The 55,868-nt window shown below is 43.8% G+C and overlaps 3 protein-coding genes across 3 annotated transcripts; 2 read left to right on the top strand and 1 right to left on the bottom strand.

Annotated features, from left to right (window-relative positions):
• The first annotated feature begins 8,053 nt into the window (after positions 1-8,053).
• LOC140905882 (myelin P2 protein) lies at positions 8,054-10,600 on the top strand. The gene is made up of 4 exons (XM_073329375.1): positions 8,054-8,126; positions 8,886-9,058; positions 9,839-9,940; positions 10,562-10,600. The coding sequence occupies exons 1-4, from the start codon at positions 8,054-8,056 to the stop codon at positions 10,598-10,600; spliced, it is 387 nt and encodes a 128-aa protein (XP_073185476.1).
• Positions 10,601-21,516: 10,916 nt separating this feature from the next.
• On the top strand, positions 21,517-23,938 carry LOC140905881 (fatty acid-binding protein, adipocyte). Its single transcript, XM_073329374.1, has 4 exons — positions 21,517-21,589; positions 22,677-22,849; positions 23,177-23,278; positions 23,888-23,938. The coding sequence occupies exons 1-4, from the start codon at positions 21,517-21,519 to the stop codon at positions 23,936-23,938; spliced, it is 399 nt and encodes a 132-aa protein (XP_073185475.1).
• Positions 23,939-29,201: 5,263 nt separating this feature from the next.
• On the bottom strand, positions 29,202-50,254 carry LOC140905880 (myelin P2 protein). Its single transcript, XM_073329373.1, has 5 exons — positions 50,177-50,254; positions 41,726-41,825; positions 35,350-35,522; positions 30,093-30,194; positions 29,202-29,289 (listed from the first exon to the last, which is right to left on the bottom strand). The coding sequence occupies exons 2-5, from the start codon at positions 41,796-41,798 to the stop codon at positions 29,239-29,241; spliced, it is 399 nt and encodes a 132-aa protein (XP_073185474.1). The 5' UTR covers positions 41,799-41,825; positions 50,177-50,254; the 3' UTR covers positions 29,202-29,238.
• Between the last annotated feature and the right edge of the window lie 5,614 nt (positions 50,255-55,868).

Here is a 55,868-nt window from a genome sequence, read left to right as displayed (position 1 = left end):
GCTCCCCTCTCAGTAGTGAGGTTATCGAGGGGGAGGCTACCAGTAGAACATGAGGCAGTGATATTCCAATGGGGGAAGAGCCCCATGGGCTGGATGCTCTGGAGTGGTGTGTATGGAGTCTCAGGAACCTTGGGCATAAGCCTTGCTACAAAGCAGCCTATCACCTGCAGATCCTCTCAAAGCAGCCCAGTTAATTAATCTTAGATCATTCTGATGCTGGACTTTACAAGATGACAATATGTATCTCCTTACATGTGAATTGGGACAGGGGTGTCCAGGAGATGTAAAATAGCTGGAAGTGATTTTTAATAGTGTCCATCAGCTGCTGCAAAATATCAGCCTAGCTCTTGGGAAAGTGCTTACAGACCTGCTGATAGAATATTGCTAAAACGACTAAGGGAAAAAAAGGAAAGAACACACGGAACAAGCAAACTGTGTACCAAACCCCACTCCTCGTTCCCTTTGCTTTCTGTTGCTTCTTATCCATCTTTCATTTGTATGGTTCTAGTACAGCCTTTGATCCTGCACTAGGAGACCCACAGTGGTTCACAGTCATGCTGGAGGGCATAAGGAGTGGGGTCCCGCAGGGATCGTTTCTGGGTCCAGTTCTGTTCAATATAATGGCATAGAGAGTACGCTTATAAAGTTTGCAGACGATATCAAGCTGGGAACAGTTGCAAGTGCTTTGGAGGATAGGATTAAAATTCAAAATGATCTGGAGAAATGGTCTGAAGTAAATAGGATGACATTCAATAAGGACAAATGTAAAATACTCCACTTAGGAAGGAACAATCAGTTGCACGCATACAAAATGGGAAATGACTGCCTAGGAAGGAGTACTGCGGAAAGGAATTTGAGGGTCGGAGTGGATCACAAGCTAAATATGAGTCAACAGTGTAATGCTGTTGCAAAAACAAACATAGTTCTGGGATGTTTTAGCAGAAGTGTTGTAAGCAAGACACGAGAAGAAATTTTTCCGCTCTGATTAGGCCTCAACTGGAGTATCATGTCCAGTTCTGGATGCCACATTTCAGGAAAGATGTGGACAAATTGGAGAAAGTCCAGAGAGGAGCAACAAAAATTATTAAAGGTCTAGGAAACATGACCTATGAGGGAAGATTGAAAAAATGGGGTTTGTTTAGTTTGGAGAAGAGAAGACTGAGAGGGGACATAACAGTTTTCAAGTACATAAAAGGTTGTTGCAAGGAGGAGGGAGAAAAATTATTTTTCTTAACCTCTGAGGATAGGACAAGAAGCAATGGGTTTAAACTGCAGCAAAGGCAGTTTAGGTTGGACATTAGGAAAAACTTCCTAACTGTCAGAGTAGTTAAGCACTGGAATAAATTGCCTAACGAGGTTGTAGAATCTCCATCATAGGGGATTTTTAAGAGCAGGTTGGACAAACACTTATAAGGGATGGTCTAGATAATACTTTGTCCTGCCTTGAGTGCAGGGGACTGGACTAGATGACCTCTCAAGGTCCCTTCCAGTTCTATGATTCTATAAACATCACAACTGAAAAAGATAATAGAACCAAGAGCCTCCTCTCTCTCTCACACACATCTGCAGATAAGTCCTCTCCATCCTGACCAGAGAGGCTACTAACCCACTGACGAGACAGCAGGAATGAAATCCTGTCCCCATTGAAGTCAATGGGAGTTTTGACACTGATGTTGCTCCAAGTCTCAGCAGCAAACACCCATAATTAAGCTCCCAGTACTATCTGCCACAACCTCCCCTACTGTGACCACAGTAGCAGCAGCCTCTTCATGGTTTCTGTCTCCACCATCATAGACATCAGTACCTGTCATCTTTCTGTATACACTATGACTCCAGTCTCCATTTGCAACAGCCAAGGGATTTGTCCATTTACCCACCCCGTTCCAAAAAAAAAAAATTGGTTCAACCTAAACTGTAAATTTCAAAAAAACTGGTGAAACAAGAAAGTCTCCCGCTGAATGCCCCGGCTGCTAGGTAAAAGAGAGATTCTCACTCTCTCTAGTCCACTGATTAGTCAAGGATTTTCTGCAAAGTAGAACACCTTCAACAGGAGACACTGAGGGAGACCTACCCCAGACTATGCTATAACCAAGTGATTAGGGCACAACAGGCAGAGTGGGGAACTGAACCTGGGTTTCCTACATCCCAGGTGAGTGCTCTAATCACTAGCCTAAAAGCTTTAACTTGGGTGTTTCCTGCTACTGTTGCTGCTCCCTCCCTCCGTGCCCACCACTGCTTTGTTTATGGCAACTCACTTCCCCACAAAATTTTATTTTGGCCTGAACTATTCAGTGAAATCATGGCAAATACCCAACAGTTTTGGGTTGACCAAAAGAGCATTTTTGGCAAATAAATTATTTGTCAAAAAAATCTCACCAACTCTGCTCTGGTCTGACCACTCTGCCTTGCCTAGCATACTTCCTACCTCAGCCTTTCTCATCTGAGTTTTAAGGAACCCAAACCATCCTTGAATAATGAGCGACCCCCCAACCCTTCCCCATAGGGTCTAGGACTTGCTGGTGAAATGGATTGGAGAGAATTTTTGAATGAATTGGAGTGACTGGGAGAATTCTTAATGGACGTGGGTATTGAGGGTCATATGTAGTAATGACAGAGCAGCCCTCTTCACTGCATCTAGGTGGGGGGAAAGTTGACAAAAAGTTGAAGTAAATCACCACTTCCCCCAGCCCCCGTTTGAGCACTGTACTCATGGCGGGGAGAAGATAAGATGTTGATGGAGCCAGGTTTGAGAGCAATCAGAACTTGCTCAGTTTAAAGGGAAGTACTTGCTCGGAGTCAGGAAGCATCACCACAGGCAGTAATCAAGCCTTGTGTGGGTCTCACAGGCACATCAGGAAGGGACTTCTTTAGTCTACACAAACTGACAGGTCTCTTTACAGCTGATCCCTCTCTAATTTGGGAAAGCTGATTGAAAAAAACTCAATTTCATTAAGGGTATGTCTACACTACGAAATTAGGTCGAATTTATAGAAGTCATTTTTTTAGAAATCGGTTTTATATATTCGAGTGTGTGTGTCCCCACAGAAAATGCTCTAAGTGCACTAAGTGCATTAACTTGGCGGAGTGCTTCCACAGTACCGAGGCTAGAGTCGACTTCCAGAGCGTTGCACTGTGGGTAGCTATCCCACAGTTCCCGCAGTCTCCGCTGCCCATTGGAATTCTGGGTTGAGATCCCAATGCCTGATGGGGCTAAAACATTGTCGCGGGTGGTTCTGGGTACATATCGTCAGGCCCCCATTCCCTCCCTCCCTCCATAAAAGCAAGGGCAGACAATCGTTTCGCGCCTTTTTTCCTGAGTTACCTGTGCAGATGCCATACCACGGCAAGCATGGAGTCCGCTCAGCTCACTGTCACCGTATGTCTCCTGGGTGCTGGCAGACGTGGTACTGCATTGCTACACAGTAGCAGCAACCCATTGCCTTGTGGCAGCAGACGGTGCAATAGGACTGGTAGCCGTCATCGTCATGTCCGAGGTGCTCCTGGCCACGTCGGCCAGGAGCGCCTGGGCAGACATGGGCACAGGAACTAAATTAGGAGTGACTTGATCAAGTCATTCTCTTTAGTCCTGCAGTCAGTCCTATTGAACCATCTTATGGTGAGCAGGCAGGCGATACAGATTGCTAGCAGTCCTATTGCATCATCTTCTACCGGGCAGGCAAGAGATGAGGATGGCTAGCAGTCCTATTGTACCATCTTCTGCCGAGCAGCCATGAGATGTGGATGGCATGCAGTCCTTCTGCACCGTCTGCTGCCAGCCAAAGATGTAAAAGATAGATGGAGTGGATCAAAACAAGAAATAGACCAGATTTGTTTTGTACTCATTTGCTTCTCCCCCTCCCCCGTCTAGGGGACTCATTCCTCTAGGTCACACTGCAGTCACTCACAGAGAAGGTGCAGCGAGGTAAATCTAGCCATGTATCAATCAGAGGCCAGACTAACCTCCTTGTTCCAATAAGAACAATAACTTAGGTGCGCCATTTCTTATTGGAACCCTCCGTGAAGTCCTGCCTGAAATACTCCTTGATGTAAAGCCACCCCCTTTGTTGATTTTAGCTCCCTGAAGCCAACCCTGTAAGCCATATCGTCAGTCGCCCCTCCCTCCGTCAGAGCAACAGCAGACAATCGTTCCGCGCCTTTTTGCTGTGCGGATGCCATACCAAGGCAAGCATGGAGGCCGCTCAGCTCACTTTGGCAATTAGGAGCACATTAAACACCACAGACATTATCCAGCAGTATATGCAGCACCAGAACCTGGCAGAGCGATACCAGGAGAGGAGGCGACGTCAGCGCGGTCACATGAGTGATCAGGACATGGACACGGATTTCTCTGAAAGCATGGGCCCTGCCAATGCATGCATCATAGTGCTAATGGGGCAGGTTCATGCTGTGGAATGCTGATTCTGGGCTCGGGAAACAAGCACAGACTGGTGGGACCGCATAGTGTTGCAGGTCTGGGACGATTCCCAGTGGCTGCGAAACTTTTGCATACGTAAGGGCACTTTCATGGAACTTTGTGACTTAATTTCCCCTGCCCTGAAGCGCATGAATACCAAGACGAGAGCAGCCCTCACAGTTGAGAAGCGAGTGGCGATAGCCCTGTGGAAGCTTGCAACACCAGACAGTTACCGGTCAGTTGGGAATCAATTTGGAGTGGGCAAATCCACTGTGGGGGCTGCTGTGATGCAAGTAGCCCACGCAAGCAAAGATCTGCTGATATCAAGGGTAGTGACCCTGGGTAATGTGCAGGTCATAGTGGATGACTTTGCTGCAATGGGATTCCTAACTGTGGTGGGGCCATAGACAGAACCCATATCCCTATCTTGGCACCGGAGCACCAAGCCGGCGAGTACATAAACCGCAAGGGGTACTTTTCAATAGTGCTGCAAGCTCTGGTGGATCACAAGGGACGTTTCACCAACATCAACGTGGGATGGCCGGGAAGGGTACAGGACGCTCACATCTTCAGGAACTCTGGTCTGTTTCAAAAGCTGCAGGAAGGGACTTTATTCCCAGACCAGAAAATAACTGTTGGGGATGTTGAAATGCCTATAGTTATCCTTGGGGACCCAGCCTAGCCCTTAATGCCATGGCTCATGAAGCCGTACACAGGCAGCCTGGACAGTAGTCAGGAGCTGTTCAACTACAGGCTGAGCAAGTGCAGAATGGTGGTAGAATCAGCATTTGGACGTTTAAAGGTGCGCTGGCGCAGTTTACTGACTCGCTTAGACCTCAGCGAAACCAATATTCCCACTGTTATTACTGCTTGCTGTGCGCTCCACAATATCTGTGAGAGTAAGGGGGAGACATTTATGGTGGGGTGGGAGGTTGAGGCAAATCGCCTGGCTGCTGGTTACACAGAGCCAGACACCGGGGCGGTTAGAAGAGCACAGGAGGGCGTGGTATGCATCAGAGAAGCTTTGAAAACCAGTTTCATGACTGGCCAGGCTACGGTGTGAAAGTTCTGTTTGTTTCTCCTTGATGAAACCCCCTGCCCCTTGGTTCACTCTACTTCCCTGTAAGCTAACCACCCTCCCCTCCTCCCTTCGATCACCGCTTGCAAAGGCAATAAAGTCATTGTTGTTTCACATTCATGCATTCTTTATTCATTCATCACACAAATAGTGGGATGACTACCAAGGTAGCCCAGGAGGGGTGGTGGAGGAGGGAAGGAAAATGCCACACAGCACTTTAAAAGTTTACAACTTTAAAATTTATGGAATGCCAGCCTTCTGTTTTTTGGGCAATCCTCTGTGGTGGAGTGGCTGGTTGGCCGGAGGCCCCCCCACCACGTTCTTGGGCGTCTGGGTGTGGAGGCTATGGAACTTGGGGAGGAGGGTGGTTGGTTACACAGGGGCTGTAGTGGCAGTCTGTGCTCCAGCTGCCTTTGCTGCAGCTCAGCCATACACTGGAGCATACTGGTTTGGTCCTCCAGCAGCCTCAGCATTGAATCCTGCCTCCTCTCATCACGCTGCCGCCACATTTGAGCTTCAGCCCTGTCTTCAGCCCGCCACTTACTCTCTTCAGCCCGCCACCTCTCCTCCCAGTCATTTTGTGCTTTCCTGCACTCTGACATTATTTGCCTCCACGCATTCGTCTGTGCTCTGTCAGTGTGGGTGGACACCATGAGCTCAGAGAACATTTCATCATGAGTGTGTTTTTTTTTCTTTCTAATCTTCACTAGCCTCTGGGAAGGAGAAGATCCTGTGATCATTGAAACACATGCAGCTGGTGGAGAAAACACATGGGACAGCGGTATTTAAAAAGACACATTTTATAAAACAGTGGCTACACTCTTTCAGGGTAAACCTTGCTGTTAACATTACATACATAGCACATGTGCTTTCGTTACAAGGTCGCATTTTGCCTCCCCCCACCGCACGGCTACCCCCTCAACCCTCCCCCTCCCTGTGGCTAACAGCAGGGAACATTTCTGTTCAGCCATAGGCAAAAAGTCCAGCAGGAACGGGCTCCTCTGAGTGTCCCCTGAAGAAAAGCACCCTATTTCAACCAGGTGACCATGAATGATATCTCACTCTCCTGGGGATAACACAGAGAGATAAAGAATGGATGTTGTTTGAACGCCAGCAAACATACACTGCAATGCTTTGTTGTACAATGATTCCCGAGTACGTGTTACTGGCCTGGAGTGGTAAAGTGTCCTACCATGGAGGATGCAATAAGGCTGCCCTCCCCAGAAACCTTTTGCAAAGGCTTTGGGAGTACATCCAGGAGAGCCGCGAATGCCAGGGCAAATTAATCCTTTCACATGCTTGCTTTTAAACCATGTATAGTATTTTAAAAGGTACACTCACCAGAGGTCCCTTCTCCACCTGCCAGGTCCAGGAGGCAGCCTTGGGTGGGTTCGGGGGGTACTGGCTCCAGGTCCAGGGTGAGAAACACTTCCTGGCTGTCGGGAAAACCGATTTCTCCGCTTGCTTGCTGTGAGCTATCTACAACCTCCTCCTCCTCCTCATCATCATCTTCTTCATCCCCAAAACCTGCTTCCATGTTGCCTCCATCTCCATTGAAGGAATCAAACAACATGGCTGGGGTAGTGGTGGCTGAATCCCCTAAAATGGCATACAGCTCATCATAGAAGCGGCATGTTTGGGGCTCTGACCCGGAGTGGCCGTTCGCCTCTCTGGTTTTCTGGTAGGCTTGCCTCAGCTCCTTAAGTTTCACACGGCACTGCTTCGGGTCTCTGTTATGGCCTCTGTCCTTCATGCCCTGGGAGATTTTGACAAGGGTTTTGGCATTTCGAAAACTGGAACGGAGTTCTGATAGCACAGATTCCTCTCCCCATACAGCAATCAGATCCCGTACCTCCCGTTCAGTCCATGCTGGAGCTCTTTTGCGATTCTGGGACTCCATCATGGTCACTTCTGCTGATGAGCTCTGCATGGTCACCTGCAGCTTGCCACGCTGGCCAAACAGGAAATGAGATTCAAAAGTTCACGGTTCTTTTCCTGTCTACCTGGCCAGTGCATCTGAGTTGAGAGTGCTGTCCAGAGCGGTCACAATGGAGCACTCTGGGATAGCTCCCGGAGGCCAATACCGTCGAATTGTGTCCACAGTACCCCAAATTCAAGCCGGCAAGGCTGATTTAAGCGCTAATCCACTTGTCAGGGGTGGAGTAAGGAAACCGATTTTAAGAGCCCTTTAAGTCGAAATAAAGGGCTTCATCGTGTGGACGAGTGCAGGTTTACATCGATTTAACGCTGCTAAATTCGACCTAAAGTCCTAGTGTAGACCAGGGCTTAGAAGCTACCTTTGGGACTACCATCCTTTACTGAACAACTTTCCTTGTGTACTCTGCCAGCTGTAAGGATTTTAGGTTTATGCTAAAAGAAAGAAAAAGGAAATGATTGGTGTCTTTGCATTGCCTCTCCTGATTGGATGTCGCTGAGTATCACATGTTCAGGGCACCTTTAAAAGGAAGCCATTGAGCTTATGTAGCTCATAATAGCTTCAGGTCTTCTAGTGAGAGTAATTTCTTCTTTGCTTAGTAATAGTATCAACCATTGTCTGTCTCATGTGTGAGTTATTTTTAGGAGCCTGGAAACTCATTTCTAGTGAAAACTTTGACAGCTATATGAAAGAACTGGGTAAGGCATGTACTGGAATTCAAGCAAGAAATCTCTCTCCAATGATTCTGAGAATGTATTTAATTCTATTTATTTACTCAATTTAGTTTTCTACTCATGGTTGCTTCACTTTAGATTGCTGATGCTTATTTGGATTTGGGATAATAGAACATAATTCCTGGCTTTTCTTCATATTTCACAAATTTCTTTCTAGGTAACGATTCAGGGGAGATACTGTTTGAATCTTCCTGGGGCTGTTATCTACTGATAATGCTTTCTTGACTATCAGTACTTTGTATGAGTTGCTTGTGGAACCTGTGGGTTAATGCTTGCTAATACCAATAAAATAATAAAATAATACTCAATAAAAGTTATGAGGGCCCTAATGTAACTATGTGAATAGCTGATACCCAGGTATGTTGCCCCGAACAAATATCCCTGAAGACTTAGAAAGTTTTGGATAAGGATTTAAATTTAGTAGCTGGGGTTTGGCTCTAGCCGTGACCTAGCATTATAAGCACACTTTAATCTAGTGGCTGTGTCAATTTCAAAAGTGACCATAAAAATAACAGTTTTTTACCTCATAGATTTTTCCCCCCTTTCTATATTTCTGCTAATCTCAGTGTCCTCCTTTGTACTCCACCTAGAGCCCACTCAAGTGTTAGTGAGATGACTTCTCATACATCCACAGACCTGTTCAGCAAGTTCCAGTGAGCTATGTGTCCCTTCTGGATGTGCATGTAAAATCCAAGTGGTTAACTTTTGCTTTTCTTTTTCAAGGGGTGGGTTTTACTACTAGGAAACTTGGCAGCCTGGACAAGCCCAGTGTGATCATCAGCATCAATGGGGATATAATAACCATCAAGACAGAGAGCACCTTTAAAAACACCAAGATCTCCTTCAAGCTGGGAGAAGAGTTTGAAGAAACCACAGTAGATGACAGGAAAACCATGGTGAGGGCTAATCCTTCAGGCTAATCCTCCTGCAAAGGACACCTGGGTTTGTGCCCTTTCTTGCTTATGATTATTTTTGTCTTGATGTGACTTTCTTCCTTCCCAGTCCCCATGGCTGTCTCTTCTGGCTGACTCTAGGGCAATCATGTACCCACAAACTAAATCCCACCTCTCTTCTAAGGTCTAAGGCATTGCAACATCTAAGTCTCTTTGCGGATCCAGGTCTAATGTCTAGGCAACCAGAAAATCCCTGAGATTCACAAAGCCTGAGTTAGGTACCTAGGCTCATTATACAATGCATGAGCAGAGACGGGCACCTTTAGAATGATCCGCAGACATTAGACCTGGATCCACAGAAACTGGCATGCTAGGCAGTGAACTGCCTAAGCTAGCCAATGGGAGATGACAATGAGAGGGGTGTGGTGTAAGGTCCCTCCCTCTCACAGAATTGGGTGCCTATCTCCTGCTTGCAGCCCACAGCTGGAACCCGGCCAGAATGGTTTGCAGGAGGTGGAGGTGGTGGTGGCAGCCTTCCTCAGCCCAGTGGTTAGGGATGTGGGAGACTTCAGTTTAAATCCCCCACGTTCACCTGGCCTGAGAAGAAGGAATTTGTACGGGCATCTCCCACCTCTCAGGTGAGTGCCCTAAGTACTCTGACAACAGAGTGAGTCTCCCGTGGTGGCCCAATTAATTTATTTGAAGTAGATAGCTGCAACAGGAGAGACTGAAAGTGTCCCATCAGAATATCCCAGGGTCCATTTACTTCTCTTCTTTTGGCAGAGCACTGTAACTGTGGACAGTGGCTCTCTGACTCAGGTGCAGAAGTGGGATGGCAAACAGACCACAATCAAGAGAGCGCTGGTGGATGGGAAGATGGTTGTGGTGAGTTCAATCTTTTTATTTTTTTTTAAACGCTCATCTGGGCACTAAATTCTTTTGAAATAGAAAAATACAAACTAAATGCTGCTGTGACTTATGATGGTGAACAAGGGAGGAATATACAGCGTAGGGAAGCTTCACTTGAAATAAAACTGGTGGGGAAGCCCTAAAGAGACCAAAAATAAGGTCTGTATCAGGGTGCTGGAACAACTTCTATAGTGCAGGTGCTGACATGCAATGAACCAAACTGTAACCCGGTATATAATGGAAACCACTTAAAGCCAGGGGATGCAGCAGCACCCCTAGTTCCAGCACCTATGGGCTGAATCACTGTACTAGCTGCTACATGATGAACAGGAAGCTAGGGGAAGATAAGGCCTGCTGTTCAAGTGAACTAGGCAGAGAAGTAGAGTATATTTAGTGATCCGCTAGCACTAAAGAGTTCTTGGAGGCAAGAAATGTCTGGGTTCTTTTTCTGTTAACATGAATATTCTAGTGATGGGCACTAAATAAACACCCTTGACTCTGAGAAATGACAAACATCCTTGCCCTGCTTAGACTCATAAAATTCTGGTGTGATAGTTCAGAAGTTTCAGTCAATTTTATATTTTTTTCCCCTGCTAGGAATGCACCATGAACAATGTCACCTGCACTAGAGTCTGAGAGAGCATGAGGAATTCCCGTCTCCACACCAGAACAGATTCTCAGCAGCAAGTTCTGATCAAGGAGCTGCACTACACTGCTGTCTGCTTGCACAAGCATCTTGCTTCACCTTGAGAAACAAATGTATTCAAAGCAGTTCTGTAACTAATTTGAGCTATTGGTGACTGTGGCTATTAAATAAGTCGCTTCTGAACACATGGTGGAATAGTCTACTCTTAGCTGACTCTCTGCCAGTCTAAAATAGTACTGAAATACAAACCACCGTTATAAAGCAGTGGTAGAGAGAGAGGTTTGTTTGGGTGTGGGGTTTTTTTAAAAACCAAAAAAAACCCCAGGAACCCTGTCAGTCATTGCTAGTGATTGGGGATGGGGAATCAACAGCCCTAGGCTCACTTCCGGTTTGTTTTGTTCCTAAACTCATGCTGCAGAGTTTCAGCCGGGATCAAGAGATATATATATCTTTCCTTCCCTCTACACAAATCCCCAATGTATTCTGGAGAGGATTTTTTGTTTTTTATTTGCTTCCTCTGAAGCATCAGGGGACACTGGGGATGGGATGCTTGATGGGGAGGGCCAGGGCTCTGAAGTAGCACTGATGAGCGTTCTCTCTGCTTGGCTGGCTGGTTCTTGCTCCCATTCTCAGGGTCTAGCTGATCACAGTATGTGAGGTTAGAAAGGAATGTTCCCCTGATCAGATTGACACTGACCTGTGGGGGGAGGGAAGCAGGAGAAGGTTGCCTTGCTCTGCAATGTATGGGAGCAGGTCACTTGCCAGGATTATTTGGGTATATATCTCATTTAATCATTTCCCTGGCATTGTGGCTTGGTGTACCTCTGTCCTTCCTGTTCTCTGCCTGTGGCACATAATCTAGTCTCCACAAGGTTGTAAATCGGACCAAACTATTCAGTTTTTGGGTTGTGTGCAGGTGCTGAGTGGTGGTCTGCGATAGACCGGAGGTCAGACCAGATGATCTGGTGGATCCTCTAGCCTTAAACCCTGTGATTACAATATTATCTCCCATTACTAGAATGACTGACACTTCTGTTCTAGCTAAAGCAATAACACTTGCTTCCTCAGCAACTGCCATCTTTATCAAAGAGCTATCTGATGGCAGTTATCAAATAGATCAATTTCTCAACCTACAAGTGGGGAAGCCTCTCCAAATTAAGTTCCATAGTACATGAGCTGTGGGATCAGACACCTGTTTTACTCCAAACAGTATCTAGCCATGGAAGCTTAATAGTGTAATCATGCAAATAGTGCAGCACAGTTACCCATGAAAGGTACTAACTGGAAAGCAAGTATAACTCTGCTGCAATAAGCAAGTACATTTTGACACACTTGGAGAAGAAGGTGATCAGGAACAGTTAACATGGATTCACAAGGGCAAGTTATGCCTGACCAACCTGATTGCCTTCTACAATGAGATAACTGGCTCTGTGGATATGGAGAAAGCAGTGGATATGAGATACCTTGGGTTTAGCAAAACTTTTGATACAGTCTCCCACAGTATTCTTGCCAGCAAGTTAAAGAAGTATGGATTGGATGAATGGACTATACAGTGGATAGAAAGCTGGCTAGATCGTTGGGCTCAACGGGTAGTGATCAACAGCTCGATGTCTAGTTGGCAGCCGGTATCAAGCAGCGTGCCCTAGGGCCAGTTTTGTTCATTAATGATCTGGGTGATGGTATGGATTGCCCTCCTCAGCAAGCATGTAGATGACACTAAGCTGGGGGGAGAGGTAGATATGCTAGAGAGTAGGGATAGGGTCCAGAGGGACTTAGAGAAATTGGAGGATTGAGCCAAAAGAAATGTGATGAGGTTCAACAAGGACAAGTGCAGAGTCTTGCACTTAGGATGGAGGAATCCCATGCGCTGCTACAGGCTGGCGCCCGACTGGCTAAGCAGCAGTCCACAGAAAAGGACCTGGCGATTACAGTGGACGAGAAGCTGTACATGAGTCAACAGTGTGCCCTTGTTGCCAAGAAGGCTAATGGTATATGGGCTGCATTATTAGGAGCATTGCCAGCAGACTGAGGGAAGTGATTATTCCCCTCTATTTGGCACTGGTGAGGCTACATCTGGAGTATTATGTCCAGTTTTGAGGCCCCCATTACAGAAGGGATGTGGAAAAATTGGAGAGAGCCCAGCACAGGGCAACAAAAATGACTAGGGGGCTGGGGTACATGACTTATGAGGAGAGGCTGAGGGAACAGGGCTTATTTAGTCTGCAGAAGAGAAGAGTGAAGGGGGATTTGATAGCAGCCTTCAACCACCTGAAAGGGGGTTCCAAAGAGGATGGATCTAGGCTGTTCTCAGTGGTGGCAGATAACAGAACAAGGAGCAATGGTCTCAAATTGCAGTGGGGGAGGTCTAGGTTGGATATTAGGAAAAACTATTTCACTAGGAGGGTGGTGAAGCACTGGAATGCGTTACCTAGGGAAGTGGTGGAATCTCCATCCTTAGAGGTTTTTAAGGCCTAGCTTGACAAAGCCCTGGCTAGGATGAGTTAGTTAGGGTTGTTCCTGCTTTAAGCAGAGGGTTGGACTAGATTACCTTCTGAGGTCTCTTCCAACCCTAATTTTCTATGGTTCTATGTAAAAATTCCAACAGTTTGCAGCTCAGCTTAGGTCTAACCGAACTAGAGCAGCAAACTAATAAACTAATAAAAGTAGTTTCCAAAATGCTGTGGAAAATGAACTGTACACTGAGTACTTCTATACCTCCCATTCTCTGAATACTGGCATTTATATCTGAATCAGGTGTGATTCTTTTTCTTGTTCTTACATCTTGAGTTACTCAATAGCCTGAGAAGGTCATGGGACTGTAAGATTCTTAGCTATCACACTTCAACTAAATGTAAAATATTTGGATCATAGGAGAAGTTTGTTCAGGGGTGTTCCTCTGGTATTCATCCCTCCATTACCAGCAGAGCTTTCCACTATGGTGATCAGATAATTTGTAGGCTATGACTTACTTTCCCAGCTGTCTTTTAAAAGAGTGGCCAGAAGTAAATTTCCTGAGGTAATGCAGAACACAAACTCTAGGTTTCAGTTCCCTGTTTCTCCAGTTTCCTTTGTTCCCTTTATAGTCCACCACTTGGATTCTACTTCCACCCTAACACATTAATGCTTTATTTTGTTTTAAAAAAATACACACTCATCTAGTAGTTGTTTGATAGCAAGTGGCCTCCCTCACCTTTTCCTCTTATGATTTTTCTGCCTTTTGTCCAAGGCAGAAAAGGTGCTTCCAACACCAAAAGCAACCAATAGTATGTTATCTCAGCTCACCCTGATGCTGGATTTTACTAGGAGATGACACAGCAGGAATCTCCCCACATGTGAATCTGTAGAGGAGTGGCCATGAGACATACAACACCTAGATGTGATTTGAAAAATTGTCCATTTGCAACTGCAAAGTTCAGTCCATTTCTTGGAAAAGTGATCACAAAACTGGTGATCGAATATATTTTAAAAGAAAAAAGATTTAGAGAAAAGGAAAGAAAGCACAGATCTAGCAAGGTGTATGCCAAATCCCACTGCTTACTCCCTTTACTTTTTGCAGCATCTCATCTTCCATTCCTTATGTGTATGTTGCCGGTACAGCCATCAATCCTACACTAAGACACCCATAAAAATGAAAACTGTTTTTAAAATATAGTAGCATCAAAAATCTTCATGCCCACTAACTCCCTCCACCGGGGCCAGAAATACAGGCAGCCCACTGACACCAAACATGAAATCCTGGCCCCATTGAAGTCAATGGGAGTTTTTCCACTGATATTGCTCCAAGTCTCAGAAGTAAACACCATAATTCAGCCCCAAGTACTATCTGCCTCCTCCATAGGGCCTTTTGGAGGCAGAACTCCAAAGTCACTAGCTCCCTTAATATGGCCGCAAGAGCAGCAGCATCTTTATGGTCCCTGTCTCCAATCCCAAAGACATGAATACCTGTGTTCTTTTTGGACACCCTCGGACCTCAGTCTCCATTTGAAGCAGTCAAGGGGTTTGTCTGATCCCATTGCTTTGCCCTTTCTGATATGCCTCCTGCTGTAGACTTTGTCACCTGTTGGAAGGACAATGTCTACTTGACAATAAATTAAATATTGTCACAGCTACAGTGTATTCCCAGGTCACCCAGCCACGTTTGTACTTTTAAAGCCTCATGTCCTTAGTTTTTTAAATGTCTTACTCTCCCCTGGTGCTTTGTGTGTTAAGGAAAAGTTAGCACATGTGACTCCATTTTGGTTTGGGGCCCACCATTGTTTAAATGCCAGCACATCATACACCAGGAGGAGTAATCCTTAGATATTGAATCCCTGTGAAAATCCTCCTCCTTGTCTCCAGCCTGCCTTGACTCCCAGTATCTGGTTTTTGTCAGTCTCTAACTCCCTGTCTCTTGGCCTTGATGTGAGGCCTCCCATCCTGATAATAAAAGTTACTGATGCATAGCTTTAGGACCATGCTGTGTAATTAACATACTGGTATAGCACGAGGAATGCACCAAGCAGGGATAGGTGGTAGATAAGACAAGGGTTTGTTTATTGGCTAAGGTTTCCGATGCACGAGGGCAACATGCTTTGCTAAAAGGTATATAACCTTTGTATAATCTGCATTCAGGGTCCCCTCCTGGCTAGCAGGGGGGCACCACGCTCGAGCGTAATAAACTTAGTGTCTTTTGGGAACTCTGCAGTTGTGGACTTTGTTTCTATGCCTCAGCCTAGATTCGAACTGTGCGTGTCCTATCAGGTATAATTCGCAGCACTGGTGTGCATGTCCTATCAGGTATAATTCGCAGCACTGGTGTGCGTGTCCTATCAGGTATAATTCGCAGCATTTGTGTGCGTGTCCTACCAGGTGTAATTTGTAGCACTTGTGTGCGTGTCCTACCAGGTGTAATTCATAGCACTTGTGTGCGTGTCCTACAAGGTGTAATTCGTAACAGTTTTGGCGACCCAGATGGGACTCTAGGCTCGCCCCAACAAGCGAGACTACACTCCTCCTCTCGGACAGCTCCAGCCGGCACAGGGTGAGTTCACCTTTGAGAACTCCGAGGAGGGGGGTGTGTGAGCCGTCGCTTAGGCGATAAGGTGGCACATTTTGTGTTCTTTTGGTAGCCCATTATAGGTTCTGGGCAGAGTGTAAGTAAGGGGACCCCTTTGGCTGAAATTCTCAAGAATTGGGGGAATATTTCTGGCACCCATGGGTTAGGCAGAAAAAAAGCTGTTATTTTATGTAAGGTTGAGTGGCCAGCACTAACAACTCAAACATCTGTTGAATGGCCACCGGATGGGTCCTTTGCTGGGGATACATTAACAGTGCTTAAAAGGAGGCTGGAGGACAAAGCTCCAGCCCAGATGGATTATTGGTATGTATGGGACAACTGGGCTTATGCGCATGCAAAAGGACATCCTCTTTCCTCCTCCTTTTCTTATTCATCTCAGGGGTCTCCAGCTCCGCTCTGTGCTATGCCTGCTTCTGCCCCTCCTCCGGCTTACCCTCGGCTTTCTGACTTATGCCTGTCACCTCCTTGCTTGCCAATTAGCTGTGCTTTCTGTCCAGGTGACAAGCCTCATGTGGGGAGGACTCGGGTAGCCCTTGTAAGTAAAAATATTTTAAAAAAGAGACCAGGAGGGCTGGGGGCTAGTTAAGAAGCCCACCCTCCTTGTTAATTTGGTAGTAAAACAAAGCTGGTGCTCATGGAAGGGACAGTTCAGAGAAAAAAACAGGATCGGGCCCAAGCGGGCAGGCAACAGATAGAGAGATTGGAAAACAGGTTGAAAACTTAACGGTCATAGTGAAAAAAGAAGAGTAAATAATTACAGGAATGAAAAATATAAATCCCGGAATAATACTTAAAATGGTAAAATCTAAGTAATTGGGTGTCGTTTTGAAAAATAAACAAGTAATTTAAAAAAAAAAAAGTAAAAAGTTAACTCTTTAGTTGCTGGAAAGAATTAAGCAGTTAAACTTTGTAAAATACTGAAAAGAAAAAAAAATTCTTGGTTTCTTTGCAGCCATTTTGGAAAAAAATGGGCCCTTTTCCAAAGAAATGCAATTATACAGTGCTACTTAATTAATATCTTATTAGGTTCCAAGAGGCTACAATAGGTGGTGTCTTCCTTTTCAGGTCGCTGTGTGTTTGACAGCAGGAGTTAAAAGTAAAAGGCAATCAAAAGTCTGGTAAAGTTTATTGTGCCCTTTTTAAAGTAAGAATCTTTAACCTGTGGATCCAAAAGCAAGCCAGAAAGCATTTATTTTAATGTAAATTACCTAACTAATAAGGTAGAGGCCACTGAAACCTGGGCTGCCTATAAAACAAATACAAGAAAATATGGGTAATTCCTCTGTTTTGCCTGCAATTAACAAGGGTATTTGTATAAAAAGGAAATATTTTAAGCAATGACTGACTGCCCAAAAGGGGTAGATCTGTGTTTTATTTTTGTCTTTCAGAAAATCAGAGAAAACTGATGCCAGCTGAAAAGCAATTCAACATCTCATGAATTTACTGGCACAATAGGAATTCTGTTCTGTGTTCTATGTCCTGTCTTGTGGTGTTTGTCTTGTGGCCAGAATTGCTGTGTTTAATTTTTCATAGGACAGTTTAGTTTAAAACTAAATAGAAGGGTTACATCAAAATGCAGATACTTGTTTTATTCAACTTGGAATACAAAGTGTTTGGATAATATCAAAAAATGTGATATACTAAAGTTTAATACATTTGCTTAAGTAAAAAAAAAAAAATTTCATTGGCCAGATCTTTTAATTAAAAAAATGGTTGTTAAAATTTGCACACCAACAGTCTTTGGAAGCAAGGACATCAAAGGTTAACCCACTCCCCATATTATACATGAGATCCTTCTGGCTACCTCACATTTCTAGCCAGAGGGCTGGGGAGGGAAAAAAAGCTATTGGACACCAGAAGTTGTACCAAGTGGACTCCTCAAAAGTGGGTGTGCTTGTCCTGGCTTGTTGCTCCAAAGCTCTGTAATAGAGTCATTTTCCTAGAAGGGTATATATGGCATACATTATACAATAAGACTAAAGTGCTGTATAATGGGCAATGTACATGTGTTCCTTTTTAAACAAAAATGTATAAGTAAAAAGTGAAAGTTTCCTTTGCAGGTTAATAAAAGCCAAGAAGGGGGAAAAAAAAATAAAACGGAGGACGAGCTAATTCAACGCTGTAGCTGGCAGGCTTGGCAGGCTCAGTCCAAAGATAAGACACTGGCCTGCCCAAGGACACTACTCACAGCTAGGATTTGGCTAACAGCCAAGAAAGAGGGGGGCTTAAATGTGCCCAAGCAGCTGTGAGATCTGCAACACACTGCCAGACATTAATGAAATGTGTTAGGTCTCTGTATTTACAGGTAAAAGAAGTCCTGCTTCAAGAATCCTGAGCAAACCTGCCATTTGTTAAAACCAGGTGACTGGGTCTACATAAAGGTCCCTCGACAAAGGCCCCATGCTGAAAAGGCCCTTATTAAGTCCTGCTAACTACCAACACCGCTGTGAAGTGCCAAGGACTGACTGCCTAGACCCATGCTTCTTACTGCAAAAAGACCCCTCCACCTCGAGGTGACTTCACTTCGACTACTGATCAGTCTGTCCCTCCTTCTGGGTTTTTTTTTTCTTTCCTCCTTTTGAACAGAAAAAAAAAACAAACAAACAAAAAAAAAACAAGGTGAAGTGCTAGTAACCTCTCCCTTGTCCACTGACAAAGCTAACCTGCATTCAGTATTTGCTAAAGAAACCAAAGCACTACAGGGTGACGTGCTAGTAACCTCTCCTCTGTATAATGCAAAACCATGCCTGTTCCAAGAGAGAAGGAATGCCTGCTCTGCTAAAACCACCAAAATCTAAAGATTCCTGACTGCAAAAGACACTGAGAATTGGCCTTGATGGCAAAGACGGAGCATTGTACATTGGCAGGGAGAAAGTTGCGGAATGTATTCTTGGGAATGTGAAGTAAAGTGGTGGGGTGGGTTTATTCCAGAGGCTGGAACTGTGCTTGTAGGCAAGTATAAATACCAAAAACGCCTTACAGCAACGAACATTACTCCCACCATCTGCCACCACTCCTTTGCAGGTAAAGGTTCCTGGATCCATCATAGCTACATTAAGTTGGCGCTGGGGCCCCCACCTGACCCTGACAAGCCATTGGATGAGCCACTTCACGAATGAACACCACGACCAACCCATGGACTAAGCTTTCCAGCTACTGGGACCTTCACAGCCCACCAGGACTTTTTGTGTTCCTGTTTATTGGACTTACATTGGGGGTAGTGTTTTTTGTATAGTACAGGGGAGGATGTTGACATTGGTATGGTTTGCCTGGGAGGGGTTCTCTTCCTATTCCCAAATCCAGTACAAGGATGGGAGGGCAATAGCTTCTTGAATTTAACCCGTGCTATCAAACAGGGTGTAAATCGAACGCAGTGTTGGATTTGTATTCGTACCCCCACATATTTAGGTCAGGGCGTCCCGTTGGTAGGGGTACCTATCTCCCTTAATCGAACACTCCAAGCTAAGCTATGGGCAAACACTACATTTAACTGGAATGTTACAATCCAAATATGGTCTATTGATATGGTGGCCCAGAGTAATTATGCTTTATGTGTGTCACGACGTAAGGGCATAGAAAATACAGTTTTTGTAGGGAATTTTGTAGGGTGCAAGGACACCACCCAAATCAGCTCTGTTGCGGGAGGCCCCTCTACTTACTCCAGGACCCCGTGGCCGGTCCCCGAGGGGTCTGGCTGGTATTGGTTATGCAATCACACAGCCTATAAGGTTCTCCCAGCAGGATGGTGTGGTCCATGTACCTTAGGGGCTATAGTACCCGCCATGACAGTACACCAGAACCTGACCCGGGGAGAGATCCGCAATCTAGTATGGAGGGACCGATGAAGTATTCCTTTAAACCCCCTTTCTTATCGGCCCAAAGGCTTTCACTCCTTTGTGCATTGGTTGCTGCCATGGTTGGGAGTAAGCGAGCTGGAAAAAGCTATAGTTAACATTTCAGCTGCTTTGGAACTAATGGCAAATGCTACTGCAGATGCTCTCTCTGCCCTTCAAATTGAAGTCACCCAGCTATCCCAAACTACATTGCAAAACCACCTAGCCCTGGATTATCTCCTTGCAAATCAGGGCGGGGTTTGTGCTCTGGTCAATTCAAGCTGTTGTGTATTTGTAAATCAGCACCATAGGATGGAAACTGACATCCACATCCTCAAGCAACAGGCAGCCCTATTCCACCACCTCAGCCTCGACACGACCAGCGCCGGATTCCAGGAGGTCTGGGACTGGCTCACCTCATGGCTACCGGATGTGGGGACTTGGGGACGGCGTATTTTGTATTTACTTTTTTTGGCTGTTATTGTTTTTGCATTATTTTTTGTATGCCTACAATGCTGCAGTATGTGCTGTCAGCAGTTGCTAACCCTGCAGCGCGGTTACTCAGCCCCGATATAGCTTACTGACGTACAAAAAAAAAAGGGAGGACTGTTAAGGAAAAGTTAGCACGTGTGACTCCATTTTGGTTTGGGGCCCACCATTGTTTAAATGCCAGCACATCATACACCAGGAGGAGTAATCCTTAGATATTGAATCCCTGTGAAAATCCTCCTCCTTGTCTCCAGCCTGCCTTGACTCCCAGTATCTGGTTTTTGTCAGTCTCTAACTCCCTGTCTCTTGGCCTTGATGTGAGGCCTCCCATCCTGATAATAAAAGTTACTGATGCATAGCTTTAGGACCATGCTGTGTAATTAACATACTGGTATAGCACGAGGAATGCACCAAGCAGGGATAGGTGGTAGATAAGACAAGGGTTTGTTTATTGGCTAAGGTTTCCGATGCACGAGGGCAACATGCTTTGCTAAAAGGTATATAACCTTTGTATAATCTGCATTCAGGGTCCCCTCCTGGCTAGCAGGGGGGCACCACGCTCGAGCGTAATAAACTTAGTGTCTTTTGGGAACTCTGCAGTTGTGGACTTTGTTTCTGTGCCTCAGCCTAGATTCGAACTGTGCGTGTCCTATCAGGTATAATTCGCAGCACTGGTGTGCGTGTCCTATCAGGTATAATTCGCAGCATTTGTGTGCGTGTCCTACCAGGTGTAATTCGTAGCACTTGTGTGCGTGTCCTACCAGGTATAATTCGCAGCAGTTGTGTGCGTGTCCTACAAGGTGTAATTCGTAACAGTGGGAGATGCACACAAACAACAAATGGCACTGACTATGCGTAAAGTGTTGTCCAATGAACAAAGCAATCAAACAATAAACAGAGAAAATATTAGTTTAACTTCTTTCATTTATAAGAATCTTAGGATTAATTGTCTCTGTAGTAGGTAAAATATTCTCAGACACAATGTAGTTTTAAAATTAATATTCTGTTTTGTTTTCAAATACCCATTTTCTTTTGTTATTATGTTGATACAGGAAAGACCCGCTAACACCCATTTTGCTGTTTATTGGTGTACTGTAGCCTTCTTTGTTAATTTTGGTGTTCCTTTAAAACTACTGCTGCTCTCATTTAGGAAAGCAGGTAAGAAGTTCTTCTGTTGGGGAAATTTTTTTTGAAGCTATGAAACATGGTATGTTTGGACTTTAAGATGTATCAAAATGTCAGGATCCTGTTCGCATAATTCATTCAGCTTTAAGGTATTGCTACCACTTTTGATTGGGGTTTTGCACTAAAAGAAATGGAAGTGAAATGGAGTCTCTGATGTAATCTGCTCCTGGAATGGAGTCTCCAAAAACACTTCAGTTCCCATTGGTCAGCCCCAGAGAATCACATGTTCAGGTCATCCTTTTAAAGAAGCTATCTAAGGTGGTTTCTCCATTTTCTTTTGCTCCTTCTTACTGAGAGTTGCTGACTTTTCCCCTGTGGAGCATTACTTAACAAGCCCTACAGAATGTGTGACCTGTTTGTGGGAATCTGGAAGTTTGTCTCCAGTGAAAAATTTGAGGACTATATGAAAGAACTGGGTGAGAAAAATGATATTGTGATATTTGGGGATGTTCCACTGTTCAGCAGGGAAAGCATAACTAGCCACTTACTTGTCCTGGGATTTCTTTCATTGTTCTTAGGGACTCTTGCTTATGTAGTTCCCTAGTACTCAATAAGGAAAAAATGAGGATGTATCAGAGTTTAAATTCCTTTTTTAAAAAGGAAATGTTGCTTCAGTTAACTAGAAATGCCTACTGTGTTTTCCTATCCCTTTATATGGGATTCTGACCTTGCATCTTTTTAGGCAGGGGATTAGGATTGAAAGGGAAGAAGCTGCTGCTATAACATTGTAGGTGTAATTTGCTTGTTCAGTAGCATGTGTAGAAAGTCTTGATAATTGGGACATAGAAGGGCCAGGCTCTGGCTCCTAGCATCTACCACTATAAAGTAATGTAAGCTAAACAACTGAAGGCTAAATCTTGTTTTGATCTATGCTGGTGTACATCTAGAGCACATCAATGGTGTTGTCTCAGATTCTCTATTGTAAGAGACCAAAATGTGGATGTTGGTATCAGAGCTAGAAATATCACCAATAACTTACTATTCCTGGCCCCAGAGTGCAGTGCTTAGGGGAAGCAGTGGATGGGTAACAGCTGAGCTAGAATTGAAACCCTGAAGGAGGGTAAATCTAAAACCTGCATAGCTTTGGGGATCACTGATTGGGTTAAAGTCCTCTACCTTGTGATTACTGCCTTGCTGAGAGGCTGTTAGCAGCAGAATGTACCTTTAAACTGAAAATGCAAAGCTCATCAAGCTGACCTCCCTCTACCAGCTCGTTCTAGATTCCATGTGGGATAGGGTTTGTCAGCTGCTGATGGAACTATGGTACCACTTCCATTTAATTTTGTGTATGTGTGTGTGTAACTTTTTACAGGCCTGTCAGCTGTATAAATAAGAGGTTTAAGTAGCCTGGTTGTCAGGTGGCTACAAACATTCAGATCTGATGAGGCATTGAGCCTGAACTCCCAACATGTGTCTTGAATGGCCCACACAGAGAGGGTAGACACTTTTTAAAGAAATGTCTTGCTTCTTGACAGTGAACATAAGTGTCTTGTGCCTCTGCAGGTGTGGGTTTAGCCACCAGGAAACTGGGCAGCCTGGCCAAACCCACTGTGACCATCAGCACAGATGGTGATGTGATAACCATCAAAACCAAGAGTACTTTCAAAAATACTGAGATCTCCTTCAAGTTGGGGGAGGAGTTTGATGAAACCACAGCAGATGACAGGAAAACCAAGGTGAGTACTAAAGCAGCACTCATCCTTCATTCCCATTACTCCATTGGGGAGAAACAAACTGAAGGGAGAAAGTGCCCTACTGAAACAAAGTGTTCAGAGAATGTGAAACTTGGTTCTGGCTTAAATACCATTTTAAATCTCCTAAACTCATTTTTAACCATCAGTGCCTGCTGTTGGATAACAAGAATGGGAGCAGTCAACTTTGCTAGCATGTGTTCTTGCATTAACATAAACACAAATAGCTGAGCTGGAAACATCTCAGTTCTCCAGTTCTAAACTTCAAACTATCCCCCTAACTCTGATTCTGGTCAACTACTCTCTTTGCAGAGCATTGTCACCCTGGAAGAAGGCTCAATAACTCAGGTACAGAAGTGGGATGGTAAAGAGACCACAATAAAGAGAAAACTAGTGGATGGAAAGATGATTGTGGTGAGTGAGATCATTTGACTACTGGCATTAAGTAGATCTTAATGGAATTGCATCAGGGCTGATTCAAACAAACCCAGGGCTTTCTAAAAAGCCACTTAATTGCATTTCTTCTGACTGCCTAGACTATGATTTAGTGTGGAACTATTCCCCACCTGCCTCAAATATCTATACCTGCTGGGGGTGGGAAGCAAAGCTCAGTCCTGTGTGTAGAAGAATTAACTGGTGAATGGCTGGCTGCACACATGGCAGCACTGTCCAAACTGCTGCTGTAACCAGAAAAACCCTGTTTGAATTGCATAGTCAAAATATACCTATGCTCCAATGGAAGCAAATGAGAACTACCTAAACATGACCCACTTTTTGGGATGGTCAAGGCTGAGATGAAGCGATGAGCGCCATTGTCTTATTGCAATAATGGACAAAATGTCCTTTCCTCTTCTGCTTAAATTAAAGAAAAAGGCAAAGAACCCAGATCTGTATCTAGGGAATTAGTAAAGTACTATTACTATAGTTCTGAGTGGGGAGAAAAGATTGGCTCTTTTATTTCAACAGCAGTCTGAATCTCACTGATAGTTCATGAGTTTCAATAAACTCCCTTTTTTCTTACAGGAATACACCATGAACAATATCACTTGCACTAGAGTCTATGAGAGAGCATGAGTAAACTCCATGTCCAGGAGTGTCTAACTTGGTCTGAGAATGAGTTCAGGTCCAGGAAACTACACTTCTCCTGCTTCTTAGTTTTGTTGCCTGAAGAAAAGGCCTAATGGGTGCAGAATCCTAATTAAAAACACTAATGTAACCAGAAATGTTAATGTGGTTGCTAAATAAAATATTCTGAAATTAATGTCTCTCTGAACAAATGTTAATGTGTTGTAGATTACAATGCTGTTAATATAACTCTACATTAGGATGCTCATTTTTATGCACAGCCAATCTGCACTTCAAGAAAATAAACCATGCTGTTTATAGCTTGAGGTTCAACAGATATAGTAATACCATTCTACATAAAAATTAAATGCTGAAAGGACTTAGTCTGTCAACAGGAGAGGCTGGGGTGAGTTAACTTCCAAGTTTCATGTTAGTTCTTGTCTGTTATGGGGTCAATCACTCCGTAGGGGATCTACTGCGAAGCTAGATTATGTCCCTTCTATGGGCCATCTTCTAAAAGAGACAGAAATCTTTTATTTCTGCCTTGATTGAAAGACTAACGAGCTAGTATTATGTATTCAGAGTGCGGGGACATAAGCTTGCCTTCTGAAACCTGAAGTTGTATTCAGTACTGGAGCTCTAACCCAGGAAGTCTTCAAACTTTCTCCAAAGAAGAAGCAACAGCCCTTTTTTTTTTTTTTTTTTTTTTTTGGAAGTTCTATATTCCCAGTCCTTTGAGGGGAGATCAGTGTTGCTACAAAAAACAGGTTGTTGGTTTTGGGTGGGGGGAGGGAGAGACTAGATTTCTACCTTCTCTCCTACTACTGGGCTCCAATTTATCCAATCCCAGAATGATTTGGAATTTAGCTTGTTAGATAAAGGACTAGCTCTTCAGTGCCTCTGCTGACCACAGCTGTGACAGCTTAGTTTAAACTGGAGATTCCCCACCTTTACATGAGGGCTTTGGAGTAGGTCCTTAGTCAAAGCAAGCTTGAATCATCTCTTCAATCCTCTTCCCCCCCCCCCCCGCATCCACCTTCTACACTTGATGTAAGGCCTATCTCTGATCTCCAAGGCATCAATGAAATGGAACTTTCTTTAAACCAGAGAATAAAGATGGTGAGGAGGCAGTTTGCATTCAATGGTAGGGAGCGAAGGGGTCACAGCACCTGGTTCCTCTGCTCTGCTTAAATTGTGTTATCCTGTAGCAGTGTAGTCAGGAGGGAAAGGGCAAAGTATAATCACACAAAGAGCAAACAGAGCTTCTTGGATCTCAGGAACATGAAGCTGCTAGTTTTTGGAAATATTTGTCATTGTATCATAACTGTCCACCTTTCCCACTCTGAAAAATGCTGCTCTAAACAAATCTTTCATCAGCTGTGGGCTATAATACATTCTGTCTAATTGGGATTGGTGGGGTTAGTGTGGGGGTGGTAATGGAAAAACCAATTCCCATGAAGAATTCATAAAGGTCTTTAGTAACCTATTAAAATTCTTACAAATTGAACTGTAGAACACTACAAACCAATGGCTGTGTGTTGCTATAAGGCTACCCACCACTGAAAATCTCTCCTTAGTAGAGTAAAAGACAAAATCCAATCTTAAAATTGGAAGTCAAATCCTGCTGAGGAAAATAGAAAGGAACATAAATTTGGGCAAGTCAAGGATAAATAGGCAGGCCCAAAACGAATCTGAAGAGCAACTAGTAAAAGACACAAACACTACCTGCAAAAAGAAAATGTAAGTATATCAGAAGCAGGAAGCCTGCCAAATAATCAGTGGGGCTAATGGATGATCAAAGTGCAAAAGAAGCACTCAAGGAAGACAAGTCTGTTGTGGGGAAACTAAATGAATTCTTTGCATCAGCCTTCCCTGCAGAGGATGTGAGGGAGATTTACACACTTGAACTATTCTTTTTAGGTGACAAATCTGAGGAATTGCCCCAGATTGAGATGTTGACAGAGGAGATTTTGGAACAATTGATACATTAATCAATAAGTCATCAGGACCAGATAGCATTCACACCAAATATAGGGTGACGGTATGTCCAGGTTTCCCAAGACATGACCTCATTTTTTTTGAGCCTCTGTCTGGATGGATTTTGCAAATAAGAGGCAATGGCTGGGATTTTTGTGAGCAGATGTTGCAGCTTGGAAAGAGCTGTCTCTGTGCCCCAATTGGTCCCTTACCTCCAGCTGCCAGACCTTGCCAACCCAGCTCCCAGCCCTGGGGATGGGGCCTGCAGGAAGGCACTGGCTGGTGCTGTGTCCGGAACCCGCACCAGCCACCTTGCTGCTGTCACATGGAGTGACACTGCCCCTCACTTTGAGAGTGAGGCTTCAGGTATCCCTCCTAATACATACACACCCCACCAGCACCTCCACAGAACTCCCCAAATACCCCTCCCAGTGTGTGTGTGTATACACACCCCTCCTCCCCTTCTCCAGCAGTGTCTCTTTTTGGGAACCTGAAATATGGTAACCCTACTCAGGTCAGGCTATACCTGCTACTGTAATAAGAGTAGACGTTCCTATCTGCAGCTCATCAAACCGACTGCCTTCTGGGTAGCCCAGGAGGGTGCAAGGCTAAGGGAGCAAGCCATTACAGAAAAGCCCCACTGCCTTGTGGCCTGCTAAACCCAGGGTTGTGAGTTCAATCCTTGAGGGGGCCATTTGGGATCTGGGGCAAAAATTGGGGGGATTGGTCCTGCTTTGAGCAGGGGGTTGGACTAGATGACCTCCTGAGGTCCCTTCTAACCCTGGTATTCTATGATTCTATGATTCTAATTCGGGAGAATGTAAGGCTATGAGAGTAAACTTGGACAAAATCTGGAGTGGAGCACTGAAGGTGGTCAGGTACGAATATTTTACTATCTTGTGACATTTTACTCCATAGGCTTTATGGAAATATGCTTATGAGTGTGAATATGATGTAACTGGAATATGCTTTATGCAAAAAGTCTCTTGTAAGGTATCATTACAAAGCTTATAATCTACTGAGTGCGTTCATCCTATTTGTTTGCATGTATTAGTTTATGTCTAGAGTTAGGAGAATAAGATATAAACTTGTATTACTGATGTAAACATATTAAGTGGAAGCCATTAAGGGTGCTTCAGAAATCAATGAACTGTAAATGGCTCTGTTTACTTGCAAACCTTCCTGTGTACATGTGGGCCAGCACAGGAAGAATGGGGGCTGGGGTCTCACAGGACATGTGACCATGTCACCATGATACTGGAATCCATCTTAAATCTGGTATTTTTCCATTTAGAAGGAGGGGTGGGGACCCAGAGAGACGACAAATTCCCGCCTTGTGCCAAAGCTATAAAAAGGGATGGAACAGGACAAAAGGGTCCCAGCCATGAGAAATCCCTTGCTGACCACCTGAGATGTCTGCTGGAACTAACAAGGACTGTACCAGGGGAAAGGATTGGGCCCAGACTAGGAAGGAGTCTTGTGTTTGTGTTTGTTTTTGTTGTTGTTGTTTTTGTTTGTTTGTTTGTTTGTTTTGTTTTTAAAAAGGCTCCAGAGGTGATCCTGACAATTACAGGCCAGTAAGCCTAACTCTAGTAGTAGGCAAATTGCTTGAAACTATAGCAAAAAATAGAATTATCAGAGCCACAGATGAACACAATACAAAATTACTCAAGACAGTTAAGTCCAAAGCTGTCTGCAAAGAGTTACAAAGGGATCTCACAAAACTGGGTGACTGGGCAACAAAATGGCTGATGAAATTCAGTGTTGATAAATGCAAATTAATGCATGTTAGAAAACATAATCCCTACTAGACATATAAAATGAGGTCTAAATTAGCTGTTACTACTCAAGAAAGAGATCTTGCAGTCATTATGAATACTTCTTTAAAAACATATGCTCAATGTGCAGCAGTAGTCAAAAAACGTAATAGAAGAGGTGGAGATAAGACTGACTATCACAATGCCAATACATAAATCCATGGTACGCCCACATCTTGAATACTGTGTGCAGTTCTGGTTGCCCCATCTCAAAAAAGACAAAGTGCAGAGAAAGGAAAAAAGAATATTAGGGGTATGGAACAGCTTCCATAGGAGGAGACATCAGAGAGAGTGTGATGGTTCAGCTTAGAAAAGAGATGACTAAGAGGGGGTTCTGACAGAGGTCTATAAAATCAGGAATGGTGTGGAGAAAGTGAATAAGGAAATGTTATTTACCCCTTCACATAACATAAGAACCAGAGATCACCCATTGAAATTAATAGGTAGGAGATTTAAAATAAACATAAGGAAGTACTTCTTCACACAATGTACAATCAACATGTGGAACTCGCTGCCAGTGGATGTTATGAAGGCTAAAAGTATAACTGGGTTCACAAAAGAATTAGATAAGTTCATCTATTAGCTAAGATGGTCAGGGATGTAACTACACACTCGGGGTGTCCCTAAACTGCCAGAAACTGGGACTGGATGACAGGGGGATGGATCACTCAATAAATTGCCCTGTTCTGTTCATTTCACCTGAAGCATCTGGCCCTGGCCTCTGTTGGGAGACAGGCTATTGGGCTAGATGGACCACTGGTCTGACCCAGTATGGCTGTTCTTATGTTGTTCCCTCAGCTGGTCCAGCTGTAATGGCAGTGTCTAAGGCAGGGGTCTCAAACATGCGGCCTACAGGGTTCGTCCCTGCGGCCTGCCAAGCTCCCTGCGGCCCCGTCCCTGTACCCTCCCCAGTGCGCTGCGTCCCCAGCCTACCTCCAGGCCAGGGGTGGGCAAACTATGGCCCCGGGCTGGATCCGGCCCCTCAGGACTTTGGAGCCGGCCTGTGGATTTGCCAACCCCGTGGTGCTGAGGGCCCCGTGCGGCCCTGGGGGAAGGGGGAGTGAAAGTGGGAAAGGGGGTTGATGCAGCCCTCGGGCCAATGTACAAGTTCTCATGTGGCCCTCCTGGTGATTTGAGTTTGAGACCCCTGGTCTGAGGTACTGTGAATCTTCTATAAACACTGAAATGAGTGTGCATTGCCCAGTAATTAGAAAACATTTTCAGGGCTCATATACAATTCTTTTCAAAATGTAATTTTTAAAAAAAGTGGCTGGTGGCAAGTGCATAATGCTGTTAGGATCAATGGTGTCATGGGGCAGATTCTTTTAGTGAGGCAAATTTAGCATCAGGAACTATCAACCTTTTTAAAGAAAATCCAACCACTCAATAGCCTATAGACACCACTATAAAGGCAATAAGTATTTACTTCATTTGTAAGCTTTTTATTAAGTACCTACAACAGTTAAGTTTATAGTACTCCAATTTTTAGTCAAGCAGGGTACTGACAGAGTTTCTTCAGGCTTTCTCATAGATCCTAGTGCAGGTGATGTCATTCATGGTGCATTCCTAGAAGACAAAAGAGGAGTTCACCAAAACAGTTGTACTTTCTCACAGCAAAACAGTAAAGACAATCCCACTTTAAATACAATGAGGGAGAAGAAAAATCATCTCACCCATTTTGTTTGTGCAAAGAAAAATGTGCACTATATTATAAGGTTATTGGTATTAGTATTTCCCCTTTTCACATTTCCTTCCAACCTTCCAACTTTAACATATATTTTGATTTACAAAAAAAATCAAAATATATGTTAAAGACTAATATTTGTATGAATTCAGCCATCTTTTGAGCGTCTTCATTTCTGTCTTACTTATATGGCCCCCACAATCACAGTATCTGAACACCTCACAATCTTAAATGAATTTATCTTCACAACACCCCTTTAAGATATGGAAGTACTTTTATCCCACAGAGAGTCTAAGGCCTGCATCCTTAAAAGTATGTAGGTGTCTAAATCTCATTGAAATCAACAGAAGTTAGGTAACCAAATACCTTTGAGGATCTGGGTCGAAGTAACTTGCCCAAAGTTATAAAGGAAATGTGTGGTGGAGTAGGGACTTGAACACACGGCTTCTGAGTTCCATGCTAACCACCAATCCATCTTTCCTCTTGTCCCATATTCCTCAATATTAACTTAAGTCAGCCTATTTGCTAATGTTCTCTTCCTGCCCTATGCAACCATCACACTTCTAACATAAGCCACATTTATTTAAGGAGAAAAACTGAATGTAAAATTAAACTATAACTGTTTAGATGATCTCTACAGCTTTGCATTAATCAGTGATCAGATAATTAGAATGAATTCACTCACCACCACCATTTTCCCATCTACCACTTGTCTCTTTATTGTGGTCTCTTTGCCATCCCAGTTCTGGACCTGATTTAATGACCCATTGTCTAAGGTTACAATGCTCTGAAGAAACAGAAAGAAGCAAAACATGAGTATCCTGCCCAGATTATTATTATTTAATCTAATTAGAGCAGAGGCACACATAAATTATTATTTAATTTAATTAGAGCAGAGGCACATATACTACCCCAGTGTGCAGGGGGACTCAGTTATGCTAATTACTGTACAAACGTATATTGAAAGATAGCCCCTGCCCAGAAGAGCTGATGGTCATGCTGGTTAAAGAAGTTATTCACTCAACACTCAGAAAGTCCCACTTTCTATCTTGGGGTTTTACACTGAACATAAAAACAGCCACACTGGGTCAGACCAAAGTCCATCTAGCCGAGTATCCTGTCTTCCAATAGTGGCCAGTGCCAGGTGCTTCTAATGGAATGAACAGACTAGATAATCATCAAGTGATCCATCCCCTATGGCCCATACCCAATGTGATGAGCAGCAGGTATCTGGGGATCTTTCATGTGAAATAGATGGGCAATGATAGGTACTAGCCCCAATGCTATTCAACATTTTTATTCATGTTTTGGCAATACATATAAAATCACTACTGATAACATTTGTGGATGAAACAGATTGCCGGGGTGGTAATTAATGAGGGCAGAGCAATCTGGATTGATTGGTCAACTAGGCCCATTAAAACAAAATACATTTTATTACATCCAAATACAAAATGATATACCTAGAAGAAGAAATGTAGGCCTTAACTACAGAACAGGGGACTGTATCCTTGATAGCAGTGACTCTGAAAAGGATTTTAGGGGTCATAGTGGACAAGCAACTCAGCATTAGCTCCCAGTGCGATGCTATGGCAAAAAGAGCTAATGTGATTGTGAAAATTTGTCTAAGTACAGTTTATGAATTCTGGTTAATTTTGTGAAATTACTGCATGTGATTGAATGCCTCAATGTGTAGTGAGTCAGCCAGGGGCTGGGAAGGTCCCTGTCACATCAGTCCCTCCCCTCCCCTTCTGGAATAAGCTACAGAACAAACAAAAAGATAAAACAAAAGATAATGGAGCAAATAATTAAGCAATCAATTTGCAAACATCTAGACAGTAATAAGGTGATAAGTAACAGTCAGCATGGATTCGTCAAGAACAAGTTGTGTCAAACCAACCTGATAGCTTTCTTTGGCAAGGTAACAAGCCTGGTGAATGGGGGAAGATGTGGTATAACTTGACTTTAGGAAAGCTTTTGATACTGTCTCACATGACCTTCTCATAAACAAACTAGGGAAATGCAACCTAGATGGAGCTACTATAAGCTGTGTGCAAAACTGGTTGGAAAATTGTTCCCAAAGAGTAGTTATCAGTGGTTCACAGTCATGCTGGAAGGGCATAACGAGTGGGGTCCTGCAGGGATCAGGTCTGGGTCCGGTTCTGTTCAATATCTTCTTCAATGATTTAGATAATGGTATAGAGAGTACACTTATAAAGTTTGCGGACAATACCAGGGGTTGCAAGTGCTTTGGAGGATAGGAATACAATTCAAAATGATCTGGAGAAATGGAGAAATAATCTGAAGTGAATAGGATGAAATTCAATAAGGACAAATGCAAAGTACTCCATTTAGGATGGAACAATCAGTTGCACACATACAGAATGGGAAATGACTGTGTAGGAAGGAGTACTGTGGAAAGGGATCTGGGGGTCATAGTGGACCATAAACTAAATATGAGTCAACAGTGTGACACTGTTACAAAAAAAGCAAACATCATTCTGGGATGTATTAGCAAGAGTGTTGTAAGTAAGATATGAAAAGTAATTCTTCACAATGCTCTACTCCGCCGTAATTAGGCCTCAACTGGAGTATTGTGTCCAGTACTGGGTGCCACATTTCAGGAAAGATGTGGACAAATTGGAGAAAGTCCAGAGAAGAGCAACAAAAATGATTAAAGGTCTAGAAAACATGACCTATGAGGGAAGACTGAAAAAATTGGGTTTGTTTAGTCTGGAGAAGAGAAGACCGAGAAGGGACATGATAACAGTTTTCAAGTACAATGACGGTTTTTTACAAGGAGGAGGGAGAAAAATTGTTCTTCTTAACCTCTGAGGATAGGACAAGAAGCAATGGGCTTAAATTGCAGCAAGGGAGGTTTAGGTTGGACATTAGCAAAAACTTCCTAACTGAGGGTGGTTGAGCACTGGAATAAATTGCCAAGGGAGGTTGTGGAATCTCCATCATTGGAGATTTTTAAGAGCAGGTTAGACAAATACCTGTCAGGAATGGTTTAAATAATATAGTCCTGCCTTGAGTGCAGGGGACTGGACTAGATGACCTCATGAGGTCCCTTCCAGTCCTATGATTCTATTAAAAGAAGTTGTTAACCGTGATGACTGTGCTCTGACAGGGCAATGGGTATGCTATGGAGGATGCCTGAGCTGGAAGAAAACTAGTTTAACCAAGTTTATCTGCAGGGAAGGGAAAGTGGAGAGTGGAAAATCCCCAAACAGGAGAACAAATGGGAAGAGCTGGCAGAGCAGGGGTTTAAAAAGCAAAGGAGCAGGCTTTAGGAAGGAGAGGGGATTTATTTATTTTTTTACTGCAGGACCAGCCAAGGTCAAAGGAAGCTGGATGGAGGAGAGAGGTCCAGGAGGTGGCACTTGGAATCCTGAAAGGACACTGTTCCAAATCCTGAAGAATACTCCAGAGTAGTGAGAAAATTGAGGCAAGAATGACATACAGATATTTTATTGTATTGTCTAGAGCTGTGTAATTTTTGTGCTGTTTAAAGTAGAGAATGATTGGTTTAAGAACCTTTAGCTAAGTCTTTGTGATGTGTGCTTCACGTATCATGTGTCCCTGGAGACTGTAAACCAGAGTGCCCACAAGGTAGGAGCCCTTAGAAAGGGTGTGCTTAAATTAATGGGAAGATGGAGGGAGCCAGTACTAATTTCAGGACCTAGGCAGCTGGATCATGGGGTCTCAAGAAAGGTGTTATACAGAGGATCTGTATCCTGAGAATGTGCCTAAAAACCCAGAGCCAGATGAAGCTTAAAGCAAAAGGCACCACCATGTTGAGACCCAAACGCAGCAGCCTGGTGAGTGTCCAGAAGGGGGAATGACTAGGACTGTGACAGCAATCCTTAGGTGTATAAACAGAGAATTAGTGAGTATGAGTAGGAAGGTGATTTTACCTCTGTATACAGCATTGGTCAGACCAATACTGGAATACTGGGTATAGTTCTGGAGTTCACAGTTTTAAAATATGTTGAAAAATTGAAGAGGGTGCAGAAATGAGCCACAGAAATTATTTGAAGGATGGAGAAAATGCCTTTTGTTGAGACACTTAAAGAGCTCGATCTGTTTCGTTTATTAAAATAAAATAAAATAAAATAAAATAAATAAAAAAGACCAGTGGTGACTTTATTACAATGTATAAGCACACTCACAGGGAGAAAGCACCGAATAGTAAATAGCTCTTTAAGCTAGCAGAGGAAGGCATAACAAGAACAAATGAATGGAAATGAATGGAAATGAAAAAGAACAAATGAATGTTCTCAATGGTAGCAGATGACAGAACGAGGAGTAATGGTCTCAAGTTGCAGTGGGGGAGGTTTAGATTGGATATTAGGAAAAACTTTTTCACTAAGAGGGTGGTGAAACACTGGAATGCGTTACCTAGGGAGGTGGTAGAATCTCCTTCCTTAGAGGTTTTTAAGGTCAGGCTTGACAAAGCCCTGGCTGGGATGATTTAACTGGGAATTGGTCCTGCTTTGAGCAGGGGGTTGGACTAGATGACCTTCTGGGGTCCCTTCCAACCCTGATATTCTATGATTCTATGATTCTATGAAACTGAAGCCAGACAAATTCAAATTAAAAATTAGGCACATATTAACAGTGAGGGTGATTAACCATTTGGAACAGACTGTCAAAGGGAATGATGAATTTTCCATCTACTGATGTCTTCAAATTCAGATTGGATGCCTTACATAAGAACGGCCACACTGGGTCAGACCAAAGGTCCATCTATCCTATTATCCTGTCTTCTGACAGTGGCCAATGCCAGGTGCCACAGAGGGAATGAACAGTACAGGTAATCATCAAGTGATCCATCCCCTGTTGCCCATACCCAACTTCTGGCAAACAGAGGCTAGGGACCATCCCTACCCACCTTGCTAATAGCCATTGATGGACCTATCCATGAATTTATCTAGTTCTTTTTTGAACCCTGTTATAGTCTTGGCCTTCACAACATCCTCTGGCAAGGACTTCCACAGGCTGACTGTGCGTTGTGTGAAAAAATACTTCCTTTTGTTTGTTTTAAACCTGCTGCCTATTAATTTCATTTGGTGATCCCTAGTTCTTGTATTATGAGAAGGAGTAAATAACACTTCCTTATTTACTTTCTCCACACCAGTCATGATTTTATAGACCTCTATCATATCCTCCTTTAGTCGTCTCTTTAACAAGCTGAAAACTCCCAGTCTTATTAAATCTCTCCTCATACGGAAGCCATTCCATACCCCTAATAATTTTTGTTGCCCTTTTCTGAACCTTCCCCAATTCCAATATATCGTTTTTGAGATGGGGTAACCACATCTGCATGCAGTATTCAAGATGTGGGCAAACCATGGATTTATATAGCAGCAATATGATATTTTCTGCCTTATTATCTATCCCTTTCTTAATGATTTCCAACATTCTGTTCACTTTTTTGACTGCTGCTTCACATTGACTGGGTATTTTCAGAGAACAACTCTCCACAATCACTTCAAGATCTTGCTCTTGAGTGGTAACAGCTAATTTAGACCCCTTCATTTTATATGTATAGTTGGGATTATATTTTTCAATGTGCATTACTTTGCATTTATCGACATTGAATTCTTTCTTCTAGATGCTCTTTAACCTATAAGTTTTTGAGCTGGGTACAAAGTTACAGAGGTAACTGGGTTAGACTATATGATCTAATGATCCCTTCTGTTCTTAAACTCTATAAATCTAAGGAAAAAATTCCTAATGTACTTCATGGAATCTGGCTCTTCTCCTTTTTTAGGGGGATATAAAAGCTCTACTTAAGTTGCACTGAGCTTTCCAGGTGTGTTTATCTAATTATCCACTCTGATAATTAGCAGATGTGTTTTTACCATGTGGAAAAGAACTGTCTGTGCCTTTTGCAGCAGATTGGGAGCACCGTGAAGGACAGCTTTAATCCTCACCTTGGTTTTCCGGTCATCTGGTGTGGTTTCATCAAACTCCTCACCAAGCTTGAAAGAGATCTCATTATTTTTAAAGGCACTCTTGGTTTTGATGGTTACCATATCACCGTGAGCACTGATGGTCATGCTGGGTTTGGCCAGCTTGCCCAGTTTCCTGGTGGCTAAGCCCACTCCTGTAAGCAAGATAATTCAGATCTCTTAAATGCTACCAGGAAAAAAAAACATTATGGATTTCAGTGTCTCAGGAATCCATCACTTCTGGGACCAACCCGTCACTTCCAGGACCGACCGCACTGGCCAATTGCGCCGGCCTGTGGGGCCCCACAAAGCGCAGGGCCCGGAGCAGTCACACGCACCTAGGAGCCCTGTGGCCTGCCTGGGCGATTTAAAAGGGCCGGGGGCTACCCTTTTTAATCACCCAGGCCCCTGGCCAATTGCCCCCTTTGCCTCCACTCCCGTTGGTGGGCTTGCTTATTAGTGACCTCAGAAAAAAACATAAAATTCTCACTGATGAAGTTTGCAAATGACACAAAAATTGGGGGAGTGGTAAGCAATGAAGAAGACAGGTCACTGATACAGAGCGATTTGGATCTCTCTTTGTATATATGTGTTTTAATATGGCTGAATGTAAAGTTATACATCTAGGAGCAAAGAAGGTAAGCCATACTTACATGATAGAGGACTCAAGGCTGGGAAGCAGTGACTCTGAAAAAGATTTGTGGGTCATGGTGTATAATGAGCTGATCAGAAGCTCCCAGTGTGATGATGTGATCAAAAGGGCTAATGCAATCTTTGGATACATAAACAAGGGCACCACAAGTAGGAACAGAGAAATTATTTTGCTTCTGAATTTGGCACTGGTGCACCTGCTGCTGGGATAATGTTTTTAGTTCTGGTGTCCACAGTTCAAGAAGGATATTGATCAACTGGAGAGGGGTGGGGAACTTTTTTTCTATTAGGGGCCACTCACCCACAGAAAAAATCAGTCGCGGGCCACACACAGCCCCGTGGGGGGTGGGGGCTCAGGGCTTCCCCTAAGCTCCGGGGTGAGGGGTTTGGGGTGCAGGAGGCGACTCCAGGCTGGGGCCAAGGGGTTTGGAGTGCGGGAGTGGGTTCTGCCCTGGGGCAGGGGGTTAGGGGTGTGGGCTCAGGCTGGGCTGTGCTTATCTCAGGCGGCTCCCGGTCGGCAGTGCAGCAGGGCTAAGTCAGGCTTCCTGCCTGCCCTGGCTCTGCACTGCTCCTGGAAGCAGCCGTCATGTCTGGCTCCTACGCGGAGCTGCCCACAGCTCCCATTGGCCGCGGTTCCTCGCCGATGGGAGCTGCGGAACTGGCAGTGGTGGAAGCACACAGAGCTTCCCTGATCACCCCTGCTCCTAGGGGCCACAGGTACATGCCGGTCATTTCCGGGAGCTGGAGCTGACCCTAACTTTCCCCCACAGCAGAGTGAGCTGGCGCTTGTGGCTCCAGCCCCACGGGGGAGTGGGGCGCCAAGGCTTGGGGCCTCTGGCCTGCAATGTGGAGACTTGCCACGGGCCAGAAGAATTGAAGCAATGGGCCGGATACGGCCCGCGGGCCATAGGTTCCCCACCCCTGGATTAAAGGATTAGAAAGCCTGCCTTCGAGTGATAGACTCAAGGAGCTCAAACTATGTAGCTTAACAAACAGAAAGGTAAGGGGTGACTTGATTACAGTCTACCAGCACCCACATGGGGAATAAATATTTGATAATGGGCTATTTGATTTAGCAGAGAAAGGTATAGCCTAGTCCAATGGCTGCAAGTTGAAGCTAGACAAATTCAGACTGGAAATAAGGTGTAAATTTTTAACAGTGAAAGTAATTAATCATTGGAGAAATTTACCCAGGTGGATTCTCCATTGCTGACAATTTTCAAATCCATATTGGATGTTCTTCTAAAAGATTTGCCCTAGGAATTATTTTGAGGATGTTCTATGGTCTCTGTTACATAGGAGCTCAGACTAGATAATCACAATGGTCCCTTCTGGCCTTAGAATCTATGATTCTATGGATCTGTGATTTAACGCTGTGTAGTCAGCCAGAATAATATCCAGCAGGTAAATGGAGGCATATATATTCATATGAAATAATAGAGACATCTTCCTCATTCCCCACACCCTACTTTTAATACCTGCCTGTAGTGGGGTGGCTGCCCCACTCCTGCAGAACAGGCATTAAAAGCAGTCGTGGAAAGGGCTGCAGCTGGGAAAAGGAGTGAAAGCAGCTAAGGGAATAGCTGATCACAGGTGTGGCCAGCCCAATCAGGCCACAGCTGGCCCTATAAAGGGGCTGTGAGCCAGGAGTTGAGGAGTCTCACTCTAGCCCTGGAGTGGGAGGGGCTAGCTGCTGAGAAGAGAAGAGAAGAGAAGAGAAGAGAAGAGAAGAGAAGAGAAGAGAAGAGAAGAGAAAAGAAAAGAAAGCTGCAGCCTGGTAACACTGCAGGCCTTGGTGAAAGCCTACAGAGGTACTAGGGCTGCAGAGATACAGCCTGGGAATAGGCAGAGGCAGCCAGTCCTAACCCCTTGCCAATGATGAGTGGCCATTATAGACTGCAGTCTGCCCCAGGGAAAGGGGGCCAGATGATCAATTGGAGAGGGGTGGGGAACCTTTGATTCCCTCAGGGAACTGATGGGCAGGATCCCCTGGGAGAATAACATGAGGGGGAAAGGAGTCCAGGAGAGGTGGCTGTATTTTAAAGAATCCTTATTGAGGTTACAGGGACAAACCATCCCGATGTATAGAAAGAATAGTATATATGGCAGGCGACCAGCTTGGCTTAACAGTGAAATCCTTGCTGATCTTGAACACAAAAAAGAAGCTTACAAGAAGTGGAAGACTGGACAAATGACCAGGGAAGAGTATAAAATATTGCTTGGGGATGCAGGAGTGAACTCAGGAAGGTCAAATAACACCTGGAGTTGTAGCTAGCAAGAGATGTTAAGAGTAACAAGAAGGGTTTCTTCAGGTATATTAGCAACAAGAAGAAAGTCAAGGAAAGCGTGGGCCCCTTACTGAATGAGGGAGGCAACCTAGTGACAGAGGATGTGGAAAAAGCTAATGTACTCAATGCTTTTTTTGCCTCTGTCTTCACGAACAAGGTCAGCTCCCAGACTGCTGCACTGGGCAGCACAGCATGGGGAGGAGGTGACCAGCCCTCTGTGGAGAAAGAAGTGGTTGGGGACTATTTAGAAAAGCTGGACGAGCACAAGTCCATGGGGCCGGATGCTCTGCATCCGAGAGTGCTAAAGAAGTTGGCGGATGTGATTGCAGAGCCATTGGCCATTATCTTTGAAAACTCATGGTGATCCGAGGAAGTCCCAGATGACTGGAAAAAGGCTAATGTAGTGCCCATCTTTAAAAAAGGGAAGGAGGAGGATCCTGGAAACTACAGGCCAGTCAGCCTCACCTGAGTCCCTGGAAAAATCATTGAGCAGGTCCTCAAGGAATCAATTCTGAAGCACTTAGAGGAGAGGAAAGTGATCAGGAACAGTCAGCATGGATTCACCAAGGGCAAGTCATGCCTGACTAATCTAATTGCCTTCTATGATGAAATAACTGGCTCTGTGAATGAGGGAAAAGTGGTGGACATGTTGCTCCTTGGACTTTAGCAAAGCTTTTGATACCATCTCCCACAGTATTCTTGCCATCAAGTTAAAGAAATATGGGCTGGATGAATGGACTATAAGGTGGATAGAAAGTTGGCTAGATTGTCAGGCTCAATGGGTAGTGATCAATGGCTCCATGTCTAGTTGGCAGCCGGTATCAAGTGGAGTGCCCCAAGGGTCGGTCCTGGGGCCGGTTTTGCTCAATATCTTCATAAATGATCTGGAGGATGGTGTGGATTGCACCCTCAGCAAATTTGCAGATGACACTAAACTGGGAGGAGTGGTAGATATGCTGGAGGGTAGGGATAGGATACAGAGGGCCCTAGACAAATTAGAGGATTAGGCCAAAAGAAATCTGATGAGGTTCAACAAGGACAAGTGCAGAGTTCTTCACTTAGGACGGAAGAATCCCATGCACTGCTAAAGACTAGGGACCGAATGGCTCGGCAGCAGTTCTGCAGAAAAGGACCTAGGGGTTACAGAGGACGAGAAGCTGGATATGAGTCAACAGTGTGCCCTTGTTGCCAAGAAGGCCAATGGCATTTTGGGATGTATAGATAGGGGCATTGCCAGCAGTTTGGGGGACATGATTGTCCCCCTCTATTCAACATTGGTGAGGCCTCATCTGGAATACTGTGTCCAGTTTTGGGCCTCACACTACAAGAAGGATGTGGAAAAATTGGAAAGAGCCCAGCGGAGGGCAACAAAAATGAGTTGCCTTAGATGAGTTGACTAGAACACATGACTTATGAGGAGAGGCTGAGGGAACTGGGATTGTTTAGTCTGCGGAAGAGAAGAATGAGGGGGGATTTGATAGCTGCTTTCAACTACCTGAAAGGGAGTTCCAAAGAGGATGGATCTAGACTGTTCTCAGTGGTAGCTGATGACAGAACAAGGAGTAATGGTCTCAAGTGGCAGTGGGGGAGGTTTAGGTTGGATATTAGGAAAAACGTTTTCACTAGGAGGGTGGTGAAACACTGGAATGCATTACCTAGGGAGGTGATGGAATCTCCTTCCTTACATATTTTTAAGGTGAGGCTTGACAAAGCCCTGGCTGGGATGATTTAGTTGGGGACTGGTGCTGCTTTGAGCAGGGGGTTGGACTAGATGACCTCCTGAGGTCCCTTCCAACCATATTCTATGACTAGCAGTGGCCACTGAGGCAAGGTGGGGTTAGAGGGTTGGGGGTTCCCCAGGAAGGAGAGACCCAGAGCATGGGGCAGAACCCTGAGGTAAAAGGGCAGTGGGGTCTGGGAGGGGCATGAAACTGAGGCAGGTGAGCCACTGGCCAGCAGAGGGTGCTCTGAGGCTGGAAAAGAGCTAATTCCAAGATGACCAGCAGGAGGTGCCGTGCTGGTGAGTTCTGCAATCTGCTACACTCCCTCATAAAGCTTACTACAAGGTGCCCAGAAAGTTTTAAATAGACATGAGTACCTTGCATTTCAGAATGCATTTTATGAGGCAACATTAAAAGTATGGCTTACACAGTCTGCTTTGTGTGACCTGATCTTGGTAAGGGCTTATTTATTCATTGCTTGCAGTCTTACCTATCCTGGATAAAGCACTGCCAGTGACTGACCAATGAATGGAAAGCCGAACACAAACGAGGCTCTGTGTTTTGGGGGAATAATTATTAGTTAAGCCCTTTGTTCCCACAAAGGACAGAGACAAACTGATCCCTTCAGAGTTTATGCCTCAAAAAGCCTGTATTTGAGAAAGATTGCAGCACCAAAACAAGCTGAAATAATTTATTAAGGGAGACCTGGTGAGATTTTGAGACCTCCCTAGAAAAAACATAAAGGGTAATCAGAGGTGGAGTTCATAGATTTGTTCAAATCTAGGTTACATTGTGCCTAAATCACTACATTTTGGGGGAGGACTTTAATAAAGTTTTATGTAGAGCAAACAGCTGTGTCTCAGAATGTTGTCAGTTGCCTTAGAGGCAGACTGTGGAAACAAGCCAGCAATTGTCAATTGGTACTAGGGAATCAGTGATGTCACTGTCATGGTACTGTCATATTTGAGGTATGAGAAATGTTTGGTAGTACTATTAAGGAGAACCCAATATTAGGCCACTGCGAAAATGATGCTAATTCTAATTGATTGGCTCTATTTGGCAACTGAACAATGTGTACCATCACTTTTTCCTCTTATTTGTGGTGGATTCTTTCAACTCTTGGCTTAGTTGAAGAAAGTCTTAGTATTTTAACAGGATTTGAGGTTTTGATGGTACCATCATGTGTCCACATTTTACAGGTATGCCACTTGGTTCCATTGCTCAGTATCCTGAACTCAATTTTCCAGGATAAAAGCAAAAATTTAGTCATTAAAACAAAATCAATGCAAAAAACCCACATCTCTTTACGTTATCTCAAGAAAGGAATCAGGGAGTGGTAATCATCTTTAACACAAACACCTCTGGCTAGAATATTTACAAATGATTTACTAATTAAGTTACTTTATAAATATCATAGGTTTTTTCAGGTGTAGCAGATTATCTGGGCAATTCCCAGGCAATGGAGGATCAGTACTTGCAGTGTCATTTCAAGTCTACTATAGCAATGAATGTCTTAAGGAAAAAGGAGTTCCATCATGTCCCATAGCCTATTCTACCATCTCATAGTGGTCACTCCTTTGTTTGCAAGTGACTGGAAAGCAAGAGATCCCCAGATTATTTCTACTTAAAAACAGTGACCATTAAAGGCAGAAAGGACACTTAAAAGAAAAAGCATTAAAACCCTGTAATATTTCTCACCTAATTCTTTCATGTATGCATCAAAGTTTTCACATGAGGTTGAGTTCCAGGTTCCCAGGAGATGATCAACCATTTTGTCCGATTTAGTGGAGCGCTCGCTCTGAAGGGAGGGGAAAAAGCCCAACTGCTTTAATGGCCTGATCCAAAGCCCAGTGAAGTCAATGGGAGTCTTTCCAATAGCTTTAGTGGGCTTTGGATTAGCCCCTAAGCAGGTGGTGTGTAATGCACAAAGAGTAATATCTTGTTTTTAATATGCTCTGAATATGTGCTATCCAGGTTGGAACGTGTCTTCAGAAACCCCCATTACTAACCATTCACACTTATCCCAGCATTTCCATGCAAAGACAATCATCACCATATAATGAACTTTTCAAATCCAATAGGGAAAAGCAGTCTAGCTGAGCACTAATGAAACACAGCTGCGAAAACAAAAGGGAGTAAAGATTCTGCAGCAAGAATGGTTCTGCTTCCCCACTTCACCCCAAAGGGCATAAAATCTCACAATGGAACACACATTTGTCTTAGTTAATTCTGTATTACTTTTGGGGGGTTGGCTATATTGGGCTGGATTCTCAGCGGAAGTAAGTGTTCTACCTTCTCTGGTCATAGAGCTGAATGTAATTTAGAGCAGACTCTGGACTGTTCTAATTTACAGGGGCTGGATCAGTGACCTGGGTGGCCTGGGGATTAAGAGAGACCTTGGGGAAAGGGCCTTGGAGAGTGGGGAAATGTAAGAGGAACTTAGTGAAGGGGCGGTGGAGGCGAGGTTGGTATGCCATGTATTTGAGTTTAGCTGTGGTATATTGGGTCTTAAAGTTTGAGGTGAGATGCAGAAGAGAGGGGCAGGGGTAGAAATGAGAGGTGGGAGAGAGGGGAAGTTATGTTTTTGAGATACTGACTTCATGCTGATGACATTCAGGAAGAAATGTCTGAAAGACAGTGGCAGATGAGAGAGTGAACAGAGGATGAAAGCTCTGAGGAGAGGAAGGAGAGTGGTAGAGATGGTAGCTGAGGCCCAGCTCCTCAAAGGTATTTAGATACCTAACTCCCATTGATGTTGATCCTGAATTCCTTTGAGGATCTGGGCCTGAAGTCCCAAAAACAGATGAGGTAATTTATGGATATGTTGTAGATGGGGAAGAGGAAGGAGGTCACAGTGTTGTGGGTCACTGGCAGAGCATGAGAGGGGAAGGATATGGACCCACCATGGGCGACAATGAATGAGGAGTCTGAGGGTATGTCTAGATAGCAATTAGACACCCGCAGCTGGCCTGGGTCAATTGACTCAGGCTCGTGGGGCTTGGGCTGTGGGACTGTAAAATTGTCTAGACATTTGGGCTTGGGTTGGAGCCTGAGCTTTGGGACCCTCACATTGGGTCCACAGCAATTTTTAGCCCTGAAGCTTGGGCCCCATGAGCTCAAGTCAGCCATGCCATGGGCCTTTTATTCCAGTAGAGGCCAGTCTGAGAGGCAGCTTTGCACGGTTCCTGGAGATGCTGCTGCTAAGGGTTGAAGTATTTAAAATAAGCTTAAAATAAATAACACAGCAGGACCTAACTTTTGCTAATGTGTTTTGATTTAGGGTTCTGAGCCTGCTTCTCTTTCCCTGCAGGCATCCAAGGGGCAAGACACAGGGAACTTGCCTACAACTCCACTGACCAGTAGGTGAGCACGTGCTGGCTCGCATCCATCTGCAGCTGGCAGTTGGCACTGACAACTGTCAAAGAGCCTTTAGTCAGGGCAGGGTACAATGGGATTGGCAAGCAGTTGGTGTTCTCCAACCAATCACTGAACTCTAAGTCACAATGCTTCTTAACTTCACCCTTTTGCCTGGCTGCTGAGAAGGCGAGTGAAGCAGGTTTGTGAATGAGATTCATGAAAACAGACTGAAGGGAAAGTAAATTTGCCAGATACAGTTACCTGCGGTACCCTTTGTATTGTTCTCTTTAGCCTAAATTATTGCTCACTGACACAAGATAGAATATCGGAGTACCTGAAACTCTACCTCTCAACCTCCAGTGTACCACACATCTAACCAATACCAGCGTGGAAAGCAGGGACAGCCACAGTGCTAACAGTGCAGCCAGTCTGGCCCAGTGGTGCATTCTAAAGTTTGACAAAGACAACCATGTTTTCAAGAAGAAAAGGAGTACTTGTGGCACCTTAGAGACTAACCAATTTATTTGAGCATGAGCTTTCGTGAGCTACAGCTCACGAAAGCTCATGCTCAAATAAATTGGTTAGTCTCTAAGGTGCCACAAGTACTCCTTTTCTTTTTGCGAATACAGACTAACACGGCTGTTCCTCTGAAACATGTTTTCAAGGGGTCATTCCAGACTAGGGGTAGAATGCTAAAGACATCCAGAGAATTATTTTTTTAATTTCTATCAGGCTGTTTATTCGTCCTTGCTCTCTATTATCTTTGAAACTCAATCATTCCTTATACGCTATGTTGAATCTGCAAGATTGTTTATAATCCCTGAGGTTGTTGTTACAGTGCTATTTTCTTGGGAATTACCTTGAAGTTTTACTCTAACACACAGAATGCATCAGGCCAACCCTGGTGTAACACCTTGAGTTCACTGGAGTTACAGCAAGGATAAATTTGGTCTGTCATCTCTAAGGTCTAGGAGTTTGTGTTTAATTTTGTAACTGGGGACCTGTAGGGTGGGTGGTCCTGTTCAGCAATTACTCTGCAATGTCAGTACACCGACATACTTCTCATGCCTGTGTGTGTGGCTTTTGTAGGATCTCTGGAGTGTAATAAGAACTGTTATAACAAACTGAACAGTTTAACACTTCATACTGCAGGACTGTCACCCCATGACTCTGTGTGAGGTGACATGGGAATCTAGGGTGCATTGAAGCTTAACCCATATGCTCTATATCTCACTGGTGATATTATTAGCCAGTTATGCAGGCTAAAACGTATAATTTATTGTGGCACAGTCTGCAGTGCCTTTAAATTTTTCTAATCTTCTTTTCACTAAATCCTTTTACTAAACACTTACTTAGTAAAGAAAATGGTACCGGGTAGAGCAGGATTAAAATAATGATTGTATGAACCAACTGGGACTGGAGAAAATGAAGATATCTCACAGATATAAGTCACTAAGGCTCAGATTTACTTCTGCTGACCAGGATTAGAGGATAAAAAATAGTCCACATTTTAAAATCTGCAAATATTTTATCTAGGGCTTCCCTCTCTCACCAATAAGATACACACAACAGATTTCGTTTTAGGGAGTTTGAGAGACCTGGTGAAGTTATTCAAGACTGCTTTGAAACCAAAGATCTTTTAAAATAAATCTGATCAAGAGGGTGTATGGGTGAGCAAGTCACCATGTGCATATTTAAAATGTGTCATCTAATAGTTATTAAAGATTAAAAATGACAGTCTGAGACATTGGGAAAATCCACTATGGAAGTGAGTACCATTAGGGGGAAAGGGCTTGCAGGTTTAAGATCTTATTCATGGTCAATGGAGAATTTAAAAGTGAGAAACAGTTAGGGCTGGGACTAATAGTAAATACAATGTTTTCAAAATCCATTTAGTAGAGCCTGAAATCTGTCAAAAAGGTGACGGGGGTGCGTGTTGCTAATCATTATTAGGGCATCTGAAATTATGAAAAAATTGGGAGTCACAAATGTATAGAAAGAAATACAGAAAGTCACAGGATCGCATTATTGTGTGCAAAATATCCTTTACCTTGGGGAAAAAAATAAATCCTAGGTGACTTTCCCATTCTGCACAGGACATTGTACACATTCATGGAGAGATCTTGCTCAGTTGCAGGCTGACCGGGGCAGCAAAAAATAATTTATTAGGAAAACAATTTTTTTTTCTGGCACAGAAGTCATGATCATAACAAATGTGTAGCCTTAGTCTATACTTTAGATCAAGAATGACTATGTCAAGGATAAAGGATTGTTTGCAGTGTTGATGGAGTTGTGAAGGCCCCAGGATAGTAGAAAGAGTACCTTTCCCAGACCTGAAGAAGAGCTCTGTGTAAACATGAAAGCTTGTCTCTTTCACCAGCAAATGTTGTTGGTCCAATAAAAGATACTGCCTCACCCATCTTGTCTCTCTAAGGACAGAGGATGCATGTTGTGAGCTCCAACGAGGCAACTCTCATACACAGATTTCTGCTCTATCGTTTGTTGTGTTATAGCTCTGAAAAGAAAGCCACAGTTCTTACCTCCTGCCAATTAAGGTATCTTCCAATATACAAATAGCTGGGCATGTTACAAACCCACCTCTTTCTTATGTATCATTGAGACAGCTGCTGTCTTTGTGCACCATCATGGCAGCTGATATCAGATGGGATGCTCCTATTAAATAATTCACATCTGGGAGCCTGGAGTTATGGCATTATCCATGGTGGGTCGTCAGCGCTGGAATTTTATCCCGCCGTTGAGGGAAAAAAAGCCACAAGTGGGTGTCTTTGGGTGCTTCTGAAAATCCCACCCTTAGTCTCGTCTTTGATGGTTGGCTGGTACTATGCAATGTTTAATCCTAGGTTCAAACACTTCTACTGCGAGAACTAAACCAATGGAGTTCTGATGATATCTAGGGTGGCGTCCATCATGTTGTTTTTCAAAATGGGGCTCAAAAATAATTTCAAATTATCGCCATCATGACAAAGGAACTATTCAGTTTTCCATAGGAACTTACTTTCTTCTAATTATGAAGCTCAACCAGCCTACATTTGTTCTTGTGCTGGTTCTTTGATCTTTTCTTGGTCATACAAGCACTATGTGTAAGGTTATAGAAAAAAACCTAGTAAATTGTGTGTGGAAAATGAATGTGCCCATGTTTCATGTACTGCATGCTGGGTAATAATATAAGAGGACTCAATGTTTCTTAAACTAAACTTATTCTTTATTAAGAGAACTATTTACAGAGGTGCTGTAACTGCAGCTAGCATTCCAGCCACATGCACACAGATTGGCTTACTAGTGCCTCCTCCAAATTCTTCCCTCCTACAATCTGTGCTTTGCCCTCGAAATTCCATGCATGTTGCTACAATCACAAATATATCATTGCCTGATGCATGCATAGGTGTATGCTTGCAAGTGTAGTGAAGCGCATATGTGATTTCATACTTGCTATGGATCTCGGGAAGAATTTGCACACATACAAACAGATGCTTACTGTGTGCACACATAGAGGCATATATAAAATCTGGTTACACAAACACTGACAGTCAGGTCCATAACTGTTTGGGCCATCATGTGAAAATACAACATGGCAAAGTGTCATCAATGTATAAAGTTTATCAATTAAATATATGTTTACGTATAAATACAACTACACTCATGGGCCTGATTTTGCAAGGTGAGGAATCCCACTCGGTAAATACTGAGTTTTCTTAATTCACATTGATATTAATGAGAGTTGGGAGCACTCAGCAGATGAATGAAAACGTCCACTCTGGTTTGTGTTTCCAAAGTGCTCGTACAGTAGCCTTTTCCATAATTTTATTTAACTTTATAATGAAATTATAAACTGCCCTGAAAATTGTGTCCTTTTAAATATGGTTTCCAGTCTTCCCAGTGTGAAGAATCTAACCAATGTTGTTGTTAATATTATAATCTTACATGCATGTTGTGCTTTTTTGTTCCAAACAATCCTAAAGCACTTTGCAAACAGGAATCACCTTTCCCACCATAGGAATGCAGCCACCTCTGCACAACACAACAGTTCAGAATAGGAAGTAAGAAAGAAGTGTATAACCAATTGAAATCTAGGTAGATTTCAAGTTTACTTTGAAAAAAATTACCTGTTTTCTATGGGGATCCAAGAAACTAATCAGTGATGTATTTGGGATTATTGTCACAGTAAAATATCATTCATTACTTTAGATTACTTCTGATTCATGGCTGCGAGTAGTACAATGAGACTGTGTCTGTAGCAGGCAGCACAACTAACAGAAGTGGCAAGAAAAACTGAAAGGAACCTGTAATTGGTTACGTAAAAGCTAACTGGTCGCATGCTAACTTGCGTCTCTAAGTTACTTTAGCAACCCAAATTGTACCACCAAGACTTTAGCCGAATGTATTTCCAGTATGCCTGTACAAATGTAACTGCAACATTTGTGTGTTCATCGCAGTGCATGTGAAAATTCACATTTGTGCAGGCAAAACCAGTAACTGCCGCCATGACATTTTTGCACAAAGAACAGAATCGCGTGTGCGCTCTCTGTCTCTCTCACGCACGCTGACTCCAGGAGTGTAGGTGCTGAACACCCATAAGCAGCCCCCATGGATCAGCACCTTCCCCTCCCTCCCTGAGCCTCTCGCCCACTGCGAACAGCTGTTTTGTGGCATGCAGGAGGTGGGGGGACGAGGGAGGAGCAGGAGGGGGCAGAACTGGGAGGGAAGAGGTAGAGCGGGGACAGGAAGAGGTGGGGCGGGGTTGGGGCCTTGGGGGAACGGGTGGAGAGGGGCAGGGCCTGGGACAGAGCTGGCGGTAGAGCACCCCCTGGGGACTTTGGAAAGTTGGTGCCTGTGACACAAAGAATTGATACAATTGCAAATTTAGTGGATGCATTTTAGAGGCTTGCTAACATTTTAACCCGAGGTGTGTGCCAAAGGCCCTCTAGGAGTTGTTGGCAAAATTAAACTATTGCTGGGTGTCTCTCTACGTTTAGGCAACTGCATCTAACTAACATGTTCTGCCAGCCTCTTCAGTGAATAATTGATGGGGAAAAAGAAAAGACAGGAATATCTTACCAAGTATTATTCATAATAACAGATGATTATCCACCATGCTAACAGCAAAAGTAAGGCAAATTTGCTAGCTTTGTAACTTCCTTGGCCAGTTTACAGATACAACAGTGTGTGCAATTTGCCTATGCTACATAAACTGAAATTTAATTCTGTTTATTTTTCGTACAGCAAATTATTCCACAATGCAAAACCGGTTCATGACACCACTACAAATATAACAGATTTGGTCTTTATCGTCGGTATCCTTTAAAAGTGTCTTCCATTTGACAGTTTCTATGGGTTCTATCAATTCCAGTTCCCCATTATATGTTTAAGGAATCTCTCTATCACGGCTAGTATTTGTAGTGTTGCTGACTCATTATTTTATTGCAAATCTCACAATAGCTGGTATTCTTCTGAAAGCCCAGCTCATGTGAACCTTCCAGCCCTACATTTTTATGATTCCATGAGACTCTCAGCTTTCATATTAAAACAAAGTTTCTAGCCGTAATGGTTAGACAGAAAAGCTGGAAAGACCTCAAGGCTCAAAACCCAGCAGGAAAATAAAAGAAACCCAAATCTATTACTTTTGAAACTCTCTTCATTTTTAAGTCTGTCTTAGGGGTCTGACTCATGATTTTTGCATGCTTGGGGGCGGCAATACTGAGCTGCCTGTTCGAAGAAAATGTTGAGAGTATCCACTGTATAAAAATGGCTATTGTTTAAGCGTGATGACCATCATCTTAGTTATCTCTGGTGACTGAAGCTGGTCATCCAGCGCTAAAGTCTGAGCCTCTGCAGTTTGAAATGGCAAACGTATCTGTACCTCTGGTCTGCTGAACATTACCCTAGGTTATTCCAACTTCTTAGTAGCCTTAAAAGTTTCCCTAAATAAGTCACCCTCTGCCCAACTCAGTCTAACAGTCTTGCAAACCTTGAGATTAACAATTCAATCCGTTCATGAATATGAATGATGTAGTTGAACACAGATACTAGAAAACTGCATCACTCACCTTTAACTGGACTACCTCCCTGATTTCTCTGCCTCAGGGCTGATGGCTCTCGCAGCCTGTGGGCTAATCTCCTTCCTCGCAGCTATGCTAGGCCCTGGGCCTTGCTGTTCAGAACCAGCCCACAGCTTTCTCTTGGCACTTGTAGAAATGGCTCCCCCTGCTGCTCAAGAAGCCTGACCTCCACTCCCTGCATGGACTGGACACAAGAAATATTTTTGGGGGCTCCTTAATAAATATTGCCTGAACCGGTTAAGCTTGACTATCTGTTTCTGAATGAGAAACAGAAATTTGGAGTCCTATTCCCAAAGTTCATGCTTCTCTACTTCGTTCATTGAGGGAAGAGGTATTCTTAGAAGTTCAAACGATAGGAAAAGACCATGGCAAGACTTTCAGAAATAGAACTTCCATCAGATATTCACTTGCTTCCATCAGATGTCCACTCTGCCTAACATGGCATACTGGGGATGCACTAGGTGTGTGGGATGAATCATAGTATTTCCAATCCCACGTATTCAAAAATCATGTATCAGGCCCCACAAAATCATGAGAGAGACTTAAAATCATTATATAAAATCATCTCTTTTCTTCTCAAATAGAAGATTGTAATCCCAACAATCCAGGAGCTGCTGCTTCAAGAAAAAACCCAAACATCACAAGGTGCATGATAAAATTGTGAGAGTTGGCAACACTGGAATCATACCTCAAATGCTGCCCTTGCATACAGTACCTGGAATATGCCTTTTGTAGTGCTGCGTTTTTCAATGTGAATCTCCCTTATCCAGGACCGGCTCCAGGCACCAGCAAACCAAGCAAGTACTTGGGGCGGCTCTTTTCAAGGGGCAGCACTCCGGGCCTTTTTTTTTTTTGTTTGTTTTGGCGGCACTCCGCGTGGGGCGGCAAAAAACCTAGAGCCAGCCCTGCCCTTATCACAACATTCTTTTACATTCTGATGTCAACGCTTAAAAGAACTCCCCCACAGGCAGGGTTGTCCTTGGTTTCAGCAAAAACAAGATTAACCTTTGACAAAGAACGGTCATTTTACAGTTCAAACTAACGTACAAAAAATAAATAAAACCACAAACAGAGGCATAAAGCAAGGTTACAAGGAAAGGGTATGGGTCATTGTGGGTAAGCTATATAAGAATTAAATCACATATGACAAGTGAAAAGCACAGTGGGGTGAGAGCTGGGGTGAGTTCATTTTGTAACTTTAGTTGCATATTTGTTCTATTTGTAAGTGGGGGAATAGTCCCGCTATTGTTGGGAACTTTCCTGGGTTCTACACTACCCCGGTGAAGTGGGCTAGCAAAAGGATCTGAGTCCTCGCTCCCACTTCCTTTACCCAGTGGCCTCTCTGCCCTTGAGGACTCCCCTTCCACTCTCCTGTCTGGCAGAGTCCTCATAACCCCAGCAAGGCTGGGCCCAGGATTCCTGAGGGGCTCGACCCCCAACCCTGCTGTGGTCACCTAGGACAGGGGCTAGGGTGTCCCCACTCCGGGGTACTCTGTCTGCACAGGGCACTTCTCTGACCCACTGACCATTACATACAGGTTAAAGCAAATGCAAGTTATTTAATCAACAATTAATTTTAAAAAGAATAAGAAAAAACGGGAAAGGTTAAAGGAAACATCAACCCGCTCTGTGGCAGGAACATCACAGTGTCTCTGGAATGTCAGGGCAGTTCACAGTCTGTTCCTTGTAAGTCCCAGGCCTTCCCCTCAGGCCCTGGCTTTGCTGCAGGGATGCTGTGGGTTGGACACTTGCTCTGGTGGTGGTCACACGCTCTCAGGCTCTAAGTGGTAGGACCCTTCTTCCCAGTGTCGCCCCCGCCCTGTCTGGGTTATGATCCAAGCCTGGCCTGCAGAGCCTCTTGGCTGAGGCATCTCTCTGTGCTGGGCCCGCTGCCCAGGGTCCCCCTTCGTCTCCCCAGCTGCTCACCGCACCCAGCTCCAGACTGCTCCAGCCCCAGCTGCACCACTCGGTCTCTGCACTGCTGCTGCTGCTCTGCCTCCAGCTCCCTGGGCTGCTTCTCTGGCCCCTCTGGCTCTGGTTGCTGCAGCTCTGCTCCCAGGACAGGGTCTGCTCTCTCTGGTCCCTCTGGATCTGGCACAGCTCTGCTCCCCAGCTCAGCTTGGGCCCCTGCTTTCTGCTTAGCTTGGCCCCACTCTGTCTGACGCAGGCAAATCCAGCTCATACGGAGGACGGGACCTCCCTGGCCTCCTGACTCTCTGATTAGCCTCCCCGCCCTGCCATTCAGGCTGACCTGGAGCATTGGCCTCTCCCCATTGTTCCTGGGGGCTGTCAGTCTCAGGGTCCTGATTCCCCATTGACCCTTCCCCCTTTTTAGTACTGGGAGCTAGCAACTAAAACACCCCCACTGAATGTTAGTAAGAGGCAACAGTCCCCTTACATATTACAGTGGTTTTCAACCTTTTTTTCATTTGTGGACCCCTATAATATTTTGAATGGAGGTATTGACCCCTTTGGAAATCTTAGATATAATCTATGGCCTCCCCGGGGTCCGCAAACCAGAGGTTGAAAACCATGGTTCTATGAGAATCTGAAGGTGATGCAATTTAATCAGGGAAACTCTGATTAATATGCAGCTGTAACTATACATAACACAGTAAAGCTAACGACAATTTACCGTATTCAGTGCAACCCACATGTAACAGTCGGTTTCCACACAAGATTCATAGCTTTTTAAGGTCAGAAGGGACTATTAGGATCATCTAGTCTGACCTCCTCCATAAAACAAACCATAAAAACCTTACCAGTAATTTCTGCATGAAAACCATAATTTCTAATGTAGCAAAAGCATATCTTTTAGAACAACACCCAATGTTGATTTAAAGACTTCAAATGATGGCAAATCCACCACATGCCTAGGTACGTTGTTCAAATGGATAATTACCCTCACTGTTAAAAATGTGCATCTTATTTCTGAATTTGTCTAGCTTCAACTTCCAACCACAGGACCACATTATATATTTTTTTGTTGGATTAAAGAGCAATCAGAAATCTCTTTCCCCATGTAAGTACTTGTAGACCATGATGTAGCCTTTATTTTAAATTGAATGAACTGACCGTTTTGTGGTCAATTATAGTGAGTCCACTTCCTGTTGCTTCAGTTTAAAGATAAATAGGGTGGAGATTTGGAGGCTCTAGGAACACACAAAAAATGAAGGCAGTAACTACAAACACATGGAGGCCTTGCATTACAGCTTAGTTTTACTTATACCTAATACACAGTCATCCTCCTAAATACCTGTCGATCTTATACTTCTATAATCCTATCTTGCTTATATCTGTTCATCACACATTGATTATATATGATGTAACATGAGTTCACTATGACAATAACACATTTCAATGATAAAATGAACTAATTGGGTACAAAGATTAAGTCACCTCTTTCATTTCCCTTGGCTTAACTAAATAGATTACATTTCTTGCATGTTTTCCAGACCTGGATTCATTATTGTCGTTCTTTTCTGAGCCTTTTACAATTTTTTAACATCCTTTTTGAAGTGTGGACACCAGAAATGGACACAGCATTCCAGTGGTGGTCTCTCTGATGTCATATCCAGAGGTAATATACCTACTCCTACTTGATATTCCACCTGCTTATACAGCCAATGATCATGTTCGCCCTCTGAACTACAGCATCACCTTAGGACCTCATGGTCAATTGGTTATTTACCATTATCCCTTATTCGTGTGGGGTCTTTACCCACGAAAGCTTATGCTCAAATAAATCTGTTACTCTTTAAAGTGCCACCAGACTCCTTGTTGTTTTTGTGGATACAGACTAACACGGCTACCCCCGATACTTGACAGTCTGAGATAGTCTCCCATCTTGTATGACCTACATTCATTGTTCCTAGATGTATGAGCTTGTATTTGGATCACTTAACCATAAGTGGAGTTTTGTATAACTGGAGGCTCTCTTTATAACAAAGTCAGTTTCTACTCAAAATCACTTCATGGTAAGTGGTCTTCCAGCATAACTGGAATCCACCTTTTCAGTGGTTCCATTCTGCTTAATTCTGCCTTCTATAGCTGCAAAGGAGCAATAGGGTTTCCTTCCTCTTCTACTCTCTCCAGGAGACCAGGGAGCAGCAAGTAGATTGGCTGGGCATCTCTTTATTTCCTACACGGTTTAAGAGCTAGAAGGACAATTCAGATGCTATGTGATTTCATGCGGTCTTGGAGAAGATGCTCTTATGTGTGCTTGCTGTAAAAGCATCAAAATGAGAGGAATGAAGCACAGCACGCTGCCCCTTCTGCTGCTGCTGTCGCTGGTGCTCCTCAGGTTTAGAGGCATGAAACTAATTCCGCATATGGGGCCCCTAATGACTGGAAAGCAGGCTATGGGGGCATCAAGTGATTTATAAATATTTAAAGGGAGAGAACAAATATTTGTGTGTGGATTGTTTTTTAACTAAAAAGCAACATAATTAATTCATGCCCTTAATGCTTATTTTAACATATACTTGGATGCAAGCTGTATTTTAGATTACAAATAATATTAGATGATTTACTCTATTTGTGGAAAATCTCTCCCATACAAGGCCTCATCCAAAGATCCCTGAAGTCAGTGGGAGTTTTTTTTTTTATTTCAGTGGGCTGTAGATGAGACTCACACATAGGATTAAACTGATCATCAAATGCGGGGTTGAGGAGGAATTTTGCTCCAGGAGATATTGGCAAGAGCCTCTGGAGATTATCACCTTGTCCTGGAACTTTGAGCAGAGATCATCCAAAGGGATCAGTTGGACATATATCATGTAATCATTTCCCTGTAATTGCAGGGGCTGGAGGCTGGTAGACCTTGGTCCTTCTAAACTCCTATTTTTATTTGTATTTTGTTGACTGCATGCAGGCCATGTGCATGTTGAAGAAATCAATTAGCCTCATAACAATCATTTGAACTTGGTATTCCCCATCATGCAAACTGAAGTACACTATTTCTATGCCACAGGTACATGTACACTATATAAGAGGATGTGAATCAACATGGATGTAGGCAATATGACCACAGTTCCAAATCCATTTTTAATTCATCCCAAGTCATAGTTACACATCTTGAATTTAATATAAAGAACTCAGTAGTGTTCTATATACAAATTACTCAAAAAATCTAGGCTCACGCCTCAGGGTTTTTTGAGCCTCACTCACCACAGGACTTAGAAGAGACCTGACCTTTTTGAATTTTAAAATTCACCTATCCAGTTTAAGAAAGGCTTATACTGCAGCTATAGAATTCTACAGGGTGGTTTCAAAATTGTTCTACATTTTTTTTCCTTGCATGTTTGAAAAAGTCCATGTAGTTCTCTGTATGTTGCTTCTTATTTCTCGGATTGTTTACTTTGGGGAGAGCAGCATGAAACCTCCTCATCCCAGGGGTTTGGTAATACTAATGGCGCCACCAACAGGAAATAGCTAAGTTTATTTTTCAAATAAGTGTTGTGCTGGTCGAAATATATTCTTTTTAATGGAGAATTCTCTTTTACTTTTCTCATGGCCACAAGGCAGGAAGCATGCTGAATGCACTGTGAAATATTTGGGCTGGGCAGATTGTGCTGAATGTGGAGAGAGAAAAGAGCATCTGTGAGAACATCCGTAAGGCTGAGATCAGAATATGACAGTGCATGTTTCAACAGGCTAGCTGAGTTTATTACAGACTTAGAGACAAACTGTGCGGCAACTACAAAGAAGACACACAGCAGCACTAAGAGCTCGAATAGCTCCTAGCTGGTTCTATAAGGAGCATGTTTAACAGATCAGAATGAAATCTGTGAAAACCTGTGGATCCCCTGAGGCTGTCAATCATTTTGACAACTCCTACCAGACTAAAGACAATTCACTGGATGGCACATGATGCCCTTCTAAAATATTTAGATTTTGAGCATATTGTCTCAATTCAACTCATTTTGTTCAAGGTTTTACAAGCTCTTAAGTAATATCTAAGGGCTTGATTCTGATGCTACCCATCCCCATTGGCCGGGAATGGCGAACCGCAGCCACTGGGAGCTGCGGGGGGCCGTGCCTGCGGATGGTCAACGTTAAACAAAATGTCTCATGGCCTGCCAGCGGATGGGCCGCGTGCCGTAGGTTGCCGACCCCTGCTCTAATTTAAATGTGCCAGTGATCTGTGCCCCATGCTGCAGAGGAAGGTGAAAACTGACCTGGGGAAAAACTCCTTCCCACCACAAATATGGTGATGCTGATAAACTCTGCGAGGCAGGGACTGTCTTTACATTTGTGTCTTGGTCACTGCTGAGCAAATTGTCAGTACTTAATATGTTAGTAAAACATATCAGGCTTGAGCATGCAAAGTACTGAGCTAGAGTGCTTGGCCCCTTGACTTTAAATTGGAGTGTATACATTTCTAAGCAAGGTGATTGCTACTGACT

This window comes from Lepidochelys kempii, chromosome 2, assembly GCF_965140285.1.
Source record: "Lepidochelys kempii isolate rLepKem1 chromosome 2, rLepKem1.hap1, whole genome shotgun sequence".
In the NCBI taxonomy this organism is placed as follows: Eukaryota; Metazoa; Chordata; order Testudines; family Cheloniidae; genus Lepidochelys; species Lepidochelys kempii.
This window is presented reverse-complemented; position numbering and strand designations above follow the sequence as displayed.

Coding starts and splice junctions, on each gene's coding strand:
- LOC140905882 (XM_073329375.1), top strand. CDS start 8,054: ATGTGTGAGTTATTTTTAGGAGCCTGGAAACTCATTTCTAGTGAAAAC. Junction 9,059..9,838: donor TAGATGACAGGAAAACCATG/GTGAGGGCTAAT, acceptor TTCTTTTGGCAG/AGCACTGTAACTGTGGACAG. Junction 9,941..10,561: donor TGGATGGGAAGATGGTTGTG/GTGAGTTCAATC, acceptor TTCCCCTGCTAG/GAATGCACCATGAACAATGT.
- LOC140905880 (XM_073329373.1), bottom strand. CDS start 41,798: ATGGTTGATCATCTCCTGGGAACCTGGAACTCAACCTCATGTGAAAAC. Junction 30,195..35,349: donor CAGATGACCGGAAAACCAAG/GTGAGGATTAAA, acceptor CTGTTTCTTCAG/AGCATTGTAACCTTAGACAA. Junction 29,290..30,092: donor TAGATGGGAAAATGGTGGTG/GTGAGTGAATTC, acceptor TTTGTCTTCTAG/GAATGCACCATGAATGACAT.
- LOC140905881 (XM_073329374.1), top strand. CDS start 21,517: ATGTGTGACCTGTTTGTGGGAATCTGGAAGTTTGTCTCCAGTGAAAAA. Junction 21,590..22,676: donor GGACTATATGAAAGAACTGG/GTGAGAAAAATG, acceptor GTGCCTCTGCAG/GTGTGGGTTTAGCCACCAGG. Junction 23,279..23,887: donor TGGATGGAAAGATGATTGTG/GTGAGTGAGATC, acceptor TTTTTCTTACAG/GAATACACCATGAACAATAT.